The 72,089-nt window shown below is 27.3% G+C and overlaps 1 protein-coding gene across 2 annotated transcripts; it reads left to right on the top strand.

Moving 5' to 3' along the window:
* Positions 1-11,517: 11,517 nt before the first annotated feature.
* LOC111040875 (ABC transporter G family member 23-like) lies at positions 11,518-70,798 on the top strand. Of its 2 annotated transcripts, none has more exons than XM_022324939.1 (15): positions 11,518-11,704; positions 56,126-56,258; positions 56,335-56,489; positions 56,586-56,693; positions 57,768-57,861; positions 57,938-58,090; positions 58,662-58,789; positions 59,648-59,870; positions 62,581-62,761; positions 64,828-64,943; positions 65,906-65,976; positions 67,638-67,726; positions 68,020-68,196; positions 69,181-69,267; positions 70,253-70,798. In XM_022324939.1, the coding sequence occupies exons 1-15, from the start codon at positions 11,595-11,597 to the stop codon at positions 70,480-70,482; spliced, it is 2,055 nt and encodes a 684-aa protein (XP_022180631.1). In that variant the 5' UTR covers positions 11,518-11,594; the 3' UTR covers positions 70,483-70,798. The 2 variants fall into 2 exon arrangements, with proteins under 2 accessions (XP_022180631.1, XP_022180629.1); XM_022324937.1 differs by lacking the exon at positions 11,518-11,704 and adding an exon at positions 51,324-51,490.
* The last annotated feature ends 1,291 nt before the right edge of the window (positions 70,799-72,089 follow it).

Below are 72,089 nucleotides of genomic sequence, written 5' to 3'. Positions count from 1 at the left end.
TTAAATATTCATCTTATATTAAATTTTTGTAAATAAATAAAAAAAATTTTTTTTCATCTTAATACAACTTAATAGTTTTATACGTTTTGTATTTTTATTTCTTAATACATTTCAGATTCTGAGCTGAGAGATGAATATATTGATTTTATAATGATGTGTGTTATTTTGCGCCTTTGTGCACGATAAATAGTTGAAATAATGCTTCGATTTTCAACTTCAGTATCTTTTCCGGTGGAAAGTGAATTTAGATGACACTTTCGGAAGGTTGGAATTTATATTTCCCAGAAGTTTTCAAAAGTGCTGGGGGAAAGACAAAAAAAAATTAAGGAAAAACGGGAATTTGTAAGCAAAATTCAATTTGGTTTATGGCTTAACTCTGAAAACCCTACACTAGATACATGGTATTTTCACTAAATATTTATAAACCATTTAATTTGCAAAATATTTTGACATATGTCACTATTTAAAGGCATATACAACTTTCAACTAATATGAGTTTTTTAAAATTAATGTCAATAAAATAATTTTTGATTGCTTGAAAAACTCAAAAATACAATAAACAAGGTTCTCTCTCATTAGTCCTTGAGCGTGGAAATTGAAAAAATAAAGTTGAATGTAAATCGGCAATAATTTTTTATGAGTGTCTAAAGTGAAACCACAAAAATTTGCAAATTATTTTGAGTTAGAAATTCATGAACATTTTTCTTTTCATGTCTAACATTTCAAAATGTAATACAAGATTTCACAAAGTTCAAATGATTACTACATTTAATATTCATTCGATTTCTCATGAAAAGCTACAAATTTTTTTCTTAGCATTAATTTAAATTGCGAATTTTGACATCTATTAAATTCAATTTTTTTATAGTTAAATATTAATGAAATGTTCAAATTGTATGGCTAAGGATTGAAAATCCAAAAAATATGTAAAGACAGGTTTATTTTGAGACAGTTATTTTAAGTTCAAATTTTGAATGTGTGAAACCAAGAACAACGATTTTAATTAATTGAATAATATTAGGTATTCTTTGATTCTTGAAACTTTTAGAGTAGGCTTATTTTTAGATTTTATTCACACAATGACATTTTCAAATGCACATTTTTCGAAAAAATGAATTTAACTTATTGTAGTAATCTACGAGTGCCTAATAGTAAATTAAATTATTTTAACCTCAATAATATCATAAAATGTAGGCACCTGCTTAATATAGTATTATAGGCTGATCGTCTTCAGTCAGAATCGTTTTTGTATACAATGATTTTAAATCATTGAATTAAAATTTAATATAATATCTACTACAGCAACTCTCTGGAAATCTGATGTAAGTGAAGTAGAGCATTACCCACTTTTTTGATTTTTGAGATTCTAATTCATTTTTCAAGGGTTTTTAGTGAATTATCGGGAATTATAATACATTTTAAATGTATTTTTCATTGTTTTTTACTTCATTAAATTCACAACCCTAACCACCAAACTATTATATTAATATAGCTGAAATTAATAAAAACACTGTTCAATAATGCCTGAAAAATACACACATAGGCAACACGTCGTGTCGCGATACTCTCTAAAAGCATAGGGATAGGGTATATACTATTATATTATGGTATTTACGCATGTATGTATATTACTTATATTGTACAATATTTTATATTATACCTATACTCACTTGTAATAGGTATGTTACGAAAATCACATTAGTTAAGGGTTTACATCTTGTAAGTTATTGAGTAGTTCACCGTAATGGATGTGTTAAACTTAAGAGGCCTGCGTGTGAATTATCTCAGTTTTACTAACGCTTAATAATATATCTAAATGTACGTCCAGAAATTTCAATTTTTTGTTGTTCGCTTAAATATTACAGTGAATTGACCTATTATCAAACTGAAATGTAAGAACGATATCTTTGTTCTATTATTGGTTTTTTACCACACTTTAATTTTTAAATGGGTATGTAAAATATTAATACTTGAAAATACTCATAATTCACTTAAAAAATTAAAACATCTTAAGACATCAACGGGAAAACACAGAAAATGTTCTCTTTAATGTATATCAATTGCCTATTATTTAATTTACATTTTTTTTTTAATTGTGAATAAAGCAGGTAAGAAAAAATTGCAATACTTAGGTAATATAAACTGGCAAATCAACTTAAATTTGTACTAAATTAAACGCTCTTATAGTTGAGAAATGTTACAGTTGCAGGAAATATGAATCAATATACTTTATATTTACGTGACGAATGTGTACCAATCACTAATTATTAATTATCCATGTACCTATAATTAATATTCCGTAAAACGTACATAATATAAATAATAATGTCTAATTATAGTTTTGATTTAAGGTTAATAATAATATACTAGCATGATAGGTAGGATGATATTTTATAATAATAGTGCGTACTTATAGTTATTTTGTTACGTAATGTTATGGACATAATTATTGTTCTGATGACACTCGCTGGCCAATTTAGCCGACTTTACATGATGTTATGTTATTTTGCTACTCTGAAAGTGAGCTATTAAAAAAAAATAATAATAAAATAATAGTAATAATATTAATAAATATAGCTCTAAATAATTAGGAAATGCTTATTTATACTATAATAATTTATAAAATATTTTCTGATATTATTTTATGAATTATGACAAAATGTAATTTGAAAAATGGGGGAGAGTAGGTAGCCGCTATTTGTACAGTTTGTATGGAGTTTACGTCGTTGTTGAGGAATAAGTCATTGTAATGTATATATGTTATGTGTTAAATTGAATCCAATGAAAATGTATTATAAGGGAGGGATTAAAGTATTGATTTTACGATGGTGTGTGTGTTTTTTTTTTGTGTCTGTCATCACCTTTTCGGACAGCAAAAGTGCTTTGATTTTCTTCAACAGTATATTTTCTGGTAGGAGCAGTGGCGGATCGTAGTTCTTAAAGTAGTTGGTGTGCAATTATTGCAACAATTTATTTTTAAAAAAAATTAGGCAGTTCTAAATATAAATGCAATTAGTAAAATATTTATTAGCATTTTTAATTTTGATATACGGTTTTAGAAAATAATATATATTATAATATTATATATTAGGTAGGTACAGTATACCTTATTTTATTGTAATAACAGATAACATGTCATAACTATTAACTAATAACATTGGAACGAATGAAATTTATTACAGCCAATGCAGCGCGGCACGCGCTGCTCTGATATCTTTCACCATGTGTGTCTTTATTGCGTGCGACCGCCTGAAAACTGTGCTTTAGGAGCTGCACACCATGGTCACTTATGATTGCCGATTCCCCCATTCGTCAACCAAACGTATTTTATACGGACAGACGGTGTTCAGACTGAGCTGCACACCAAGTGATGTGTATTTGTTACATAACTCAATTAAACTAGTAGAGTATAATAATAATTGCCGTGTTTTTATTTTCTTTAATTTAATTTTTTTATGTATAATAAATACAGTTCAATAGATATTTTATTAAAACGAATTAATTATTATACATTATTATTTTACATTTTTACTTTTACATCTATATTAATCTATGTGGTGTGCGCTCGCCTGCACACCTATGCGCGAGTCGCCACTGGGTAGGATAGTGAATCTAGTTAGAACTTTGGGGGGTCAAAAGTGGAGGGGAAAAAATACAAATTAATTAAAAACAATAATATTTTCGGAAACTCGCTTTTCGACAAAATCGATTTTGGTTTTTATGTAACTCTGAAAAAAATACTGTAAATGCATGCAATTTTCACTGAATGTTTAGCTAAAGCATTATATTCACATTTTCTATATACCATACAATTTTCAAAATACATGTGCTGAACTATTTATAAGCATATGAAATTTTCGATTATTATTAGTTTTTTTTTTAAACATATGTCGATAAAAAAATGTTTGCTCAGTCAAAAAAATTGAAATTGTAATTTAAGTGCCTCGTATAAGTTCTTAATGGAAAATAAAAAAAATGTTGAGTGTAAATCAAAAATATTTTTTATACCCCAGATTTTAAAATTCAATACTAAATGCCTTATAATTTTTCTACCTTTATCAAAAAAAAAAAAAATGTATACGAGAAAGTCAAATCAAATTTTTATGAGCGTTTGAAGTTGAAATGTTTACATTGTATAATATTCACAGTGATTTTCTTATTTTGTTGGAATTCAAAAATGAATAACTGTAGATACTCGTACTTAAAATTTACATCATACAATTATTTTTTCCAATCTATAATATACTTGAAAACATTTAAAAAATATTTTATCTCGTTATATGCTGTTTACGGACACTTTCAATTATTAATTGTTTTAGGTTTGTTATACATATAATTAAAATTTTATTTAATGGCTCAAAAGCGTGAAAATTTAATACAAAGCGCCTGATATATTGTTACAATATCAGTTGAAAAATATTAAAAATGCATTAGCACGATTTTTTTTATATGCATGTAAAGTTCAAATTAATTTCTCAAATTGAAAATTGAAAAATAATTTATTAGTTCCAAATGTATTAAATATTCAACTTTTATACCTGAGGATTGAACGTTTATACCAAATTTCCACATAAGTAGGTTATTCTGTAACCAAAAAATCTAAAAATATTCAAGCACAGTTTTTTTTTGTAGTTGTTGTTTTAGGTTCAAATGTGGACGAAATTACATATTCAATAGCTAAGAATAATGATTTAAGTTATTTTGTTGTGAGTTAAAAATATTATTCGTGGGTACTTGAAACTTTTAAAGTATATTATAATATTCTATATCATTATGACTTTTAAAATTTATTATTTTTTGGCAAAAATGGAATTTATTTACTGTAGTATTATTGTCTAATAATTAAATAAATTACTTTAATCGCAATATCATCTAATGTACTAAATTACTAAGTAATATTTTAGGCTTATAGATCGTCTTCGCTCAGAATCAATTTTCACATACAATGGTTTTATATCATTGAATTCAAATTGAACGCCATCCATTACAGTTGCTCACTTGTACCTACTGTACAGCAGAGCGACATCCAATTCCGGTTTTTTAAATTAGAATTAGCGACTATGTATAAATAAAATACGAAATTTTATATTTTATGAGGTTTATTTCTATAACTTAAAATCTTAACATATTCGTATTGATTAATTTTGTTCGTTGTATAATCTGAAATTTGTTTATTTATGAAATCTTCTTTTTCGGCGTATTTTTTAACTGATTTTTGGTTTTTCGTTACTAATTGTGGTTTTTATTTTAATATATGCATTCACTTGAAAAAGTTTGAGAATTTCAATAATTCTGTCTGTGTATAATATATACGTCATATTTAACCCTTTCCGCTGTGTAGGAACTAACATACGTACCTGGTTTTTACCATGTAGGAACTTACATAAGTACCTTCTTCCTTCGTGTAGGAACTTACATATGTCCGTGTTGGAACTAACGTATGTAATTGTTTACCTGCTACTCTCGTGTAGGAACTTACTATTTCCCGAACTATCTGGGAATCACGCCGACCTATCATGCGATGACCTCAGAATACATCAGTGACTGAGTTCAACACCGGATATCTCGATATTTTTTTAATGGCATATGAAAAATATATTAGAAAACTTTTATTAAAGTTTCAAACCTTATTGACGAGGCAAAACCCTTTTTTATCGACATTTAAATTTTAAAGAAAAATATTTTTTAATGTTATCATGTACATGCAGGGAAAGCTAATTTAAACGTTTTGTGACAATTTCAAGTATCTATGATTTTTTGTATTTGAGTTACAATAACAAACAATATCGATTTGGTCGTTAACTGCAGGTTTTGAGTAAAAGTTCCCGTTTTTCATTTTTTTTTTGTTTTTCCCGGTTCTAAATAAAAGTACCGGACATTTTTTATTTTTACCAATTTTTAATACAAATTTGATCCAATTTATTACCAAAAATCTCCCTTAAAGTTAAAAATCGAAACCTTTTACAGCTTCTAAAGGCGATGACAAACAAATACAATTTTTTTTCCGTGAAACACACATCAAATAAAATTCTAAAATCAATGCATTCTACTCTCTGCTCAGAATCTTAAATCGTTTTTTCAAATACTAAACGTTTAAATGTTTATTGGATTGGTTTCTTTAAAATTATAAATATTATTAGCACTTCTCATAATAATAAGTACAAACTAATTTATTTAGTAAGTACGTTTGAAATTATATAAAAAACCGGTCAATTCCCTCTGCTGTTTTTTGTTTAGTATAGGTCAAATATCAAGTTAATAGGTACCTCCTTATTGAGTAGGTCACTGCTGTTATAGATGTGTTAAATTTGAGTTCAATGATAAATCATTGCATACGAAAAACATTTAAGAGCAGAGGTGGTATGTCAGTTTGTATTACTAAGGATATTTATGTTATGTATTAATATATTTTAAACAATACTATATTAGTAACGTATGGTAGGTCGAACTAATTTTCGCGGATAACATAGCATTAATTATAATATTATGTAGGTACACTTTGAAGTGATACTGACTTAAAAGTGAATAAAAGTACTGTAGAGCGGTGTGAATAAGTTCATGGTATAAATAGCTTAAAGATAATCTAAATATTTTTAAAAAGTAAATTAAATAAGTTTTAAGTTTCTATGAATAATGTTTTTTTTAAATAACAATGAAATGACTAGAACTTATATTTTTTGTTTAAATATCCAATGTTGTTTTAATTCCAATTTGAAATGTAAAAAAATGTTTGCTTATGTTTTTAAAATAAATGTTCTTAAGAACTACTGGTTTTTGACTAGCATAGACATTATTTCAATGATAACTGATTCTAACTAATTTAGTTTTGGCTATTTACTTTAAAGTTTTTTTGCAAAAATACCATTTGTATTTTAGATTCTGAGAGTAGGAAATAATCTACGGGCTTTGGCCGATGTTGACTATATTGTAAGTAATGCTATGTGCTTTACACGTATTTATATGCGGTCTGTCTAATATACTTTCAGTTTGTCAAATTGCATTATTAGCGAGTAGGTAAAAACAATTTGTTGTCCACTATTAAGCAAATTTGAATTATTTTTCTTTTAGATCAACTATCAATTGAAATACACATTCCAAAGATAGATTTCTGTAATAAACTGAATCAAGTTTCCCCTAAATAATATTAACACATTTTTTGAAACAATATTAATTTTAAGGATATCATGTTTATTTAATTAAGAATTCGCAATTATTTTCTTATTATGTCTTTCTAGTTATTGAAAATAGTATTTATAATAGTTAAAATATATAAAATCATGTACAACAGTTTAAAGATTTCTATTTAAAACATCTTTTTCATTGCCAACTGCCCTGGCATGGTCGAGTTTATTATAAATTAGTTTGAGATGACGCCACGCCTATTCCTATTTTATTTCTTTTCTATCTTAATAAATAGTACCTACTATAGGATGACTAAAATGCAATATTGTATGTTTTTCCTTTTTTAATGCTTAGCACGATACTTTTAAAACTACAAATGTGTTATGAGTACACAACCTAGCCTGAAGGTTGTTTTTTTTTTTGGGGGGGGGGGGCATTTTTTTATTTTTTCATTTTTTTCTAATATTTTGAATTTAAGATAATTGTTGACCTATTTTTCAGATAATGACAAAACAATCTATCTATATTTAACTATTTATGTGTAAACTAGAAAACTCGATCTGCTGATAGTAAAAACTCTACTACTAATTAGTTAATGTCAAGATTACCTACTTACCTCCTAGTTAATGATCAAACAAGGACGAAGTTCACTCGAGTTCACAGAAGAAAAAACAATTTTATTTAAATGTAGGTAGTGTAGGACATAGGTACTTGTTTTCATTGTAGAATATTTCAAAGTTAATTATGTACTTACTTAAAATGCTTAGTCCTGAGCAGAGGTGTACTCATTATCTCATTATAAGAGTAAATAAATAAAAATAAAAATATTATATACGTATATATATATATACCTGAATATATAATTTATAAATGTATAATTATTTATTGCAAGCTAAAATATCTTATGAACTCACAATTAATTAATAAAAATCAAATCAGTTATAATGCATAATTAATGTAAACAAATAATGAATCTGATCAACACAAAGACTAAAATAGTTATTTTTGTTTTTAATAAATATCTTATTTTGTCATAATTCTAACTAAACTAACGCCTGAAAAAAGATTCATTAACGCTGTAGTAATGTCATTACATTTTATTTAAATTAACGCAATTTTAACAAAATTACTTTACTTACTAAAGTAAGTGACTTCCCAATTTTAATGTAATATAACTTTAACGTCATGTGAGTACATAACTTATTTTTATAATCATCCTAATTACCAACTAGTTTCACTTCCCTACCAGAAAACATGCTGAAATAGGAATCAAAACATTTTTTCTGTCTCATAAAGTAATGACAGTCACAAAATAATTGTTAAAAAAAACGCTCATCATTATAAAATCAATTCATTCACATCTGCTCTCAGAATATAAAATATTGAAACAAATTTAATAAAAATGTTGACTGTTTAAAATAAAATATAAATTAACTCATGCGTAATCAATTATAATACTGTATTAGTGCCTCCGAGGCTCCGAAATTACATCCAAAATTGTGATATGAGTATACGGCAACAAACAACACAAATAATTTCTAATCTAAGTACATCGGCCCAGAATTTTACATACAAGGATCAATGAGAACTTTCTCGGTATCTATCATTGGGCCAATCTGCAGCTGACTATGGCCATTATAGCCGTTTGTAGGTTTATTACTGTGAGGAAGGGAATTAAACGTGACTGAATACAACCATTGTACCACACCAGGTAACCATTTACTTTTTGATGTCACTTATTACTACTTTTGAGTTATATTTATATAGTATTGAAAAAATTGTAAATAGGTACCTACAGCATACCTTAGGTACGTAGTGAGTAAAACAGATAAAAAATTAAATAATAAATCAAGGCATGTCTTATGAGATATAACAAATAAAATTAGATAGCTGTTCAAGTATACTTTATATTCATAATTCAATAATTTATGTAGTATAATAATAGCAATACAAATATTGCCATATAGGTACTTATGGGTAAGTTTATATATACGTAACCGTGTAGGTAATTAACACAATCAGAAAAAAATCTCATAACGACATTGAACATAGTTTTTACTTAATTTAATTATGAAAAATAACCAATTTATCGACAGATACTACACTAATTATCTAAAACAATCTGGTTTTTATTTAGTTGCAAATAAAAAATGTTGATTTAAAAATAAATATTGGACCTTAAATTTAATATAGGCTTATCTGTTAATTAATTCATAATTAAATTTAAAAATATATTTTCAGTCGATTTTTTTTTCAATTTTTAAGAATGCAAAATGAATGACATATTTGATAGAAAAATTATTTGTTTTATTATTAACAGTTTTTACCTTCATATTAATAAATAGTATAATAATGGTTAAGGAGTAGCTAATAAAACAATCGACATTACTTTACACAATACATGCAATTTGACAGTATTACACGGAAATCGAAATAAATTCGTACAATAAAATAATACCCAACTATAATTGAAAACTGTTATCAAGATTATATACAATGGAGAAATTTATTCACTATTTACGACCCTAAATAAATATTGTGACTTATAAATATTAAATAGGTGTACCGTATCGCCCGTTTCGGTACCCGACGAGTTATTTTAATATGTTTTTGAAGTTTTTCTGCTCATATATCAAATCTATAACATAGCAAAAAATGTTTTGCAATGTTTTTCAGTCTATAGCCCTAGTAGAGACACCAAAAGTATACGCAATACATCGTAGAAGATAATATTTTCTGTGTCGTAGCGTTTTTATTTGTTTTATATTAAAAAAATTAGGTAATAATACAGTAGAACTCCGAATATCCGGACTAATTAATGTCAAGGGTGGTCCGGATAAGTAAATACCCGGATGATTGACCATTGACGTATGATATATCAAAAGTATATGATGTGTATTGTATGTATATATTTTTTATTCATATATTGTAATTAATATAATTTAAAATTCCTAACCATAAACAAATAATTTTATAATATATTTAACTGAAACAAAATAAGCCTTAATTTTTTATGTTCGATTCTTCTTGCCTCTCAAACCATTTAAACGCCAAATCCAATGCATCAGAAGCTTCAGAACTTTTAATGTACCTCCGTCGGAATGACGGATATTATTAAGAATAATATATTATACCTATTATTTATTTAATCATAAAACTAGTCTTATCGACAAAATAAAAACTCTATGGACTATGACACAGTTAAAGTTATCTTGTATTCATGGTGAACATTTGATTTCTTAGTTATAACTTATAACTTTAGCCTTTTCGGTTCTTTCCCGCTTGAAACAGTTTTTGCTATGTTTTACATTTGTAAAACGGAGACAACACAATGCGGGTGCAGCATCCTCTTAGGTGTTATCAGTGTTTAAAGATATACAAACAATTTACAATTTTATAAAACTCATAACTCGCTTTAAAATTAGAGCTTATGAGATTCCCTCTATAATAATCTTATCTTTAAATTTTATAAGTCGGTATTTTCACTAGAATCTTATAAATTATTATGTATATAATCATTATTGTGAACGTAAAATTTGGTATGTTGCTCGTAGGTCAGAGAGAAAAAAAAACGCCCCGACATACTCTTAAAATAATTCCACGACGTTTCTGTAATTGCCATTTGTTACAAAACCACATTGCAGTGAATATTTTATTCAATTATATTTCTTGTCTTGTTTTCAATAATTCAATAGTTAGTTACTTCTCTGAACGTCGGAATATTACATTTGTATTATATTTCTAATAAATTATTTCATTTAACCTATACTAAATGTGTTTTTCTACTTACATTTTTTAATAAAATGTACAGACAAAATTGCAAGACTCTTGCAGCTTGAGTCTTGCTTGAGTCTTGGTCTTGTAGCAAGACCATGGTCAAAACAATTTTTCTATCAGTCATCACTAATTGTGAAACTATAATTCACATAGTTTGTAAGCATCAAGTAAATGTTTTAGAAATTACTAAGTCACAAAGGTTAGGTTTGGTATTTATAATTAAGATCACAGGACTTTTATGTTATTTTAACGGAATTGATATTAATATACATGTATCAAACATGGAGTGATACCTTTTATTGGGTTATTATTTATTTTTCTCTGTATTATTCACTCATAATAACAATATTTTATTTCCATTCTATTTTAATAACATATATTAAAAATTAAAATGATTTATTACGATATATTATTAGGTACCCAGTATAATTATCTGATATGATGAGAAAAGTTCTTACCTACCTAAATAATTATTTAATATTATTACAAATAAACGGATGAAAAAATTCACGATTATTCCTACCACATGTCCACATGTATCTCAAAACTAAACGGCCGTGACTGAAACGAATTTTTTTTTATGGAAACTATCGGTTATATAGTTGGTTCAATGTAATCTTAAGGTTATTTGAAATAGTTATCTGTAGCTTATAGGTCGTGATTCGTTGATCGTAATTCGTACATCTGGATACAAAATGTACCTAAAAAATGAGTATGCCGTAGAAGTGAAAAATGCTTGTAAGATCTATCCTCCAGATTTCACAGTACTTGATGGATTTAGTATGAAAGTCCAGAGTGGCAGCATGTAAGTAGATCATATTATCATAATATATAATTTTAAAATTTTTTCTTATTGATTTCGAAAAAACATTGGTGACAAATTACATTAATACAAATTTGGTTTCATGACAGTGAAGATTAAATAATAATTATTATGTATATTACATTATTATTTGTATATGTTATATAACATCGAATACATATCATTAAAAATAGATTTGTGCTTGTCTTATAAATAGTATTTTTTAATTAAAAAAATTTAGTATTTTAAATGTTTGCAATCTAGCAACGATCGCGAGTTGAGCTTATATTTTTTTTGGCAGTTCCTTGCGATTTAAAAAAAAAAATAGCAGCACAAATGTTCTGATATTTTTATTTGTTTTTGACATAAGTGCAATTTGTTTGTATTTTTTTATGATTTGTTTATAAAGTTTTTTTGGATGCCTTATCTGGTATAGCATTGCCTTAAATTTTGGTATGGCCAGGGATCCATATTAGAGCAATTTTTTCATTTTGTTTACTATTTTATTTTGAATAGGTACCTGAGTGATGTTTTACAATTTTCTTGTTATAAATAATTAATTTTAGTAGGCATTTATAAATGTTAAGATAATATGGTTTTATATTATCATTATATTAAATTAATATCAGTATAATATTTACTAATTTTTTCAACCAATTTTCAATAAAAAAAAATAATTGTACTTATTTAAATATTTAATCTCTTTAAAAACGTACAAAAATACAATCAAATTGACGAGACCTTGTAAAATGGGAAGAGTTGTACTCAAATGTCTAACAAAACAATAAACATTTAAATTTATTGAGAATAATGTGACATAAATATGGTAAAATTTAATGTATAATGCATAGCCACATATTGCATAGCAATTTTCATGCAAAACCAGGTAGTTTTTGACACAATCAAAATAGATTCAATATTTTATTGTAATTCAAAAATGAATAACCAAACCGTACGTAACTACTTTAAAGTTTCATCAAGTTATCAATGAGTGTTTTCTATACATAATGTAATATTCAATAAATTTTCAATATTTTTGTAATTTTTATATAGACATTTAGATTTTTTTTTCCCATACATTTTGATAAGAAAATTTTCCTCTAGATAAAAAGCTTAAAAATTGAATACAAGATTCTTCGTAAGTTTTTTAACTGGTACTTCACATTTTTAAAAATCTATATTGAATATATTGGATGTATATAAAATATATAGATAAACCTAAAGAATAACGATTTCTGTAGTTTTGTTCAAATTCAACAATATTTGTAGGGAGTTTCAACATTTTTAGATGAACTTTAAACTATTGCCTATCCACACAGTAAACGGCTACTGTACTTAATTAATAGTAATATAAATCGTCTCTACTCAGAATCGTTTCTCGCACACAATGATTGAACTCAAATTTAACAGTGACCTACTCAATGACGAGGTAAACTCGACACCTATTCTGTACAGCTAAGAGATTAACTATTAGCTATTTTTGTTAATTATGTATTCATGCATAGTTGAAGATCCATATAATTTGATATTATTTAATATTGAAATATTACATATTAATATGTATCACTGAACTAATACAAATTTGACACGTAGCTATAATATTGTTGCTGGAGTATGTACTGTCAGATTAAAAAAAGATCATTTACACCTCAGTATTATAATATGTATATTATACTTAATATTGGTAGGTACAACTTATGCTTAAACCTGTTCAGGATTATAAATTATATCTAAAAAGTTACAATATTTTAACTCCTGATGCCTCATTTAGCAAAGGGCCTTTAAAATCAATTTAAAAAATGATAACATCGTAATAGTGCATGTATATAATAGGTAGGTAGGTACTAAAATACTAAAATATCAATTATTATTATACACATTTACAAGAAAAATCAATGTTACTAAATTGCGTGATTTCCTGTACATTGATGATTAATCGCACACGTCGTGTGTTGTGTGTTAGGCCAATATGTGTATGCATTTTTTCGTAAAACAGGTATAATATAATATTTAAATACTATTTAAAAGATAGTTATAATTCAAAAAAGTTGCAAACTCAATGTAATAAACACGCAGATATAATGAAATAAAATCATATTATAAAATAAAATTTCAATTCAATGAAAAAAAAATTGAGACCACATATAGACATATAGACTACATATTGATATTGTAATATTATTTGATATTTGTCATAATACAATTTAAAGTGTAAAGAAATATAATTAAGGCTATTAAAAGTAAACCATTTTTAAGGGGTCTGATTTAGGAAACATTCTGTATTGAACAGTCCCTATATTTTATGATCAAAAACGTTTCAACTCCCATGAGGCCCTTAAAGTCCTAAAAAGCGGAAGAAAAACTTACCCAGTTCCAAAAGCCCGATTTGAAAAATATTTGAATTCCTAGTTATCTTTTCTAGGTTGTGTTAAAAATGGATATTCGATTTGTTGGATTGTTTACTTAGTATACGTAGGTAGTACCAAATGAAAAAATTTAATTAGTTTGTATTTTTGAGGGGTCCAAACCAAAATTGAAAATTAATTGTAATTTTAGAAAGTGTCTGGAAATGACAATGGTATTTTTAGGCAAAATCTATTTTTGAAAAATCTATTTAATATTTTTGGTGTAACTCATAACTGTTGACATTTGACACTTAAAGTTTTCATCAAATATTTATTAGCATTTTCCTTACATGGTAACGTTTTTGAAATATTTTGAATCTTCTTCAGCTATTTATTGCCTCGATAAAATTTTCAGTCTTGTAGCTCTTTTTAAAATGACTCTCAATAAATACTTTTTCACTTAATAAAAAAGCTTGACAATTTAATGCAAGGTTGTTCATAAGTCATAAGTCTTTAACGGAAGTTGAAAAAATTTAAGATACATAGGCAGAATTTTGTCTTGTATGCATTGAAAGTTTAAATGTTGACAAAATTTATCAAATTGAAAATGTACAAATTATTTTGAAGTTAAATATCTATAAAATGTTCAACTTTTGTAGCTGAAAATCACAAATTTAAATCAAAGTTCCAAGTAGGTTATTGCGTAACCAAAAATCTAAACATATATAAGAACAGTTTTTTTTTTTATAACAAAATTACATATTAAATAACCGAGGAGGATATAAGTTATTTTGTTATAGTTAAAAAATATTATTCTTGGGAATAAATAAATAAATAAATAAAATATTATTATATAACATAATGCGTGTAAAAACAGTTTTATCATGAGTGTAAAAAATTCATCAATTAATTAATTTTCAATGATACAATATTGGTATTTGATGTTGGAACTAAAAAAAAGAATATCGTACTACCTATAATTACTCGATAATATGTATAACTATATACTTGAGTTGGTCAGCAGTGAACTAGTTTTATAAATATAAAATCTTGAAAATATCCGTTTGGAACGTAATACCTATTTAATACGTTTAAATAGTTTAGAAAAAAAACGACACAAATCCATCGTTTTCACTCAAACCAAGGCATACAATAAATAGATACCTACCGTAAACGGAGGGGCCTTTTTAATAACTAATAATTAAGTACTACTAGAATCATTCATATTTGATGAAGTAAATAATGTATGTAGATTAAGTCAGATAAAAAAACAACTGGTTCCGGCCTATAGCCTATAGTAGTATGAAATCATAGGTATCAATGGCGGAAATCACGATGGTAAGCTATTACCTAACCTGCTGTACAATTAAATCCTTAATTTACATAGTCTTATATAACATGCACATTTGGTCGATGGAATAGCATTTAAAACGCGTCAACTGACCTTTATCTGACCAAATATAATACAATGAAATGATATTAATTCGCATTCCCTCTCATTTTTCGATATTTTATAGTAGTTATAATAATATATTCGTGTACGGAAGTAAACTACAATAAGTATGCTATAATATTACGTAACTGGTCAAACCACTTGATGACGACCTGTACGGCTGTTGGCTATACGACATTATTATTGTAGTTTAATGTTCCATCCAAATAGATGAGATCGTCAGGATCAAACAAATCCAGGAACTCATAAATACGCATGTACGCAGTATTGTAAAAAGTCTTTTTTATGTAATTTAATAGGGCTATTTTATTTTGTTTTGTCCGTCTGATTCGCATGTACCTAATAGCCTAATATCCGTAAATCGTAATTCCGCGATTACGTCTCTTTAGTTCGGTGTATGCATTCGGTTGTGTAAAGCTTAATGTTAGGTGGGTACTAAAAAATTGTCTTCATTGTGTATACGTGTAACTGCTAAACGTAAATTTTGGTACCTATGTTATGCGTTATAGTAGGACGGAGTCAACACATTTATTGTGCTGGGACGACGTCCTCATAGCGTTTTTTTGCAATTCGATCATATTATAAAACTTTGGTTCATTAAAAAAAAAAAACATATTTTTAGATAACCTCTTTGCAGGAGTCTTGTTCGAATGACAATGTTGACCTTGTAACCGACAGAAAATGACAATGGAGTTTGCTTGTCATCTGCACAGTTTGATATTTAAACTTGTTTACACTGTACAAAATAAACATAGGTATCTAATTTTAATTTTCAAGTTTGAGCGTAGCGTGAATGTATTGATTTTAGAATGATGCGTTTTTTTTTTTAAATTTAAAAATTAATTTTTCAGGTGTTTATGTACTATCATTTATGTATATCACATGTAGTCGAAAAATGCTTCAATTTTCAACTTACGTATCTTTGCTGTTGGGCCAAGTGAATGTAGTTTTTTCTGTGGAAGGTTAAAATGCCAAATAGTTTTCAAAAGGGGGTTTTATCGATTCCACCTAGCTTTTTTATTTATTGATTCCGCCGGCTATGAATTTCGGCGGATATTTGTTTCTGTTGATTCCACTGACTGTATTTTTTTAAATCAATAGCATAGGTATAAGATACACTCAGTTTACCATATTTTTTTTTTAAATTTAAACATTTCAAAAAAAAATTCAAACATTCTAGTAAGTAAAATGTATTAAAATAGTAAAATAATATGTTTTACAATTTATTTAGTTAACGCCAAAAAATCAAAAATAATATAGTACAAATAAAATAAATGATAGTAAAAAATAATTAAAATGTAATAATAAAATATAATAATAATTTAAATTGATTTATTTTTCAGAATAGTGCTTTGATGCCAGTTTAATATACTTAAATCTATCATTTTTTTTTTAGATAGTCTTCAAAAATTATTTCTATATATATTTATTTTTTCATAATTTTTATTTTTACTTATTTTATTATTATCGAGCCCTCTTACTATTATATATGTATCATTTTGAATTTTTAAATTTAATACATGTGCAACAAAAATATATTAGGATGTATTAGGATAGCCGGCAGAATCAATATATAAAAAAGTTCGGCGTAGTCGATAGCCGGCGTAATCAATAGATTTTTTACAGGTAAAAAGGTAATTTCAGTGCAATCGATATATGTATGCCCTTCAAAAGCGCCGGGAAAAACAAAATACAAATTAAGGAAGAACGGGAATTTTTACCATAAATTCGGTTTTAGTTTTGGGTGAAACCTTACAAAAATTTATCATAGATACATGTAATTTTCTCAGAATGTTTTTTTTTTTTATCATTTTCGATACCTACTCATAACATTTTCAAAATACTTTGATCCATATTGAACTATTTTATAGGCGTATATGACATTTTCTATGTATATTAGATTTTTTTAATAAAACAATTTTTTCGTTCGGTCAATAAACTTGAAAACGTAATACGAGGTTTCTCATAATAAGTTGTTGTTGGTAGAAATAAAAAAAAAAGTTGAGCATAAATAATAGGTACACAATAATTGCCAAATAAGACAATGTAGAAAAATACATATCAACCACTTTCATAAAAAAAATCTCGTAGAAGTATGAAAGTTGTGTATTGGGCTTGGAGACAATAATTATACTATAAGTACCTACCTCATTTTAAGATTTAAGTTGTTCATAATAAATTAATATAAATAAATAGTTTTTGAACATTTTATTCATTTCAGTATGATGTACTTAATATTATATTTGTATATTTATGTATCTGGTCATGCAATGGCCAATGAGTATAAATGTTATCTCTAGTGCAAACAATACAAATTTAATTTGGATAAGTTTTTTTTATTGATCACTGACAGTTACGCGCTGTTATATAATTTATACAATTATTATACTATTATTTAATATACAAGCTTTCCCAGCACCTTTATACCTATTTATACATAGATTTGATATAAAATTCAAGAACAATTAAAAAAAAAATCAAATTAAACAAATATTATAATCCCCTTGACATTGAACAAGACAACGAATATTGACCGCTGCGCTGCAATCGCTGAATGATGACAAATATACACGTGTATGCTTATTATTATATTAAAATATTATAATAAATTGTGACTATCGAATTCGATCGCGATACGTAAAATATAATAATAATAATAATTATTATTATTATATGCCCGGTCATCGCGTGTATCGTTCCCCGGAGTGTAAATACACGCTGCCACACATGTGGTTATTATTATCCATTATTAAAAATTCATAATAATGTATTAGGTTTCAATAAATAATATAAACGTTTTTGTTTGTCAATAGGTAACCTGGCTATAGGTAACAACAATTGAAAATGTATTTTATAAATAATGAAAAAAAAAGCTCACCAAATTTAATCATGGACAAAAATTGCATTTTTAATCATATAGCAGCATGATACTTCATTAGGCATAAACTTGTTTTTTTCACATGAGAAGTTTACTATTATTCGATTTCACATCAATAATAATACTCCGTCATTATTGTTTGATAATTCGATGAATGTCTACATGTTTTATTTAAATTAAACAGTTTTAAGTAATACGATATGTATTGAATCTTTATAAGCTATTAACATAATATTAAGTTTTTCTACACTACACTGATTACAAGCAGTTAGGTATTATTATTGTTATTGTATTTAATTTTATTATATGGACTATAATACTGTAGGTAGTTGCAGGCTGCCATTACGACATCCAGACACTGGAGAATAATTCGTTTCATTGTCAGTAAATTATTTTTATCAAAAAAGTTAAGACATTTTTCTTGTATTTTTAGAACTTTAAAATTCACCCCCTAGTTATATTAATATCATTATTTTATCATTAACTGCATCTATACAGGGTGTTTCTGAAGTGTGTGAGGTAATTAGTATGCGCATACTCACTGTGATGCCACAATGAAGATTTTTTTGGAATTTTTTTTCTAACTTCAAAATCTGGGTTTTTTTAAGTTATTTTTAGAATATTATCTTGAATGTAAAAATAAACACTCTAGTCGTATTTTTTGCGAAATTCTCATACGAATCGAGATATCGCATCATTTTTGCGCTTGTCGCACTCGAATCGCCAACTAAAAAAAAAGTCGTGCGACACATCGATTTGTATGAGAATACTGCAAAATAACCAGTGGTGATAATTATTTGTTGTCATTGATAATACACGATTAATTAACACATTGTTTTACATTGTCGACTAATAAAAAATATGAAATAATAACAAAATTAGGGTTAACAGAGTTTTAAACGATCAAATTTACTAGCATACATTTGTGTCATACCTTTATTAAATAACTTTTAACTTTATAAAGTTATAATAGTTAGAGTAAAAGAACTACCTATTTGTGTATTTATACTGAAAATCCAGTTTTTGGATATCATAGTACCAAACATAATTATTTTGACTCGATAAGATAAAAATTTTATTTTATACTATTATTATTATTTACGTTCTGTCCATAACCTAGCTGCAAGATTTCCGTTTCCATCAGCTAAACCTAGTCACAATTAATAAACAAATAAATAGTTTGTTTCGTATAACATGTCGGTTACGACAACTTAAAATAGTTACACGGGTATGTTTTGTGATAAAGCAAAATACTTTGAGTTTTTAATAAAATAAATCATCAATGGGTGATATTAGTTAAATACTTAAACTAATTAATTAAATTAATTAGTATTTACCCAACATAAAAACAATGTCTGCATATTCAATGTTTGTGTACGCCATTGCGCAAAAATCAAAATTTAAATTAAAAACTTTAAATCTTAAAAATAAATATTAATATTTTAAATGTCGTTCAATGACAAGTATTGGACTGAGCTCTAATCAGACCAACTAATGTTCATCTTGTACTCTGTAAGGAGTACGGTCAATTCAATATTAACGATAAAAGTATAATATTAGGATCACTAATAAATAATAATAATAGTATAAAATAAAATGTTTATCTTATCGAGTCAAAATAATTATGTTTGGTACTATGATATCTAAAAACTAAAATTTCAGTATAAACACACAAATGGGTAGTTTCTTTTACTCTAACTATTATAACTTTATAAAGTTAAAAGTTATTTAATAAAGGTATGACACAAATGTATGCTAGTAAATTTTATCGTTTAAAAATAACTCAAAAAACCCAGATTTTGATGTTAGAAAAAAAATTCCAAAAAAATCTTCATTATGGCTATGGCATCACAGTGAGTATGCGTATACTAATTACCTTACACAGTTCAGAAACACCCTGTATAACAGCCAACAGGTATACAGCAATACAGGAAGAGTGTGTATACGTTTAATGTTTATGTATGTCGTAGGCGTATAGTCAAATCAGTAATTTTACTATCCACTTAGTAATTTAATTAAATGCCCAGATGTTTAACTAAATATCCATTTCAAGTCAGGCAAATAATAAAAATTAAATGTTTTTGTATTATTTTAAAAATCAAACTATATTTGCTATTAATTTATTGTTATTCTTGTTTAAAAATGATGAATAATTTATTAATATGTAAACTACGTATGTAGGTAGGTACATGGAATATTTTTAATTTTGGCACTATTGTTTTAAGGCTTGGGTTTGTTGTTAAAGAAAATGTTTAATTCTCCAGCAAATGTCCCCAAACAATTAAATTAACAACAATTAGTAACTAAAAATTAACAAAAATTTGTTTTTATAATATAACTTAATATTAATTTTTTATATTCGTATCAAATTAGTAATTACCTATATTTATTTATAATTTAAAACAATAGTACTAAAGGACACGAAATTAAAGAAAATAATATTAAAATATTAATTTTCCAACTTAACTTTAAATTTATCAAGTTAAATTTTTTTCTTTAATAACTTTTAACTTTAAACTGAAGGCAATTTAATTTAATTAACCTAACTTGTCACAGGTTATTATTTTCATTAACTTGCCCAACCTTGGTATTATGCGAGTTCGTATAGAACGTGTAAGTTATAATGTAATACTTATATCGTTGTTCGATCTTACCCTTGCCCATGACCCGAATTTGGTGAAGAGTTCTACTTATACACTAATACTGGATTTTCGGTTTATCGTCAACTCTCTTCAAAACATCCACACATGACCCGAGAATATTGTACATTAACCAATAACCAAGTGATCGAAATTCACAAATAAACCAGTGAGTTGGCTGTATGCATAATATATAGGTGTCAGGTAATGTATGGTTATTATTCTTAAGACCGGACTTTTAGGTTCTTAAAAGTTTAAAACACGATTCCAGTATGCTTTAAAAAAAATCTTCAAATATTGGCAAACTAGTAAATATTTGCTTCAAAGATCAAATTTAAAAATGTGTACACTAGTCGCAATATAAGAACATAATATAGTATATTTACATTAAACTTTATAAATTTATAATATTTATGTTTACCATCTATTATAAGTTGCATATCATGTAATCGTATGCTTAACTTAAAAATAATAATTTCACAATTTTTTTCTTTTTTTATGAAATACAGGCTGAATATTCTCTGATCTCCAAAATATGCTTTAATAGTATGCAAAATAATTTTTGTTCTAACGGATTCTCTTATGGTTAAGTCCACCACATTTACTCACAGTATTGTTATTATTTTCGTGCAATATTGTTTCTATTGTATACAAATACTTTCGTATTTCGAGGGAGTGGATGAGTTTATTATTAATAGATACCTATATAAATATTGATACATTTAAAAATAAAAAATAAAACATGTTATATTGTACACATTATTTTAATAGTTGCATACAGTGAACTAGTCAAGTAGGTACGATCAGTTTTTTTCTATAAACTCATATAGGTTTATTTATATACATAATATCTTATCAACGATTTAATTTTTATCAATTTCTTTTATGTCCATCTTCATATTCTTTAATTTATTGACAACCAAATATTATTTTATATTATAGGAAAGAGAGCACAAATAATAATTATTTTATGTATTAGAGCTTAAATAAAAAATAACAATATTAAAAAAATACAACACAACATTCTGCCAACAGTACACTGCTACCCTCAGGACTAACTGACGTCAGAATAATATATTACAATTACATTGACAATTAAAATGTACAAAATACTGACGAGCGATCGCAGCTTACATAATTGCCGTCGTATACACTACAACTACTATATAGTCTATAATCTATATAGATCGCATCCGACACCGTCTCGACAATTGATAATAATAATGACCGTTCGGGACATCCCTCTACAATATAATATTAACATTCAGTATCGGAAATTCAGAACAATAAGCAATTATAATTATCATATTAATTGTGTCAGTTTTAAAATCATTTAAGTATTACGTCCTAAAAATATGAGTATGTTTTATTGGCTTAGCGAATATCAATGTAGTAGGTAACTGCGGTGAAATATGAAGCCAACCATGATGAGCCAAGTTCACTTTAATGTTTTAATTATTAAAATTGGAAAGTGCTGATAAAAAATAGACAAACTATTAGTTACATAATTAATATTTGTTTAAATATTAATTCTAGATGAAGTATGAGAACGTCGAAAATAAAACTTGTATTCAACATCATGTCTAGTCTCAGAGCACACAAGTTCAAAGTTTATCTAAATATAATAATTAGTATAAAATTAATCACTAATGTCTGTTATTTCAAAACAAATCATCTTTGATGGTATAAAACTAGGTATTATATGGCACACATTCAGAGTATTAAATTGTTTATATTATAATATAGTTCAGCAGATGCATCATGATGAGTAAAATCTTAATCACGTTGAATGTACTATACACAGTGATTCACAAAAGTGTTCACTCAAGGACTTTTATCCTTAGTATAAACATTTTTATAACTGAAAATAACTACTCGTTCAAATTTTGATTTAGATAAATTAAAAAATTATCTTTTATACAGTTTACAGTAAAAAGGGGGATACTAATTTTAAAAACAAAAGTTAAAAAAAAACATGTGAGCATGCTTGTTGAATCACTCTGTAAATTGTAAGCATGTGTGAAAGTATAGAGTCGATTGAATAAAGAATTATGTATAATAAGAATGGTATTTTTGAAATTATCATATGTAAAAAGGTTTTGCCGTTCAGGTAACAAACTTTTTTCACTTATTGAATATATATATAATATTTAATTAAATATTAGGTAATTAGATAAGTAGGTTGTAGGTTATTAAATTGTGAAATATTTTTTACAATATTATACTGTTGCTGTTTACTAAGTAATTTTATTTAAATGTATCTATAAAATAATGTGTACAAACTGTTAATTTAAATTGAAGATTCAGATATGTGTTGTGCTTGTGGAATGGTGAAAATTAACTTTTAGCCAACAAATAAAAAGCTAAAGACAAGTAAAAACGTTAATTTTTTCAGACTGTTAAACTTATAACAAGTTAATACATTTTCTAATGGACTTGATAATGTAATTAGTTACAGAATCATTTGTAAAAACCTAGCTCTTTTTAGTTAATTTGAAAATAATACGTTAAGCTAAAACCATTAAATTGGTTACTGCTACAGTAGGTACATAAAATTGGTATAGACACCACTATTCATAATCTGTTTACAAATTGTTTGTTGATCAACAATGCAATAGTTATGGAAACACACCAATTTTCGACTACATATTATAATTATATGACTATTTCGACATTATGTAATATATCTTACAATATTAGATTATATCTAATATTAAGTCAAAATAGCTATACTATATAGCATAATTATATCATAACAATTTCTACTGAATATACTTAAACCTGTTTTTAATATTAATTTAATATCTGTCACTTGTCTCAGATATATTTTTTAAAATTATAAGTATATCATAATATTGTATAGATGTCTTATCAACCAATTTTTCATATCAATAAAATAAACAACATGAAATATATGCTCGATACATCAATCAAAATATATTTTTATTAAATATTACAATGATATCTTACACAGGATATCTTAAGGATATCTTTACATATAAACATGGTGATATCCGATGAATGCAATTTTAATTTAACTTTGTGAATATGTTAAATTACCTACATATTTTAGTATTATTTTCAATAATATATCGCTACAACTATTCTTTTCTGATATTGATCAAAATATCAAATATGAGATATATTTTATAACTATATAATATTATATAGCTATAAAAATATTCAATGTATAGAATATGTATATAGATATATTTTGATTTGTAGACTTTAAAAGATCTATTATAGGTAGTTATAAAATAAAAATATAAAAAATAAGTATAATTTGTATTTATTACATTATGTTATTGATAAAAAGGAGACACAATATGGTGACTGCTGTAATAATTAATGTCTTGCACATTATATTTTAAACTATTGCTGTAATGTTATAAGGATATCACCAAGTGAAATATCTTAATATTTACATTAACCTGATATCATGCTAATATCAAAATCATAAATTTGTTGTATGGATATGATTATATTGTCCGCATATGGCAGAAGTATAGGTATTATATTGGTATGAAGATATTAGATACTAACAAGTTACTTATATTTTTATTAAGTTTAAGGTCAGACAACTTCTCACCGTGAATAGTTTAAACTAGGAAGTAGGAATATGTTTACATTGTACGCGAAAATAATAAATGTAGTTAGGTATACGATATAATATCTCCAGTCGTCTTCGGAGTAGATTGATCACGATCAAAACCACTTTATTTAATCGATCGTTGCCTATACCTTACACACACAGCCGGTTATAAATAATTACTTATTAGTTATTAGTTAGTTAGTATATAATATAATAGATATTCGACGTTAGGAGTGGTATATAAATAACACTAATAACAGCCATAACTAAGGACTTCTAGTTTTTGTTTACATTTGTTTAAAAAGTTCATTGCAGAACAATGTTTGTGATCTATAAATATTAATAAGGTTAATAAAACAGAAATATTAAGACATGTATAGGAAACTAAAAATACAATTGTATTTTGGACATTAAGTCATATTGTATAAGTGTATTGTTAGTATAAGAGGAGAATACATTGGAAAACTTGTTTTGATACAATGCCCTCCGGCCACCAAAAAGTATAATATTATATTATAACGAGTATAAACGGTTCTAAGTGTTCGTCGAGTATGGATTGTACTTCACTGCATTTAGTAGTACCTACCTATAGTTGAAAATGTTAGTTCTATAGTCTTAGTTAAATGGGCCCATCGATCTAATTAAATAATACATTATAATAATCTAACATTGGCGTTCTATTGTCTATTTTTATAGCAACAAATATTGAAATATGAAATAACTAGTTCTTTTGATATTTTAATGTTTTTACATTCTCCATGCACTCAATGTGCCAAATAATATGTATTTAATAATACATAATAGTTACTATTTACTAACAATAGATAAATAATTTTCGACAAGTAAATAAAACATTTGTGTAGTATAGATACCTCGTTAGATACCTGCATGCATCTAACACTTGTGTTTGACGATATGTGACCTACAACTGAATTCAACAAACTAGTAATTACGTGGGTTGGGAGCTTCGGACATACGCCACCGTGTGATGCGAGTTGTATAATATATTTACCTAGCTATTTTCAAAAACTATGTTGTATGGGTATAACCTGCAGTAATTGAATTAATGTGGGGCGGAGGGGAGTCCGTCTTCTTTTAAATGAAATATTTAAGCTTAATCCTAATCAATAAAATATTTAAATATTCGGGTACTTTTGTACCGCCCTTCTTATTTTTTCTAATCCAACAGGTCCGTTTGATTTTAAGATTTTAGCCTTCTGCTAAATTATGTAGATACAATATAACGATATTATAATTCACGTGACCTATAAATTACGAGGCGAATCGTGTGCCGGTAGATATGACGTTACAGTGATCAAATGTATACAAATCAACACATTAGTATTCACACCTCACGTGTCCACTTATAATTGTGTATATTATGTCTATAAAATACGCATGGCACGGATATCTATGATATTTAATATTCAATATAATAGTTTATTCGTTAGACTTTTCGATGTCTATAATATGTACAATACAGATAACAAAATGTACTCGTTTTTTGTGTAGAGGCGGTACATATCTATTTATTATTATAGGAAAGAAACAAGTTTGTATAATTTCACAAGGACAATAACATTTTTTTCGCGTGGCGTGCAGAATAATTTTAGAAGGGATAGACTAACTCTTCCTTAACTTTTTTCTTAGTTAAAACTTTAAAGTTTATATTACAAAATATATGTTTACAATTTTAGTTTCTGAGTAAGTAATAAATAAACTGAACTGACTTAAACTGATTTTACAATGATGTGCTTTTTTTGTGTGTCTTATGACACTTTTTTTTAGGAGTTCTTTAATCATCAATTTCAAGAAAGGTTACTGGAAGCAAATTGGATCTAGTTTGTACTTTAGTGGGTCAAAAGTTGACATTTTTAAAATAATCGAGAAACACCAGACATGAATACGAACATATTTAGTTAAAACGTCCCTACCAAAAAGTTAGACCACTCAGAATCCTTTTTCAATGTAACATTGTATACAATTATTTATAATTTAATTCAAATTTAACACATTAATAGCAGTGACTTACCCAATTACTAAACACAATCGACACCTGTCCTATCTATTTTATACACCAAAGCGGTTATAGTTATGTTGTTATAGTTTTTATCTGTTATTCAAAATTATTATTATATTTGTAAGTAAATCAAAAATTTAAAGTACCTAAGTAGAATTTTCGTAGGGTGTGCAGTTTATGGTCGTCTTATAACTCAAACCTATTTATGTGTTTGTGTGGTTAGTAATTTTCATTCGTTTAATTAATAATAATATTATGTGCGTATATATATTTTAATTTGTAAAACTTAAGTAGTCTGCAACAATCTACGATCTTTCTAACATAGTTTATACTATAATATAATATTCTAATGTAAATCACATAAACCAAAATATCGAGTACCTATCTATAATATGATTAATAAGTATCTATCAACTTAAATAATATTACTGAGTATGTTAGATGCCATTATTGTGATTAAAGTTATTTATTTTACTATTAGGTATTAGTACTATAGTAGGGGAGTATTAGCTACTACAATGTAAAAAATTTAACTTCAAACACTAATGAATATATTTTTTTTAATTTCCTGTGTATATTTTTTTACCGTCGAAGGTAGAAAAACTTATGAAGAATCTTGTATTACAATTTCAACTCTTATATTTAAAACCAAAATTTTTATAGATTTTAATCTCAAAATAATTTGTAAATTTTCGTGATTTTGACGAAATTGTAAAAAATGAATACTAACAATCAGGGAACATTTCATACAGTCATGTGTTTTTAAAAATACGAAAAAAAAATTAAAATCGATTTTATCTTTAAAATTCCCATTTTTTCTTAATTTTTTTTGTTTTTTTTCTGGTGCTTTTGACAACTAATTGGAATATTAAAATGTTGACCTCTTGATTGGTGCAACTAGATTCACTTTCCACCAAAAAATATACTGAAGTTTAAAATCGAAGCATTATTTCGACTAATTTTGTACACTGCAGTCACAAAAAACATACATCATTGTAAAATACATCGCTCAGATCAGAATCTAAAATAACATGTTAAGTTGAAATAGCTGCAGTTAAACTGATAAAACAATTATTTATTTTGTTAAATTAATATCACTGATTTAATGAAAACTTGTAATTGCCTACTGAGGAATATTATGATGCTTTTTAGCATTATTAACAAACCATTTGCCTATTTATTATTTAAAACATTGTACACCACTGCTGTATGACTCAATTTTGTAGTTGGTTAAAAATAAATTCTTCTCAAAATAGAAACTTATAAAGTTAATTAAAGTGTTATTTATCAATTAATACGTTCCTAATTTTGGTTTACCTAAATTAACTAAAGTAACTTTTCGTTAACTAGAAAGTACAATTATCCAGTATGAGATAAGATTCAGCTTACTATAATTGTTATTTATTTTATGATTCAAATATGTGACCTTCAAGCACACGACATTAGAACTTGTGACCAGCTCTAAAAATATATATATTTTATAATTGTATTCCTTACCCGGACAGGAATTTAATAGTAAAAATCGCAAAATAATAAAAATAATATAAAAATAATAAAAATATTACGATTGAGTATTATAACAGAGAAGGCTGGAACTAACACAAATGTTAATAGTCTTATTCATTATTTTATTATTTTGTCAATAATTAATAAGTAGTAATATAAGTTACCTATTATTACTTATAAACAAAAATCTAAATATTCGTTCGTTTTGGCACCAAATTCATAATACCTGAAAGTTAATAAGAGAAATAAAAGAAATATTGATATAATAAATATAAAAGATAAATTATATCATATAGTTGGTTAAAATATTTTTCAGAAAATTGTTATTTCATGTAAAAATATTGAATTATTGATAATATGTGTATTAGTATAATATTATTCAATCATTACTTTGGCTACAGTTAAATTTTAAACTCAAATTTTTGTTAAAATAAAATAATTTGAAATTTTTTTTAAAAAAATTACACTTATAACCTTGCATGTATTTTCAGTATTTTTAAATTGTTCTAACAATTCAATACGAGAAATTTTGAAGTGAGTATTTAGTTTTTAGCTTTACAAATTTAAAAATGTTTTACTATCTAAATAACTTGCAAATTCTCGTTGATTTTTATATAATTTGAACCTAAACACTTCTGATTAAAATTGTGATCATATATTTTCGATATTTTTAAATGACCTTGAAACCTTGAACCTATTGTATTATATTTCCAAGAATTTAGGTCCAGCATGAAATTTTTTTTATCAACACTTAAAATTTAAAAATGTATACAAATTCGATAATTTGAATTACCTATAAATAGCTCGAACAGTGAACACCCCATTATCAAATTATTCTCTCCGCTCCGAATGGTAAATTAAATAATTATCGATGTGCTACTAACCATTATAATTTTTTTTTTATTGGTCTTGAAATTTTAACATTTCTGCTTCGATAACCAAAAGCCATAGGCATTACACTTCAAGAAAAATAGAACAAAAAAAATGTATTAGTTATAGGCCAATTGACCTACAGTTTAAAAAAACAATTTGGGTATTTATGTGGGTACATTACAATATTTTTTATTTTTTCTTATATAGTAGTGTTTTGTATAATATGCTTGAGTTTGTGAATGAGAATGTGTTTTATTGTTGTAGTAGGCGTTAGATGATTTAATTTCAGTTTCCATTTTGTTTGTTTCGGCTTCCTTGAAAATTTTGTTCGTTTTTCGTGTGATATTATTTTTAGCTGATTTTAATTCGGGTCTTATTAATAATTCTAGAGTTTCAATCGTTAGCATGTATACCGTATTGTTCTATGACTTCTAGTGGTGATAGATAGCCTTGGATATTTTCGATAAGGTGTTTAACATTTTAAATTGCTCAAAAGTTAGTGGTATTTCCTCTTCCTCTTGATTATTTTATGCTGTTCTTGCTGGTTCTAGTAGTTCGTCTATGTTATCGGTATTTTTTTTTTGTGCCTTAAAACTATTGATTGTTTGTCGGTTTTCATTTTTGGTTGGTGTTTTATTATTAGTTATTTCCCTGCTGTTTTGTTACTCAGATATGTGAACTGATGAGTTGGATTTTCTCTTAAGCGATTCCTGATTTTTCATGGGGCTTGTTATTTTTTCTAGTTCTTGTTCAACTTGTATATTATCCTGTTTATCTGGAGTTTGGTAAATTTGGTTAATTGGAGATGTGTCGTTATTATCATTAGCAATATCTGGTATATTATTAATTATTATTATACAGGTGTGTGCATTATTTACATAGGTCTTATCTTGTGCGTTATTTGCTTGTGCGATATTCATAATTTTTTTTGTGAGACATCAATAATATTATTACCGTTTAATTTTACTGTATTGGTATTGTTAGCGGATTCATTTAGAATTTAGATGAAACCCTTCGGAGGTATGGTTTTTCTGATGACACTCAAAACATGTTCATTTGATCGTCTGTCATCAATATTTGATAGTTTGTGTTTTCATGAGTGATTACTACCGAACTTGGTAGTTTGTCAAAGTCATCCGGTATTAGGTGTACGCATTTTTCCACGAAAACTGAGAATATGCTCGAATCCTACTTCGTGTATTCCAGCTCCTAGATTAGTGGTTAGGCTGGCGGATGTTATGTTGACTGAATATAATGCTTGTAATATTATTTCTTGGGAATCGTTGGGCATACATTGGATTGTAAAAATATAATATTTATCGCATTAATACCTAATATGATAGTGTTTACTATGAAGTATTGGTCCAACTCAGTTACTAGAAAAGCATAATTATAAAATTGTATTAATATCCATTACTGTTTGTAGTCGTTGGTGAGAGGGGGTCAATGTTCTACTAGTCAGTCTCCCGCTAAACAATCTTGTGGGTCTAACGCAACCGCGAGGGAAATATCAAATTAAAAAAAAAAAGTAAAATTGAGTTATACAGTTTTTGTAGCGGCAGTCAATATTATATAGATGCATATTATTATTTACCTATTTGTTATAAGTATAATTTGTAAATATCGACGGTGACCATCTACTTAACCATAACATACCGCAGTATGCATCTATCTGCAGCAATAATAGGAGAGTACGTCGCATGAATATTACACGAGTCTTGTGCAGAGTGCATGTGCGTGCATTATCTGCAGCGTAGACGCGTAGTGTATTAATATTATAAATATTATTTCATTTGTATTAAACTAATACGCTTGCGGATATAATACAGACGCCTCGCAATTATATTCCTGTTTGTCCGCAGTCGTGTACACCTATCGCTGGAATAATTGCACGTAATTAAATGCGCGTTGTTGTGATTACATATGGAGGTAAGTACTGCTGATTTGAGTTTTCGCCATTATCCAAAAGCGGACATGTTATTATTTAGAATTTAATTATCAAGGTGAGATGGTTCAGAGAGACGTGCGAGCATAATAATATTAACCATACGATAACTATTTTTTAATAATAATACGTAAACAGTATTTATTATTATTATATATATTTTGTACTATTCAATTCAATAAAATCTGAAAAAATATTGAAGAAATACCTCGGAAATCGCATTGTCACTTTCTGGTATTCTCGGTATGGCAATAATACAAATAAAAACAATAGCCAACGTATTTTTATGGTAACAACATTAATTTTAATTTAAAAAAAACTTAAATCCACTGTTATTACCTATGCTAGTTATTAGTAGTTAATGTGTTGAGTGGTACCCGAGGCGTACAATTATGGCAGTCAAAAATGTTTCCATTCGTGATTACCATTATATTATGGAGTTTAGGGCTGGAATTATATACCTAATTAAATATTAAAAACAAAATAGGTATAGCAAAATATGTTTAACGTTGTTCATCATGATTCATGGGCGTAACTCGGACAATTTTTAAGGAGACAAACTTTATTTTATGTCGATATATATGTAGTACCTACACTTAAAAACTAGATATTATACTTAATCTGTGGAAATTATTACATAATATTATCTAAGTTAAATCTTTATTGTAGCATGTAAAATTAAGTGTCATGATAGAAAAAGCTTGATAAAATGATGGCATATCAATGTGATCAAATACCTACTCAACATTTTTAGTGCATATTTTTGTATATTTTGACATTTTTTTGTTTAAATGACATATTTTGATTACAAGTGCATATTTTGATAGTTTATCAAATATAAAGCAGTTAGGAAAATATTTTTCATGAATCAAGATCAACAGTTATATTAAGTTTGAATGAAGAATAATATCAGTATTATTGTTTTATTTTTATACATATATTGTACTAAGTTTTTACATTATTGGATGACTATATTATACATACATTTGTAATTAAATATTCTGAAGCGGAATATCTATACATTTCTTAATATTTCGATTTTTGTATGTTGCCGATAAAAAATGTAAATAAATATAAAAACTTATAACGTTCAAAACGATTTTTTTTTGTAAAATGTTGTTTTGCAATGACAGCAAATTACTTAAAAATAATATTTACTTAAAAATGAATACTTTTTATTATAATAAGTGTAGTTACTTAAATGGATCACCTTGTATGTATAATATATTGTATTAAACTATTTAACAGCTGATGGTTTAGGTAGGTAATAAAAATAATAATTCACCGTCTTATGGTTCTGAATGTTGGCGGTCGTCTAGTTGTCGCATGCATGGTCATCGTGTTTTATAGAACATTCGAGTAGTCATATTACTTATTTCGGATACTTAAGTATAGAGATGCATATTCTTCACATTTTACCACAAATAATTTGCCAAAGTTATGACTTGCAAGACATAATATATTATTCAATTATTGCCACTCGCTCAGAACGGATTAGCTAAAGCCAAAAGGCCAACAGCACAATACGTGATAAACACTTACCAATCATTTAATTTAATATTAATTTGAGGGAACTTGTTTCCCGATGTATAATAATAATTAATATACATGTATTTATTCTGCTTGTGCTAGAAAAAGAGAAAGAGAGAGAGAGAAAGATAATCTATACAAGTTTTCATAATCTATATATTCATAATCTAACAAAAAATTTTAATGTGACGGCCCCTAACATCGGCGTTGTACAAAGCAGGCCTTATTTCTTAAAATACAGTTTTATTTTAATTACTAATATTTAATTTTCCATACACACGAGTAATTTTCGTTAATGATTACATATAATATTCATACAGTCAATCTTTGGACATTTCTTAGAGACCGGTGTACAAAGTATACTTATTGTTAATTGTGTAAACTGATTTATTTTTTTGTAAACTTTGTCTTTGTAGAATATAAAAGTACAAAAAGTATTTACCTTTTGTTAGTAAGTATAGGAAATAAAATCATATTATTCTATCATATACAACTTTTAATAACACTTATAGGTAATAATAAATCAAATAATAAAAATATATTTTTAGAGTCCTATTGCTGTATTATGTCCATAAATCATAATGTTTAAGTAAATAATCATTCCACTGTATTTTACGATACCATCTTTGAGCCAAATGAAATTGGCACGGAATAATTTGTACAGTTGGTAATTATTTTTCTATTGACACTTCTATTTTCAAAATCTAAATGTATTATTTTAATTTTTAGCTGTGAAAAATGAATATGCAATATTCATTTTTTGCAATGTTGTTTATATTTACTATTCAAGTTCTTTAACAAATTGAATTTTATAATTTGATTTCATTGATTTTGATGTTAAAAAAACAATATACTTACTAATATAATTTATGTATATAATAAGTCAAATAATTAATAATATACGATTAATATATTACTAATTGTTATGTGGATTTCAAACTTTATTGTAGTAAATATTTATTATTTATATATATTTAATCTTATTCGTAGTACCTAAATTATTCTTAATTATACTGAACTTACATAATAAAAGGTACTCATGTACTGGGTTTGGATAGGTACATAATCTACAAATACCTATACAAGTATAGTAAATATTTATTATATGTAATGTATTCTATTGACTAGTAGGCTAAGGCACCAATACTATAGTACTCAAACTCTCAAACGTGTTAAGATATGTAATACATTATTATACATATAATTGTATTTAGTAATTTAATAATTTCGTATCTATCTCTATACTATTATGATTTATTTTATCCACTTTTTAAATTTGACAATAACTGTCTATTATTTAAAAATAAATTAAATCAAACGTTGAAAGTTATATCCTATATAATTAGCTTAACTCTTTTTTCTAAATACATGCTTTGTTTACTTGTGACTTAGGAGTAATGATAGACATTACGTACACTATTGTATATAAATTTTGGAATTCATTTTTTTAGTTGTTTTAAATGTATAAATTTACAATTAATAATTTGTAATGGTCTTTTTAAATTAGAATATAATTTCTCATTAGTTTAAGAATACACAACTAGTTGTTGATAATACCAAATAGTAAATCAAGATATTTAAAAATAGTTCAATTTTTAGGTTTATTTTGTTTCACATTATCCGATACGCGTCGTGAGAAACATAACATTTGACGACAATAAAAATCAAACGAATACACCTTTAAAATTTGTTATAAATTTAAACTGCAAATATATAAAATATAGTGTCTAACTCTGCAGTACTGGCGCATATAAGAGAGTTGTACAATTTCACCGTCATCACCTCTCACCAGCCATTAATTGTCAGACGTGAGTTTTGCAATAGAAATCCGAAAGTCGTTTGACCGTATAGTCATTATTTGGCACCTACCGATCGACGCCAATTATTTTAAACTGCAGACATCAATCTATTCGGCCAACAGTTTATTTTTTGAATTTGTAATATATTAATTTTGAATTATTAATTATTTGACTTATTATATACAAAATTTATTTTAGTAAGTATATTGTATTTTTCACATCAAAATCAATGAAATTAAATTATTAAATTAAATTTTGAATTTGAATAAGTTAATTTTTAAATGGAAAAAAGGAAGTGAATGTAGACATCGCCTAAATGCTGCAAAATACACAAATTAATAAACCTCTAACTATATACACATCATATGTTATATAAACAAATCATTTTTCAGACGTCTAAATTTCGGTTACATCGACTTTCAAAGTATGTGAAAACTTGGTCGATAATTCTCAGCCCGGACCTGCCTGAATGGTTTTGTTAAGGGTTGCAAACCCCGACCTGGCCAGGCCCCGAGTATATATGTTTCTTAAATAATATTAACCACGAACATCTCGCACATTATATCGAATACCTATAATTACCTAATATAGATTCGAACTTTATTTTTAGAAATTATTAAAATAGGTAAATATAGTTTCTCAATACTCTATTAAACCTAGAACAATTTGTATTTGAAGAATTTTAGTCGTATCCGATTAGCCTTGTGCAGATTACGTCAAAAGATGTGAATAAGTAATTTCGAATTAATAAGGACCACGCAGGTCTTTTATTAGTGTTCATAAATTATGATATTATAAAAATCGATATTACTAAGCAATTTTCAATTTTCCATTCGTGTACACGTTGCTTGTTATTGGTATCTACTTCCACTCCAAGGACTCTCGTTGCCGCTACAACATCGTCGGCGGCGGTCGGCACGTGATTGGCGTGAGCGATTTGACACAGCTCCGGGGCTCGCGAACGTCGGATAATATTTTATTTCATTTTTTATTATTATTTTAAAACCGTTTGAATTAGTATTCGCGGCGAAGGCGTGCGATGGCGTATGACCGAAAAGATACGGCGACAGAAACCTTCGAATTTACGTCTTCGGCGCTCGACGGGCCCGATAAATACACAGACGAATGATAAGGTAGATGGGACACGTATACCTACTCGATACCTGATGTGTGTATGTATGTGTACGACGCAAAACTAAATTATATATTATTATTGGTCAATTTTTGTTATTGTTGTTGTTATTGTGACGGTCAAATATATTTAGAGCCGGAATTCATTTATTATGGCTCAATGAGTCGCAACAAAAATTGCTATCATATATATATTCCTGTAATATATACAGAGTGATTACACATGTAACACTTACCCATTTTATTATTGATACCTAATGGCTAATGCTGTAATGTGAAATCTGATTTTTGGAATTTTCAAATAAAGACCATATTTTGAAATGTTTGAGTTTTTTTGTTCCACTTGTGAAGTGTTCTAAGAAAATACGAAGTTCTCTTTTTTAAATGACAATCCCCTATTTTTACTGTAAATTATTTAGCAGTTATTAAACCTTTTGTGCCAAGTATGGGAATGTATTTGGAAGATAAATTATCCGCTATGTCGGATGGGTTAAATTTGAATTCAATGATATAAAAATATTATAACCTAACGATCTGGCAGTCAATGATATTAAGCATATTTTATGACATAATTGTGTTTAAAGTAATTTATTTTACTATAAGGTGCAATAGGCTGAATTCATTTGAAAAAATTGCATTTGAAATTGTCATTGACCATTTGTATATTTGTGTGTACACAATCTAATAAATAATAATAAGCTTTAAAAGTTTCAAGTATAAGAGTATCCACGAATAAGATTTTTTAATTGCAACAAAGTAACTAAAATCATTATTTAAAATTTAAAATTTAAACTTAAAATATCTATATAAAAAAGAGTGTTTAAATATTTTTTGATTATAATATGAACTACTTTCGAGAAACCTTAAATTTAAAAATTGAACCTTTTTATAAATTTTAACTACGAATACAAAATAATTTACTAATTTTCGTGATTTTGACAATTTTTTCAAAATGTGAACTTTAAATAGGTAATCATAAAAAACTCTTGCTTGTGTATTTGTAATATTGTTCAACTGCTATGATTAAAACTTATGACAAATCTTGTATTAATAGAAATATTCTTATGAATTTCTAACTCAAAATAATTTACAAATTTACAAGATATTGATCGTCACTTATAAATATATATAGTATTAATCAGAAAAATTAGTCTTAAATATTTTTGGTTGATTATAACTCTTAGGTTTTGACTGTATATCAGTAGTAGAATCCAGCAGGTACCTGCAAAGTTGTATTATGTATTATTAGGGCTCGAAATTTAAAGCAATATATTTTATAAAAAAAAGCATTTTAAACAATGTTTTGTTTAATTTAATAATCATCACCTAATTTTATGCCACGAACCAATCGTTATTCTAGGGACTTATTAGTTAAACCCTCAATCACTATCGATATTAAATAGTTTATCATAAATAATATAAGTATATTACCAATTATTTATATCTCGGTTGACACCGTAATTACAATACACTAGTGCTTCATTCATTATTGCGATTTCAACAATTATATTTCCATATAATTATTAATGTTATGACTCTATAATATGAATTACTGTAATAAATGTATAACTTATTAAAAGTATTCATTAGGAAAAACGTGAAAAAATCAAAATTACATTTATTCCATTTTGATGGAAATTTATTGAAATACATTTGAATAAAATGAAATATTTGTCTATAATTTTATTTAAAACAAAAACATTTGACAACGAATCTTAAATTACGGACTATTACGTGTGCCTATTTCATATTTCGATTAGAATATAAGCCATTTATCCATATGTATGATAACTTGATGCATATGTGAAGTGAAAATAGTATAATATTCTCTATACGTGATGACCGAGTTAAAGTGAATTGACATTGTTTTGTGTAATTATAAGTGTACATTAAATAAAATTGAAAGTTACTAAAAGTTTTACATATTAATTATCAATTTGATTTTTATACTACTTAAATATTGACTTAAAAAAATTGACAAATAAAATAAGAATATTATTTAGGTACATTTTAAGGATTTTAAGCACATTCTACAAATTTCATCTATTAAGACTCAATATAACATGGATTAGCCCTTAAAAAATTGCCTATGTAACATAATAATATAAAGAAATATATTACTAAATTACTTATACAGGTATTATTCTGACATTTTCTCTCACTTGTATAGTACTTACATAAAATACTAAAAAGACAAAAACACGTTCGAGCGGATTCATAAACAAAATTAAAGATATAAAGATTGTCGTAAAAAAATATAAAAAAACAAATTCATTTAAACTGAGTATCTTGTACTTTTTTTTCCAATTGTTTATTGATAAGAATACTTGACGAGAAATTCGAAATTATGCTACCTATTATAAAATATAATTTTAATTAAGTTATATAATAGGCGTGAAGTTCCAATAATAATATATTTACGTATGTCATCTAATCGGTATTATGATCGATCAGAGCTGCGTGAACGTGTTTTTACCACTTGGCGAAACGCAATTAAGGTATACCTATATTTACACCGATATATTATTTTAATAAGTTATTTCAAACCTTGGAGTATCCTCGATGAAACAATGATTAGGTAAACTATGAGATATTCATATCGTTTACGATGTGATATTATTTAAATGAAAATACGTACCATGCGAGAAGCGTACTCAGATTTTTTGAAAAGAGAGGTGGGGAAATTATGAATTTTTGACTTTTCTAGGACCACGATGTATAATATATATTCATTTTATACGACAAAAATAAGCCAAAGGAGGTTTTGACACTCTCGTCCCCCACGTGAGCACCCCACTGTAACGTGTCATTTATAAAATATGCAAAGGTTACAATACCTACCTAGATAACAAACTTACCTAGATAACAACTTTATTTAGTTTTAACTTTTTAACTCAGCTAGGTAGTGTATTTCAGAACTTAACAAGTTTAATTAACTGTTTAAATAACTGAGCTTTTTAGTTGATTTAAAAATAATCAATCAAGTTAAAATTGAAAATGTTTTTGAAATGTATGGTTTTAATGGTTTTATACTCCGTTTTTAAAACAAAATAATCGTATACTATAATAAGTATATAGTAATAGATAATACTATGTGTTGTGTTTCTACATAAAATAATATTATTTATAGGAGATAGAAACAAAATCATTTTTATGTGATAAAACGTACTAATTAAAACAGTAAATTAACTTTTTTTTTAACTGAGTTGAGTGAATGTTTTGTCCAAATTAACTTTAAACTAGGTGAGTTCAATTTATTATTTGTTAGCTATCTGTAACTTCTAGCTTGACGATCTTGGGTTCACTTAACTTAATTTGTGTTAATTATTTTCATTAACTTACCCACCTTTGAAAATATATAGGAAGTATACAGCTGTCCACTATATATTATACGATTTTACCCCAACACAATATTAGCATCATAATGAAACTATTTGTTTACACGGAACGGGTGAATAAAATATACTCAAATAATAATTTAATATCATTATCATAAGATTGTAAAAATTCTAAATCATAACATTCGAGGAGTTTGCTTTGGCGATACAAACTTATTTTTTTCAAATGAGAAACAACTTTTTTGACTTTAAATTGTAAAGCAGGAAGTTTTCTTGAAATTATTAAATGACTAAATCAAAATTTGTACGATTAGTTTCTGAGTTCTTAAAAAATGAATACTATACAGATAATAGTTCTACAGTAGAATATCAGCAAAAAAAGGTTTGCACACGCCACACACAAATACACAATGAACGTTCAATTGAAATATGTTAATTTTTAAGTATAGATTATGCAATGTGTAATGTACTAGGTATATAAAATTTAAAAATACCTAACTATATAGATTAGTTAAGATTGAAAAAAACTCTTAAATTTTTTTAATGGTTTGAAAAAACCTATTTATTTTACTCCAAGCCCTTGAAGATACTGAGGACGCTACACCCGCATGTGTTGTCTCCGTCTTCCAAATGTAAAACAAAGTAAAAACCTTTTTTCACGGGAAAGAAAATAAAACAACTCAGTCTGTAGTCCTAGTAGAGACACCAAAAGTTTTGACAGTATAGAAGATAATATTTTCTGTGTCATAGAGTTTTTATTTGTTTGATATCCATATCATTGATAAGAAGTTTATAAAATTAAAATGATAAGCGTCAGCGTAATGTAGTTTATAAGTATTTATAAAGTGCATACCTATAGTGGATGACCTTATTTAATTGCTGAAGTTGGTGTACTTGTAAGTTACACATACAAATCAGTGCAATCCCGTTGTAACTATCAAGTTACAACTCAATATAAATGTAAATTGTAAATAACAATTATTTTCAAATATTAATAATATTTTTTAATACTTTTTTCTATTAACACATGTATTTCTAATTATTTTTTAAATAATTAAATCATGTATTATATATATTTAAATAGTTATGCAAAAGTAACAGAAAAAAAATGTTCACAACTCATAAGTCTCTGAACATGGAAACTATTAAATGAAAAGTATAAAATTCAATGTGCATGTAAATATGCGCCATGTGAAAGAAATCAAAGTTCAGTAAAAAATTGTTTTTTAGTGTCGTAGACAATTTTAGTATTTTTTTAAAATGTTTATCATGTTACGATTCACATTTCACAGTTGTTTTTATGTATTCGTAATCATACACTTATGGTTATAACATATAATTATAACCTACATACTAATATTTTTTCAATTCATTATTAGGCATATTATAGTTCATATAATATGATGGTTACTTAAAGATATTACCGCATTTCGAATAACCTTATAGTTAATTGAGTAGGTATTAGGTAGTATATAATATTATTATTGTCCTTTATCAATAATCGTAATATGAAAACTGTAAAATACTGTTCACACCAAGGTAACAAAAAGTAGCAACATTTGTGCCTGTGACTTGTTTCTTCAAAAATAAGCCACTGGAGATTTGAATGTGTCTATAGACGTTTCTTCCGCAAAAACAAACAAAAGTAGCTATAGTTGCCCTTTGTTTTCATTTTCACGGGGAAAAATTGTATACCACAAAAAATAGCATCGAAAATTCGTGTTGCTTTACGTGGGAAAATTATTGTGCTACACACATACAGTATTGTATTATACGCTATATGTGTATAACATATAAAACACAAAATATTAACCGATAACGTAAGCCTTAATTTTTTTTAGAAACATAAGGGCTCCGCGAACAAAAAAGTATGAGAACCGCTGACGTAAGGTATACACAAATAATATATTACTATATTTACGTGTTTCAAAACATTTGGAACAATTAAAATTATTATTGAACAAGGCGTTATCTTAAATTGATTTATAAGAAACACACATGCATATATATATATATATACTTAATAAATATTAGTAAGAACCATGATGGTTATGATGCAGCTATAATAGTATATTATAAAACAATACGAAACGCGCTAGACCCTTTTCAAGGTGACCTCAAGGATGAAAGCTGTCGAATATTGTGATGGGTACTCTATTGTACATTTATCGGCCAGAAAATTGATGACATATTTGTTTGGCAGAACAATGATTCGATATTCACAGTGCTCCCTAACAGTCAATCGTCATATTGTATAATATTTCATTGAATTAACCATGTATGGTACATAAAAGATTAAATTGGAAAAAAATGCTAATAAGCTGATTGGTATTATTCAATATTATATATACGACACGCTGACAAATAATAATAATTTAATTTTTAATTAAGGATACATAGGACTGACTCAACGTTGATTTTATGGTCGCATAATAAGTCTATCACGATTTACAATCCGTGTATCTTATTGTACCGTTCCATTTTCAGGGCAGCGAACACGTACGTTTGCCGCATATTTTATTTTGAAATATTGCACATATAATATTATTAGGCACATATCAATACATAGGTAGGCATTCGTAATATATTGATCTTAAAATGCTTTTTTTTCCTATTACGTTAACATGAAAATCTGTTACGAGGTATATAAATCGGCTGAAGTACCGTCAAACGATACCTAATCGCGATTAGCTCATATTTCAGATGCATTATTTTTAACTTCTGCAGTCACGTAGACATCCCTATCAGTAGAAAAACAGTTAACGATTCATGTTATTATAGTGGCGTAGGCGCGTAGCCAGGGGCATTGATAGGGCTGCTTTCTCCGATGTTTTAAGAAATACTAAAAGCACCTTCTCAGTGAGTTACTGCGAAACCATTTAAAATATATAAGACACAATTATACAAAATTATGTCTTTAAATTTTAATAATTTGTATAGTTAGGTTACAGGTTTCAGGTTAGGTTAGTTTGCTGCAAATGTCTAATATTATGTTGTTTTACAGTTTTTATTTTTTTTTCATATTATAATTTCTTATTGACCACCACCCATTATTGACAATATACGTAGTGATACATGTTAAGTATAACCCACATTATACATATATAAAAAAAATACATAATTTCTATTCTTTACAAAACAAGGAATTTTTTAATTTTTTTATCGATGCTTTTATTAATTAAAATTAATTGTTAGTATAATCTAAAAAATAATCTGGACTATTTCTATCTATAATAATCAAATTTTAGATAAGTATGTTACTATTATAAGCATTGAAAATTGAAATAAGTGGAGTAGGTGCAACAAGAATGGACCAACATTTTGTGAGGCAGCCATGTACCATTCCACACCGCTGATCAAAACTTTAAAACTATAAGCTTAAAATATTTATAAGTTATAACTCATACACTGCTCATCCTTAATTCGTCTTTTATGTATGAATAATTAATTGAAAAAGTCATGCTGTCATTAAAAAGTTGAAAAATAAATAAAAAATAATAACGATAAAAGACAGTAACAAATATATTTTTTAACAATCTAAAGTTATGTAAGAAAAATATTTTCAAAAATCATTTGAGTGTTTTATATAATTAATTTAAACGAATCACTTCGTATAGACATAAATATTATATTATCAGTTGAAACGAGACTTGTTGCTCATCGGTTAGGCCTTATGACTATATCTCAGTATAGTGAGCTTAGTAGTAAAAGTGATTTCCGTTAACCTATAAGGTCATAACCCATACCTAGTTTATCAACTCTATGAACCTTTCCCAAGATCCTATATTTAATAACGACCGACAATGTTCTGTTTAATTGGTGCAGCATTTGCAGTACTGCTCTAAAAATGTTTTCATTTACAATTCATAATCAGTTGTGTACATTTATCATTCATACACAAAAAAAGGAATAAGGTGAATATATGAATATTTAGTCAAATTTGGTGATGATTAATAGGCAATCTTCAGTGTTGACAAGTAAACAAGCATAAGCGTCCGTGTGTTGTGAATCTTTTCTGTAAATTGTATTGCATACATGAATTAATGATTTACCTATATTTTATTTATCGGCGCACTTTCATCCTTAAAGTCAAGTGTCAATTTCTGAATTATCACATATACCAAGTAGAAAATAATGATATACTGCCGTCAATATCTAGATTATGTATATTATTTGGTAGTATAATATTATTATGGACTATGGTCACTTTTTTTCAAGCTTGGAAAAACTAGATTTTATTATAAAGTAGGTCAGAAAAATTTTGATTCATATAAGTTCCTAATACCTATAACAAAATATTCACTATAATTTAACCAAAGTGATTTATAATGTTTCCAAAACCGTTAATGCGGATTGTTATTTGATGTTATGGAAACATATTTCATGTAAACTAAATCATTTAAACTATGGTACTGATCTTCATTAATATTTGATGCAGTGTCATATTAATATAGACGTTATTGGTGTTATGTACCTATATCGCTTTTATGATATATACATATAATCTTTGACCGAAAAACCAAGTTATGTAATATTTTGATCAGTTATTATTTATTTATTATGAGCTTTTAATACAATAAATATTAGTATGAGCATACTAGAATACGCAAAAATACACATAAGCTCAAAAGTGTAAAATACAAATTTTACCATTTGAATTAAAATAATACAAATGGTGGACATTACTGACTGCATTCAAATCCTTTCCCCGAAGGTAATTATAATAACGATTATAAACCTAATATTATTGCTCAAGAGATGAACCAAATACAGTTTTATAAAACAAATAATTACTGTGAGCACTATAGACATAGAGCTAATATAACACTTATAAAAGTACGATAGGTTAGGAATGGATCGAAACACACAAAAAACCCTCAAACGTGATTTAAAAAAATATATCTTAATATATACACTCAAAATATAATTCAGTTGAAAACAATTTATTTATATTATCATTGAAAAAAAGGGTATTAAAAAAACTTAATTATGATTTTGCTGTCTTTATATTTATATCTTTATATTTTGTCAGTAATAGCAATATCTCAATCTTTCCAAGAAACATTCTCAATTTACAAAAATTTAACCCACTTTTGAAAAGTGAAAATAAAAAGTTTTTAGATGACATACCTTTAGGTATAAAACTACATCTTTATATTCATATTAGATCATTTATTTATCAATTAATATTTTCTCTGGTTTATAAAGACTGATTATTCTATTTTATCGATATTAGTTGAAGACCTCATTTAGTCTACTTTATCATATATATTTGTTAATCGTGGTTTTTAAAAATATTTTTTTTCATTTAAAAACTTAGTTTAATAAATTCAAATTGCTCAATATGTGCAACAAATTCAATTGATATATTATGCACTAACAAATGAAATACACACAAAAAAGTTTTACAAAAGCGAAAAAATATGTCAGTAATTAAGCCATGTAAAATAAAAATGGTGTTATTTTAATACAAGAATGATTTAAATTAAACACATTTTTGATCAATTCTCATATAGTACATTCTAAAAAATAAACCTGACCTATGCATCCACATAAACATCCGTTATCCAATAATTATTGGGGCCCATATACTGAAAGGTCCCCGGTCTAACTAATAATTACTGTGAGCACTATAGACATAGAGCTAATATAACACTTATAAAAGTACGATATTAAAAATCTGTATTTGCTAACAAATGTCAAAAATATTATATTTTAATGTATGAAACAAATTTTACAAAATACAGACTACTTAGTACCTATCTACCTCCTAATATGTAACAATAAAACATAATATTATAATGTGCATATAATGTAGAAAAATTGCACTGCAGATGTGCTATAAAAATATTATACTTTACATTTTTTAAATTTGTTATTACCTCATATTTTCAATCGTCAATTTATCGATTCACTCAAATTGTTTTGACAGCAATTATAAGAGTAACAAACTTCAATTAGAGCCACTTCATTAAAAGTGACACTGTGAAGTTAGTTGACTTTTAGTAGAGCCATTGGATATGCATAATATAGGAAGAACCAAAAGTGGTGCGGAGTCCAACAGGTTAGATTAGGTTGGTAAGAATTTCATAACTAAAACTCAATTAGTTTATGTAGTATTTATTGCGCTTATTAGTGGTCGATTGTCTATTATAATATTATAATTGCACATAAAATACTCGACACGCACATATAATATACTGCAATGGTCGCGTGATATAGTGTTATAAAATGGTATTACAATATACTTATATATTTAAAAAATGGTGTAATTGAATTGGCTTCCAGATACAGGCGGTAGGTAACTTTTTTCATAAACATATTGATTACCAAAATGTTATTATTAATTTAAAGTTGACTTTATGTCCTACTGTCCTGGAGTATAGTTGACACCAGTCACATTCAATGTAACCATATAACATTAGAATGATTCTTAATTTTAACAAATGGTTTACAGTATCACGTTTAATGTTCACATATTTTGCATCATCACCTACATTGAGAGTTATATATCTTAATAGTTAATACGTGTATTTTTTTCACACAAAATTATTTAATAAATATAGTACACAAATCGCACAAGATTGGAGAAAAATAAAAGCTAAATAATAATTAAAAAATGAAAGCACAGACAATCGTAAATTACATGATGTCCACACGATATTCTCATTATCCAATACTTTGAAATTTGCAATTCACCCTCGTTTAGTAGGTACATTAATTAGACTGTTTTTGTGGAATTCATTTTGGAGGAATTTTTGAAAACTATACTTGTATTAACTATTAAAATTAATATTCCTTTTTTGCTTTGCATTTTCTCAACCAAATTAATTTTACGTTTAGTACATCAAATATTAACAAAAAAATACAGTTAGTGTATCAAGTTATCGATAATTGTGTACTATTAGTACGATAAGACTAAATTCTAAGAGTTTATATGTACAATCGTATATCCAGCGTTAGACTATACCTACTCGAGTGCCAAATGCCAATTAGTGCCAATGACGTTGTTAAAGTAAACGCGTATAATATGAAAAACCCTTGTTAGAAATACAATTTTAAAGTTTTTGGAGCTGATTGAACAGTCGACTTCATATTTACCCGAAATTAGGTTAAAAGAGTTAATTATATGACCACTTTAAAGAAATATTAAATAACATGAAAAATTAAACTCGCTCTGTTCTTTAGCAGATAACCAAAGTGTACCCATTTTCATCGAGTAGTTCACTGTAATAGTGTAATATGAACATAGGACGTATTAGATTCAACGATAAATCACTTTGCAGAAGGTAGGTTAGCCGTTAGATTATACGAAGGACGATTATGACTGGAGATGGGTGGTTGTATAAATCTCTATTCATAAGAATATTTAATAATATATTTTATATTACGTACTTTAAGCTATTTATTTTTCTATATTAGTAATACGATATATTCGACTTGAACTAATTATTAATGAAATCAGATTATAATCACATACCTACATTATAATATTATAGTTACTAACTTATATTACCTATAAAGAGGGCTAGGATTTCTATGCATTTTTCCTTCAGTCAATATTGATGGGTTATGAGATATGTCCACGATTTGGATTATTCTCGATAGTCTCAATAGAAAAACTTTTTTTTTGCATATTTCAAACATAATGCATATAATTACATAATTTAATTTTTGAAAATCTTATTAATTTTAAATGGTAAGTTTATATTTACTGTGTTATTTGTCGAATTGTTGTAAATTTACTATCTAAACGTATCTTTGTCAAACTTATAAGGAACCATGTTCTATATTTTCAATCATTTTGGCTAAAAAAGATAAATTGTAGAGAATTTCATACAAGGGGTAATAAATATATGCATTGTTTTTAAGTGATTTTTAATAACTTGTTGAACATAATACTTCTATAGAACTGTGTTTATCAAATAGAACACATTATTAATGTATGGATGGTTAAATAGATAGAGGTCATCACTTCCGGACCAAAAGGTTAGCTCCTGGTGATAATATCACGTTATTGTAATTTAATGTTTTAATATTATACGGCTTTAGCTATAGTTACCGTACCTGTGAGTCAATACTGATAATAATAATGAGTAAATATAATGATTTATTATGCTACTTAGGTGTAAATTGATAAAAAATAACTGTGTTATACTAGTAAGAATAACTCGTTTCAAATTAGAGCTCATTAAAATGAAAAAAATATAAATGATTGAAATTAACTAAAAACATATGAATATATATCATTAAAGTTTTTTTTTTAAATTAAATTTGAATATTATACTGATTTAGAGTACCATTTTTTACATTACGCAGATAAACTGTTTCATCTTATGTGTTTACATTCATTATATCCAACTATCTAAGGTGGCAGAGGTCTAAACGTCGTTTAATTCTTGCCTAACTAATAGTTTCGTAGACTTTAAATATTTTAAAATATGATTATGTTAATGTATTAAATTTATTTATTTTGTTGTTAAGATTAAATAGTTGATCAATAGCCATAAGTCAGGACTCATGATATTAACTAGGTACTGTTGTAAGTCTAGACATCGTTAATTTTTTTGACTATCTACTGGGTCCAAAGTTAAAATAACTGGACAAAACTTTAATAAAACAAATAAATCTGTTTCAAAGTTACTTTTAGTAACGTTTTTAGGATAAAATTAGTAATATTTATTTTTAATTGGAAATATGTACTTTATTATTCAATATTCAAATTTAAATGATCACATTAAACACCTAAATAACTTGTTTAGGTACATTACTAATTTGTCAATTATTTTAAACTGTGTAGGTATATAACATCTAAACAATCCACTTGCAGTGTGTATACGACATAATATATAACAACTAAACAACTCAAAATAAAACAAATTAAAACAATTAAAATTAATACCAATTTCCTATACTTACATAATTTTCATTATGATGTAAGACTGTGCTAAAGCGCACACAATAAATGAGTGCATGTCATCATACAAAAAATACATCAGCAGATCGAATGATATTGCAACACAAATTGATACGTTTGAACCGAATAATGAAGTGCCATCACCAGTCACCACACTGTAGAAAATATAATTGAAACTCCAATTTCATCAAATATTTTACGTATAGGTAATAATATGCAATGTAAAAATAAATTAAATATAATAAAAACAAAAACTAGCCTAACAATAACAATTCATAGAGTTTTCTCTTAGTTCGGCCAATACTATAAAGTTTTTTATTCGAAATTAGTATCGTATTTACAAGACTGTGAAAGTTAATGATAATTTTTAACTCAATTAGGTTAATTTATTCATTGTATCTGAAAAACGATTCTGAGTGGAGAAGGATATTTTAAAATTTATTTTCATTACTTTATAAATACGGTGAATAATAGACTAAATTTTGGCAAATAATAGATATTGCATTATATAGGTAGGTATAATCTACAAGTGAGGACAGATTTACCGCGGTATAATTATTAATTATGTTAATAGGTACGTGGTATAAATAGCCTAAAACTAGTCTAAATATTTTTTAATTTTCATTGTGTATAAAAAATGATAATTTTAATAACAGTAGACATTTTGAAGTTTCTACGATTAACATTTGAATAATAACAAATATTGTTTAAGGATAATTGTTATTATAGATACCTTTACATATCTAATGTCGTCGAAATTTAAATTTCATCGTTTTCAAAAAAAGGATGTTTATTTACGCTAACTTCTTTTTAAGTTATATTCTAGTGAGAACAACTTACACAGAATCTAATGTTATACATTTTAAAGTTTTTTGATTAAGAAAAATAATGTTATCATCATACATTGATAAACAGCTAAAGTAGGTATATTTAAGAACTATATAATATGATATCTGGAATATTAAATTTGACACTTTAAAGTTTCAAGTTTACCACGCCATTGTGTACACCTGTACTGCGTTTATCTTATCATGTTGAATAATATACAAAACTTTACCGGGTGATCCATTTAAGGCCTAAATCACTGATTTTTTCAAAAACGTTAACATTTTTTTGAAAATATTTATTTTACACAATTTTAAGTCATTACAAATACAAAACAATATTTATATTTTATAATTTATAGTTTTGATGAGAGAAGTGGAGTGGTACAGAGTAGTACCCCACAAAATGTTAGTTCAATTCTCCGCTCATCTAAACTTTAAATACCTAGGTACTTATAAAGTTTAACAAATAAATAATTTGTCTGAAAAGTAAGTCTGATTTTTTTAGATCAAAATAGTTAATACTCCGAACATAAATGTTCTTCTAAAAGAAATATTTTAAAAACATTATTGTTTTCTTAAATAGCGAATGTCTTAAGTTAATTGGATCACTCGGTACATATTATAGTGAGCGCTTTTCGTGGTTTCACGTATAATTAGTTAGTAACGATGCATCACATGATACGATGGTTGTGAAGATAAGTTATTATGTACATTGTACACATTGTCGGAAAAACATTGTGCAAAACCTTTTTATTTTTAATCTTAATATTTCCAACTGCGTGTCCTTTGGTATAGAACTTGTATCATACGTTATTTTATATTGCTCTAATTTAGCTCACTAAAATATAACATTATTTGTTATACTTATATTGTTATAACTTATGATTAGGTCTACTATAGGTACTATAGCCAGTCTGTACTAATCAATTGCCTTTATGTGCAAAATAAATGATAAGTATAATAATCTATACATTTTTTAGTAATTAATTAATACACAATAAATTAAAAATTATATTGTGTTAAATGTTGGACTTCGTAGTATAATTACCACAGAATATTTGTTAAAGGTAAATATGATTTGTTATTCCTTTTAAACACTTAACATATTTAAAGTCATGATTTTGTATGTATTAAATATGTATGAAGTATGTTCATTTTGTATATGTTATAAATATAATATACACATATCAGAAGTATATTTACAAATTGCATTGATATTAGAAGTCATTAAATGAAAACAGGCAGTATACAAAATATTGTAAGACAAAGGAAGGATATACTTAAATGATAATGAACACAATTAGGTATTATTTATTGTACCTAATCAAAATATTGAAGGTAGGAGGTACTAAAATTTAGGATGTAGTGCAAAAATTCGACAACGTTATAGGCCTTGTAGATAATGTCCTTATTTTAAGTTCTCACCTTTTGGCTTATATGGTTTGATAATAGGTTAATGTAAATTTACTTTAATATATATAACAAAATATTGGGATCTGGTTCTGTCTTACTTACTTTTGCTTAATCCGAATCTGATAGATATGTTGTACGTTTGTAAGGCATAGACAACAATTGCGCATTGGCACAAATAGTCAGACATGAGACCCTCTAACAGTCTAACACTCTTCCATGCTCCCCTCCACCAATCAAGTCAATATCAAGTAAAGAAAATGTACTAGTAAGTAAGAAAATATAATTTATTTTTCTATAATTTTAAAATTAGAACTCAATAAATATTACTGTTATTTATTATATTTTTCCCCCATTCCCGGCAAAAAAAATACTCCAGTATATCACTGTGACAATGAGTCATAAATATTGTTGGTATACGCTGAGCGTAGATCGATTCGAAATAAATAGTAATTTTTGGGTTTTTAAAATCTTTTTATAGTTAATTTTTTGAAATGTTGTGAGTGTGTGACTTATTTAAAAATAATAATAATATTAGCTTTAACTGTTGATACATTTGATTTGATTTTGAAAATGGAATGATTTTGAATCTCTCCCGGCTCTGGGTTTACTTATATGTAAGTACATCGTCCATGTTACTATATGCCTACACGTGATTGTACATAATATCATAACATTATGTACGATATACAGGTAGTTGTATTACGCGTCGCGTCGATTGGAACGAATAAAAATTCGCAAACGACAAACGGACATTCTTCGTGTGGCGATTTATAAGTACGCACACACACAAGCGCACAAACATTTATATTATTATATACCTATTTCGATCACGTCCTGGCCAGTACGTGGCGCAGGATATTGTATACACACAACACACACACACACACACACACACACACACACACACGCAATAAATAATAATATAATGATCGAATTGTGCATGTAGAGTGGTATTGGTACAACAGACGTGACGTACGAAAAAAAAAAACTTAGCTGTCGAGGGGACAAGCCGATTTCGCGCTCCACGGTCGGTCGTCGCCCAAAGTGCCGACGACGGCTGCAATTATTGGAGGCAGTACACGACAACTGCAACAGTGGCACTATGCTCCACGCTCAACAGTCGACAATTATTATTATTCGCGTTATTATCGTTTTCGCGTTCGCACCGCCCGTGTCATAATTTATTATTATTGTGTTATTTTACCTACTGATCAAATTTCAGTGTGCCACCATCGTCGTATCGTCGTCGCATTCGCCAGTAATAATAATAAGTACTGCACCGAAATAAGCGTTCGTTTGCGGCGGCTACAGTGTTCCGCGGTAGTTACCTACTTACCTTTTTTTCTACATCTCGTCACCGGTTGTACGCGTGTGTGAGACTTTTTAACTTTGTTCGCTCGCGACACCGTGACCAACATGACCGCGTCGGTGGTGACGCGCGAAGAAGCTCCGGCCGAAAATCTGCAGCAGACCGCGGTCGTGCCCCGTCCCTCTTCGGCGGTGGTCGTGAGGAGCGCGTATAAGCAGTATGGTCAGACGGCCATACTCAAAGACTTGAACCTCACCATTCCTACCGGAAAAATGTAAGTAGCCGTGTATGCAGATACCAAGAGTTGACGGTTTCTTTGGTAGATACCGTCTTATATCGGTTAACCAGAATTCCCTGATGATTATTGTTCATATACCGCGCTTGAACGGTACACCTTAATACCGAATACCTTATACCTTATACCGTATACTAGGTTAGGTTAGGACGGGCTGGTGCCATTCACGGGATTTTCGGTCTACCGATTCTAATACTCCAATACCGGTATCTGATTTATATACCGTCAACCCCGTATGTATATACCTATACATACCTATACTCACGTGGTCAACATGAGCAGAGAGTATGACCACACACAGACGAAACAAAAGCGCACCTTTTCTATATGGAGCTTTCGATATGCTCAATAATAGTACCTTTGTTATATCCAACAGGGATGGACATTTAAAAGTTAAAGCTTAGTTATTACCTTAAATAGTACCTACATTTTCTTAAGTTTTAGCTTAATTACCTAGTCATTTAATTTTCTATAAGCTTATAATTAGAATATTGAAACCAAAACGTTAAGATGTAACAGCTTAGCGCTTAGCTGATATAAATATGTAATTGCTTAAACCAATGCACTTACAGCTATATAGGTAGGTTATCGAGTACTCACTTTAGTACCTATTCGTGCAATAGAACAAATAGTACCTATATAATGTTAATTTAAAGTTTCACAATCATTTTATACAGGTTAGGTTAGTTGTGGTTTAAGTATGTGATACTTTAATTCAACACAATATGGGTGATATAAAAAAAATTTTTAATGAATTTTTTATCGACTTAATTAAGTTAATATTTTTCTCCTTATTAACTTCAAACTTTTAGTGTTAAATATACTGTTTAGAAAATTACTTTCGAATGTCCTTATATCTTAAAGTCTTAACTTAACTAACTAGTAGCTCTTACTGTTAATTATTTAGTGAATAATTTTTGTTTTAATTGGTCTAGGAATAACCTAGTTCAAAATTTGGACGAGTATTTTCTCAGTTACTAAAATGTATTTCAAAGATAAAAGTGCTTAAACATAGTTTAGTTGAAATCTGAAATAGATGTAACATTGAATCTAATATTTATTATAGATATTTGGAACATTTTTACAAATATAATAAATACAAGTATAAGCGAATCGTCCAACCTTGAGCACAAATGAATTAAGATGTATGCGCCTGAACAGTAAACACGTAGGTATTATACATTAACAATAAATGGGTGTATCAATATGACAATATATTATTATCATATTATCTCCTGTATCTATATATACATAAAATAAGAAGACCTGACTGACTGATTTACTGAGACCAGTGCCCATAAGTAAATTCATTATGCGATTTTAGCAAATAATTATAAGGTTAAATTTTATTTTTTTGTAGGTAGTCACGTCTTATAACGTTTTACTCTTAAGTTACCTACTGTAAAAATCAAATAATTTTTCCTTAAACATAATTTGGCACCTAATTTTTATTAATTTTGGGACTGTTGCTTTGCTTAAAAACAATATTTTGACTACCCACTGCGAATAAGTGAGTCATTGTTTTATTAGGCAATTACGTTGTTATCCCCACAGTGAAATTTACGTTTATTAATATTATACTTATCAGTTGTAATATGCACTAAAATAAAACCCTCAAGATTAATATGAACCTTACTACCTTCATTTTTCTCCACAAGATCAATTTATTGACTTGAAGCACATTTCACTTGATTTTGAAAATCAGCTATACCTACAGCTATTCCGAAAAGTGCAGTAGCAGCAACAGCCTCTGAGTTTGTCTGTGTTCTACTGTTACAAAGTCTTTATGATTATAAAAATGATTTTTAGTTTTATATAATGTATACTGTGTTATTTTATATTATATTAGTAAGAATTTCGAAAAATTCTTAAAGATGAATTACTATGTTATTTAATAATTTTAAATGTATGGATTATTTATGTAGGTACCTAACCTACTTATGTACCTACTGTTATATTATGTCAGGGGCTCAAATAACCAGCACAGTCTTGTATAATAATATAATACGATCGATTACGGAGGCACCGGGAGTTGGTTATGTCTTATTTATATGACAAATGTCATATAGGTAAATTAATGGTTGGATAATTTTTCTAATAATACGCTTTGATATATGGGCGTGTGCTTAAGCTTTAAAAATAATTATATCATAAGCGTTTTAAAATACATCGCTATGCATCTGATTGATTGGTCTTTGCAATATCTGGACTGGTCTTCCTGCACTTGCAGTGCTGCACTTCTATACCACTGACCACTGTACCATGAACTTTAAAAGCAATCAATGTTATTATATTTATTATAATAAAGTATTAGATAAAAAACTATATTGCCTAATATATTTATTATTTTAATAATGCATAAGCATACGTAATATAGAATATTCCAATAAATAGATTATTAAAAATTGTAAATTTGTAATAAAACACGAGCAGAAAATAAGTCTAGTGGATGGTTACATTATTTTGCTCAAATGAAGTATGGTCATAAATAATTTTGCGGTATTATCATTATACTACTAATAATATATTATTGAAGTATAAGTTTATAAAATGTCTGTATAGGAGCATCGAAAAATTTGAAAACAATTGCACCTCTGATCATCTCCCTCATTTTTCGGAGCTGCGTTTGTTAATAATAATTATCATATGCATATTATTAATATGTACTAAATATTTTTTAAAACATTCAGGTGCAAAAGTGTTTATTTTATGTTAGATCCAGAAAAACATAATATTATGTTATTTCGGACTATTAGTTCTATCCAAGTGTCACAGTAAGCTGGTTGCTATTATAATATGAATATTATTGTTAAAGGATAAGGCAACAACTTTGGTATTAATTGTTAAGTAGATTATTTATTTATAATAGTAAAAAAAAAAATGTTCAAGTTAAAAAAAATTGTTGTTCAACTTATATCTGATTATTGGTAGACATTTAACATTTCAATTTGTTTTCACTTTTTCATGTGTTTGTTGCACTCCAGCTTAATATTATTTCGTAGTTGAACGTTTCAAATTGTCTAGCTCCTTATTGAAACATAATTCGTATTATATGATAATATTTCAAACAATAAAAAGTAATAGGTATATTGACAATATTGCACTAATGGTTTTCATTACATTATCCAAGTTTGCGTGAATATTATGGTACGATTGTCGAGTGTTTCACCTATGATTACGTAGAATTATAAATGTCCATAATGGCAGAAATCGTGTCCGTTTTTACATTGATTACTGTAATCTTTAATTAGCTAATAAATATTAAAGGAGCAGACAACACGAAAAAAAATGTTCTTTAAATTGTTATTAAATGCGAAATCACCATAGTTAGAACTACTAAAACGATTTTATCAGAATCCAAAAAAAAAAGTTATTTAAAGATATTTCCGGACATTTTCGGATAATATCTAGAATATTCACTTGACGTTACTGTGTCGGGCTCGGCATAACCTCTATATATTACTCGTGTAAAAGTTGCTCACTTTACACAACGGTTTGACAACCAAAACATTTTATTTTTAATGTAATTATTTTCGTTAAGTACACGTATAAGATAGGCAATTACCTAGATCCTAGCCCAAAAACCCCAAGCGTCTTTTTAGTTTTTACGAGAACTCAATGAAAATAACTCATTGAATAATATTAGTAGGAACCTTAAACCTACACTATTATTCTTAGAAATGAACATTCTTTCAAATTAAAAAACTTATTTTTTGTTTTTTGTGATCCTTTAATACTCCACCATGCATTTTATAGCAATATATAAATATTACAATATATATACCTAATATTGTAATTATTTTTAATCGATACTTGTTAATAATATTTTACTGAATGTAGATACACTGCGATATAATAAAACAATTGTTGGTGGTGATTTGATCGTAACCCAATCTCCACTGGAATTTTATCTATTATAGGTTTTACGATAAACTCGTTTTGAAAATCGGATATCAGAAGGCATTAAAGTCTTTATTTTTGTTACATTTACAATTTTAAGATAGCTAACGTCTATGATATGTAACAGGAGTGAATCTTAAAATGTTTCACTGGGGGAGGGAAAACTTGTCTTTATACTTACGACTATGCTGCCTAAATTGTAACATAATACGTAAAAGCAACAAAATGTACCTTGGCTACTTACCCTCCAAGAATATGCAAAAGAAAAAATTGGATCCAATATATTATATTATATAGTATATACATATTATACATAATGCAAACCTATGTAAAGAAACTGTGTTGGAGGAAGTGGGGAGGTAACCTTCTCCACCATCATTAGATCCGTGTCTGTGATATGATTGTATTCTGATTAAAACACTAATCATCAATCAATATGTAATAATTATACATAAATGAAAAAAATCGTTTTGCACGAATATTATGGAACAGTTAAAAATAAAAATATTAATCTATTAATAAAATATAAAATCATGATAGTTTAAACATATGTGGTTAAAAAATATTCTCCGTCGAGCTCGTTAATTATTCATGAATGTCACATCAAATGATTTCTATTACTTAATACGTATCCAAATTTGAAACTTATGGCATGTGAGAAAAATACTATTAATTCGGACAAAAACTAAATTTGTACCTATTGTTAATTTTTAGATATGGGCTATTGGGACCCAGTGGCTGTGGAAAAACGACTCTACTGAGCTGTATCGTCGGTCGTTTACATTTAGATTCCGGAGAGATCAAACTTAAAGGCAAACACATATCCGACATCGGATATATGCCACAAGTAATGGCACTAAATCACCTTAACGAATATTATTTTTATTAATTAATATTACTTTCCTCCGTCTGTATTTCTAAAGGAATTGGCATTGCACAATGAATTATCTATAAAGGAAACGTTCACGTACTATGGTTACATATTTAATTTGTCAAATGATGTTATCGAAACAAGAGGCCGAGAATTAAAGGAGCTCTTGAAATTGCCATCGTACAGCCTAAGTCTAAACGAGATTAGGTAAGTACCTAGTAGGCAATTTGACAAACGTCGTTCACGATTAATGTTGCTAATTACTATAAAGATGTTGTGATAAATTTTATTTTTTTAACAAAGTGGTGGTCAACAAAGAAGAGTGTCCCTTGCTGTAGCGATGCTCCACGACCCAAAACTGTTGATTTTAGATGAACCTACAGTTGGTCTGGATCCTCTAATTAGCCAAAGGTAATTAAATCTGAGTTTAATAAAATTACATATTTACATTAGTATAAAATAGGTATCAACATAAATGTACAGTGCACATAGTTTATACTCTGTAGCCAGTGTATAACCATAGGTAATACAAATAGGCGGTAACTAGGTGGAGCTAAAGGGCTAAGCTTGCCATAGACTTTTTTTAGCTCTCCTTTAAGATTTTACTTGTTAGCCCTTCCTGGTTAAAATCTAACCTCACATAAACTGTCATGGGTTTAATGTATAAATTATTTAATAATATAATTAAATATGTGAGTATTAATAAAATGTATTAATATTGAGGATGTGCATTGTACAAGTTTATTAATGAGGTAAATCAAAACATACTTCAGGTCAACTATAGTTTTATATAGCCTTAATGCATTATATAATATATATTATGTTTACGTGATCTATAGATTAAACATTTTTATATTTTATTTTAAAATTAATTTTTATACTCTTACAAATGTATATTAAAATGTCTTACGGTTAAGTGGTTATTAGGAACTGGTTACGGAAAAATGGTAGACGGGGAAGTGATCCGATATCACACAAAACAGATTTAGTGATCTTGCTATGGTAAAAATATAGAAAGGGAATTTTATTAAATTGACGATAATGATATTTTTAAAACATTTGCATCTAAATATGCATATATTATACATTTATACGGTTAAAATGTATATTATATTATACTTATATAATTTTTAATGACGTAATGGGGGAGTGGGTATACGCTTTTCCTCTTTGGTTTATTTTTAACTTTTATTTTACAGGTCTCTCTAGTCCCTATAATTACTTAACACTTATGACTCTCATAATGGGGGAGGGCTTTCAAGGCCCATGGCTTATTTTTAATTTCTTTGATTTTCTAGGACTTCAGCCCATGTAACTATTAAATACTATTTAGGGCCATGGTTATACGTCACGTAATATATATTGCATATAGGTTAGGTTAGGTTAGGTTAGGTAACTTAATACAATAATTATAAAATATTAGATTAAGTGAAAATAAATGTATGTGTTTATTCCACATGTACTAACTGCGATTTGGATTTCTAGCATTTGGGAACTTCTTTTGGATTTGACATCGAATGAAGGTAAAACAGTGATAATCACCACGCACTATATCGAAGAAGCAAAACAGTCACAAATGGTGAGACGATTTTCATCAACTTTCTTTAGTAGAATGCATGTACACAATTATAAACAAACATATATTTTGTTTATAGATAGGTCTAATGAGAAAAGGTACTCTTCTTTCCGAAGCAACGCCAACGGAACTATTGACTTCGTGCAATTGTTCGTATTTGGAGGAAGCATTTTTAAAGATTTGCCAAAACCAAGTGGCCAAGACAAATAGTTTCAAAATACCAGTGAAACAAGTACGGAACAATAGAGTTTTTTTGAAAATAATATATGTATTATGTAAGACGATTTTCCCTGTATGATAAGTAAATATAGCCATATGGGTTTAATAATCAATGTTTGATACTAATTATAGATACTATTGTCACTTGCTTGTTTTATTTTCTAATGACTAAGAATTTTTTTTACACAATCCTTAACCCTCCAACAATTGCAACATATCATGCTATGTATTACTTAATGTTTAGTATACTATATAATAATATAATGTTATTATTTAATGAATAAATAATATGTATAAAGTTAATAACTTGCACGGTTACGCATAAATATAATATGCTATACATACAAGTTGTAATAATGTTTAGTTTATCTAACATTTTTCTGTAAATGCCTTTTATTTTTATTTATGTTACAATAAGTCATTGGAAGGAGGCATAAACTAATGTAATATTATTTTGATTCAGTTAAAGACGTTGGTATAATAATAATTTTATAATCGGTATTTCCAATAATCTATAATATAACTACAAAATTGTGACAATTTAATACTAATTATTTATTCAATATTTTGCGTTTCTCCTGCAGCCTACAAGAAGGTTTTCTTACGCTCGAGATTTGCCCCCACCGCCACTGTTAAACAACACATTATTCACGTTTGGGCGTTTCAAAGCTCAGGTGTGTAAAAACATTTACCTGTTGAGAAGAAACATACCGTGAGTACAATATTATAATATTATTTAATTAATGTATATATAGAGTGATTCATACAACTCCCTTTTTCTTCAATAATGTAGTATTTCAAAATTTGATTTTGGAATTTTCAAAAAAGTATTACTATTTAAGATCAATTTTTCAAATATTTGAGATTTTTTTAACTATTTGTAAGGAGTGAAGGAGATACAAATTTCTTTTTTTGTTTTGCCGTACCAGAATCAAAATCCAAACATGTAGTTTTTGAGTTATTTAACTTTATGTATACTAAGGATAATGTAGTTCCATTATAATGGGTTTGGAAGATAAGGGACTACTGGAATAAGACAATTTTAGTAAAAAATAATTATGTATCAGCATTAATGATTTGTACAAATCATCCAACATGAAATATTATAATAAATACTAAATCCAATATTACATATATTTTATACAGTTGTAAACCATTTTTCAAGACTATACATTATCCATATTAAAATAAAATTGAACAACTGAGAAAGTACTCGTTTATTTTTGGAATAAGATACATCAACATTTTCAAAAAAAAAAATTCACTTAATAGTTTACATTAAAAGAGAAGGGTTTTCATATTAAATACTAAAGTTTGAATCACCAGTATTTAAAAATACTAGTACTATACTATTAGTATTTTAAAATATGGTGTTTGGGTACATTTAAAAAATCCAAAAATCAGAATTTGAACAATTTAATTTTTAAAGCCGAAATTGAGGTGAGCATGAATCAGGTCTATAATATTTGTATGCTACTTCTTATTCACTAAATAAGTGACTACCTGTAGATAATCATAAACAATAAATAAAGAATTCATTGTTTTGTTTTATTATATACTGTTTTTAAAGGTTTACTCTATTTGTGATCTTCTTACCACTGATACAGACAGTTTTATTCAACGTCGCCTGTGGCCATGATCCGAAACATTTGACATTAGGTATATTAAATGATGAGCCAGTGAGTCAAACAGGTACGTGTTCGTTGACGCAGACGAAAAATTGTTTTTTGGATGGAGGCGTGCCGGTCAGTTGCCTAGTATTGGAAAGATTAAAAGAAAAGACTTTTGAATTGGTAATATTTACAAACAGATACTTTCATTACTGTTGACACAGATTTTTGTGTTTGAATGTTTTTTTATGTACGTACTTTGGGTGACTTATAGGACTTTTAAAAACTCGGGTCATCGGTTTGAATGTCGTGTTCAAAAAGTTGCTTATTCAAAATGCTAGTTAAAAAAAATAAGAAAGATAATATTATTAGCAGCTATCAATAGGTATCAAAAACTGGGAATATCCAAATTAAATTTTTTTTAAATCTTGTTTAGAGTTAATATTAACTGAAATAATGTTTTTTTTGGAATAAAACATTCCCCGCCCATGAAAAGTCAGAAATAAAGTAGTAAAAGCTGTTACTGCATTTCTATAATCTACTTTTTTGGACACCCTATTTATTTTGGGTTTTTTTTAACGTGTATACTTAAGTACCTATATGCTGAAACTAAAAGTTCAATCTGTATTTGACTCTTAGGTAGTTAGGTATAGTTTTGAAGAAGTTAGTCCGTACTTCGTTGGTCATATTATTATAGCTTAATTTATTACTAAAAATGGTTTTGGTTTCAAATAATTCTTTGTTTATTGTTTTTATTTTTGTGATTGTGATTTTTTTATACACTCTTTTAAATTATTTTAAGAGTGAATAACCTATTTTTATTTTCAGAAAGTTTCAGGTAATTTGGAAAATATGTATTAATTTATCATTTTTTAATTTTTCCATAATAATTTTTAGAGGTCTTTGACAGTTTTTTCTTAAACTTTTCTGGCATTTCAACGGTTTTCATAAATTGTTAGTATAGTTTTTATTTGCTTATCTGCAGTATTGTTTTACGATCTACATAGCTTATCACTAACGATTTGCCTCTACTCTGGTAGTTATTATTATTCTATGACTGCAGGGGTACATAACTTATAATATATCTAGTTGAAAAATAATAAATTATAATAATTAACAACCTGTTGATTGGCTGCATTCGAACATGATTAAACGAAGGATATGCACCTCGAAACAAATTTCTTACATTTTGCATTTTAACACTAGAGTTTCTCCCACAAGGATTTGTTAGATCGTGAGAAATAAATATTTTTTAAATTTATATATTATTTCCATATGGATGTAAAAAAGAAATAAGTTATTATAATTTAATTTAATTTTAGATCTGTATTTTTTATTTTTTCAACAACTGTTCAGTTTACATTTAACGGAGTTTAAGGAGCAAAATCCACAAAAACGTAGTGCAGGATAAGCTAGTAATTAATAATATCGAAATACAAATAATATTTATAATTATAAAACTTTTTTCTGGTAACATGCTTAATAATTTATTATTTTAACTCGTCGAAAAGTGATCGAGAGTGTTACTCAGTAATATCGTCCGTATCAAATTACAGCAATATGAGATGTCTAGTCATTGACAAACTACTATAAGTTAAAATAAAAAAATTACACTTATTAGTCATAATTATTTACTAAATAAAAATGTCAGCGTCGAGTAACCGGAATTCTGAGCACGTATAGCTATTCGAGATAAAAATTAAATATCGACACGGTAAACGGCAAAGTAACACTGTAAATTAAAACAGTATATTATTATCACAGTTCAATGCCGAAATGTATAATGCAATAGAGAACTCTACGTTTGACTTTTAACATAATTTTAAGGGACCTTCGAACACATGACATATTTTGAACTAAGATGTACATCACGTCTCTTCCACATTTTAGATGTGCCTATTGTGTGTTAAAATTTACGACTGCTGAAACCCGTCTTAAGTTACATTTCAGCTGAAATATATTTTTTTGTTTTGGATGTAATATATATTATAGTGTCTTTTATATGAGTTTATAAAATCTTTATAGAATGTAAAATAATATATACATAATATTCGATAAACCTATAAGCAATTTGGGTGTCAAATTCATATAATATATTAAATATTTGCCTATATTATGGAAATAAAGTGTATACATTATACAAGGTAATCCAAAATTTGATTTTTGGAATTTTTATTTATACTTAAAATATTTTATATTTTTAAATCATCGAGATTTCTTGTACCTACTGCTTCAGGAATATCCTGTAGAAATATAAACTTCTGTATTTAAAATTACCATCTCACTTTTCTAGTGTTCCTAATTAATTTAGCGAATTATTTTTCTGAAAACGTTGACGTATCAAAATTAAAATTTAAACGAGTAGTTTTTGAGTTATTTAACTTTGTGTATTATTATATTAAGAATAACAGGTCCATTATAACGGGTTTGGAAGATTGGGGCCATCATGGTTATTTAAAAATGTTAATAATGTATATTAATCCATCAATATTTATAATTTATAAAAATGAAATTCAAAACAAATAACAAATAATAAATCTGATACAACATTTATTTTTATTTTTGTAAAACCATTTTTAGGAATGATCATCTTGAATATAAACATTTGTATAACTAAAAAACTACTAGTTTGAATTTTGAATTAGATACATACAATTATAAAAATTATCTATAAAATAACTTAAAGTAAAAAAGGGGTTCTCGTTTAAAAAGCAGAAGTTTGTATAGCTACAGGACACTCTTTAAGTAGGTAGTACAAAAAAATCTCGAGAATCTTAAAACATGGTTTTGACTTTTGAAGTAATTGTACCTAAAAATGTCAAGGAATTCCATTTAAAAAATAAATATGCCTGGTGAATCACACTGTATATAATATTTTTTTTTCACATTGCAGGTTGAATATTCCAATTCGGAAGATGGTCAGTATGCAGTGTCAGAAAACAAAGTCTGGGGATTCCTTCATTTTTCGAAAAACTTCAGTACTAATTTAGCAACCCGTTTTAATGAAGGGGGAGATATCTCGGACAACAACATATTTGACATGGGATCGATCCAAGCATGGATTGACAATACAAGTAAGAACATGAGATTAATATTTAATATACTACTATTGTTTATTGTGGCGCCAAAACGGGTTGCCAAAAGTGATGCAACTGCGTAATGCTCTCGAAAGTGAGTGGGTGTAAATACTAAATATTATACTGCAGGTGGCACAAATATGCCTATGTAAATTATAATAATTCTTTTTTACGAACTACCTATAGTGATTTATTTTAATATTTAATCATTATGACATGAAAGCTGTATGTAAGCTATTTCGTTTGTTATACATTTTAATGACTCCAGTAGCCATTGTTAGTAATTTGATGACAAATTGGACATATGAAATTGATATGTTTGTTTTTAATCAAAATACAACAACTACCTGTTTACTAGTGATAATGATTACATTAATATTACATCTGGAAAGAGGGAAAGTGCCCCTTCTCATCCTACCACATTCGGGAATTTTTAAATAACTACCACCACGGGGCTAGGACATTAGTCTATAGGTAAATAGGTATATGATTTATTGGTATTATATACCTATACTATATTGACCATTTATATAGAATATACCGTCAAGCATAAGAACCAGCTACCAAAAACTGGTCGTATTTTTACTGTCAATAATTATACTTTATATGAGAAGGCACCTAATCAATATTTTATAATATTTAGCTTCAATGTTTTAAATAAATATTATGTGATTAAATAAATAGAAATTATTTTCAAACGAGCCGATATAACTTATTGTATACCAAAAAATAAAAAAAGTGGATGGGCACTTTTGTAAATCACTTAAGCTTTCATAATTAAGCTATTAGCTATCTAAAAGCTAAGTCGATAGATGCGGAGGTATATAACTGTTGTCCATCAGCTGTCCATCTATGTTCCCACGAATTGCATTACTCTATGATCGTTTCGAACGCATTCAAATCACGGGCTTGCCGCTTGAAATTAATATTGTTATTTATAGTAATATGTCTATTGTCTATGTCTTAAACTTATTGTATTGCTTATTATAATAAAAAAGCTGTATGACGATATTAATAGGAAATAAATAAATTAATAAATAGTAGGGATATTTCAAAAGTATATTACTTAAGGTATGTGATTTCGAAATAGTTCTTGTTACTTTAGTGCATGCTTTAGTTACGGGAGTGGAAAAAATGCAAAATTGAGTTTTATAATTTGAAGGAAGTGCTATGCTAATTATGGAAAGGAGAATCTTATAAAAATCCAAAATGTTACATTTGGAGGGGAGAGGAGTGGGTAGAAACGCTTTAACACACACTTTCTAAAAAGCATATTTCGTTTTTTAAATTATGATGTAATTATTATATATTACATTTTACACTATACATAATTTGCGTAAATATAATTTAATGGAGGTAAAATTAATTGGTTAGTAAATTAATATTTGGTGGCCACGGCTGCCCAAAACAATGTTTTTATAAAGGCTGTTGAAAGCTGGTTGGTTTTTCTTGAATTTAGATCAATAAGAGGACGATAATATATACTTCCAGAAGTAAAATTTTAATTTTGAAAAAATATATTTATTTGTTCGCTTCCTGTCTGTGTTTTATTGGAAATTAATTAATATTTATTTTTATAAACACTTAAGTCAAAGTTAATTTTGAAAAAAAATTATTTATTTCTCTACTAATGAAACAATACAACAAATATAAAATCAATTTCTTACATTTCCTAGGAAAGATAATAAGGAATTCAAATATGTCTTCAAAAATAAAATTAGGCTTTACTGGAACCTTTTTTTCTCGCTTTTTGGAAGAATTTTTGATAGGATATTAATTTTTAATTTGTTGTTTTGTTTAATCCCATAGTATATTTAATAGTTTATTTTTCAAAATTCCTTTTTTTTTTGTATTAAGTATTAACAATAATAAATATTAATATCCTACAACACACAGACAAAAAGTGAACAAATGAAATTGGACTTCTGTAAGTATATATTTTTTCTCCCGCTTATTGGTCTAAAATCTAAAAACAAACCACTTTCAATAACCTTATTAATAATTTTACCACGGATCCACTACAATAAAAAAATATTCCATCAAAAGTACATTTTATTTTTCAGACAAGTATATGTACGACATGATAAAAAGAGACATTTTTGACAGCTACACAGACGTGGTTGATAGTCTTTTCAACAAATGTAATATATCAGAAAGAATCGGCAACACACCAATCCGGGTAAGTGGACTGCAACTACAGCTACAGATATAGTCTTTACAGTTGTACATTGTTAATTTAGTCGTTAATGATATATTTTTCTAAAATTTCCTACACGGATTCCGAATAATGTCTACAAATTCGACTTTTAATAATGTGCAGCACACAATTAAAAGGGTACGAAATCACCGACGACAGTCGACCATAATAATATAATTTTATAGTTACGTAATTTCGATGGACAAATAAATAATGTAATCCGTAACGTCGACAACATTATTATGCAATGCATAGTTATTAATTATATGATGATTTTCGAGGGCAGACTATTTAATAATAATATTAAATAGTAATTATTTATACGCATTGTTTATATTTTACATAAAATTATTGTCCTCGACGAGTTCATTTTATATTATCTTAGTAGGTATATGAAAATAATGTGACGAGTAGTTGGCAGTGCGTCTATACAGGCAACTTGAGATTCGGGCACCCCACCAATACAATAATGGTTGGAATAATACTTAAAATGTGGATAATTGGGTAACTCTCTGTTGTACGAAATATGAGTTACCTACTAATGTTGTTATTTATTACCTACTGATGAACAGTATTATAGACGTTTTGACTATAACTGTACAATTTTAAATGTTAGTTAAAATACTTTTTTACATTATAAACCGATTTGTATAATATACAAATTACACAACGATTATTAAGATAATATACATTATCAATTTAATTTTTTTCAATTTCAGTATGTATACCTACATTTTTAATTAGGTGAAAAAAAAATGTTGATTTTAATATTAATATTGATTTTTCAAACAATTTCTAAAGATTTATATCGATATTTAACGCATGACTGTCTTTTGGTGCAGTGTTATGACTTTGGAGGAGTCGGTGAATTATTTGCAAAACATATAAATAAGATGTGATACCGTTATAATAATGAACATTTTTTATTGGTTTTTTTTTTATAGATTCTTGACCCTGTTTATGGAAACAAAAATCCAAGTTTTATACATTACGCGTCACCAGCTATAATAGCACTGTAAGTATAACCATTGTTCAATAGCGTGAGTACATGGGCAGCAAATCGCAGCTTTTGCTGCCCCTGATCGACCGGTTTTAAAATTATAAAGTTAATACATTTGTTATAAAAAAATGGTACATGATAAATTATTTTATGTCAATGGTGTTAATTATGTAAAACACAAACTAAGATACTGTCTTAATTCCTGGATATAATCAAATATAAACATCCAAAATAATTTTTGTTAGCATACACGAAATCATTCCACAGTCTATCTGAATTAAAAAGAAGTGTATTGATCCTTAACACATATCTTCATTATTCATTATATAATTTGTTAGTTCTTCACAAAATAATTTAACTCAGCCATCTATAGTCTATACATGTGTTGTATGTCTACATAAGTGATTTTTAAGGGACAAAAGACTACCAATGAAGTATAAGTTGTCCTAAAATACAAGAATACATTAGTTTAAATTAAAAAAGTAGGTATATTCTGTTACTTCAGTAGGGACGTACATTTTGCATGTTTCGTGAAAGTACCTCTTCTATTTCTTTTTCAAGTAAAGCACACTAAGCACAGCACTTTAAATCAAATATTAAAAAATAATATTATTTTAGAAAGATAATACACTATGCTATAAACATTTATATTGTGTTTCTGATTTTTTTTTTTGTAGATAAAAAATAAACATTTTTCTCGTCTTAGCGATGTTTAAATAATACATAGTTAAATCATCCATCCATATTTGATATTAGTATATTACCTTATACTATAATGCATGAGTTGGAAATCTTTTGATGTGAAGGCCCCCCCAAAAAAATATAGGTATATTTTTCACGAACCACTATTTGCTACCCACCTTATGTTATTTGACATAAAAATGTTCAGTCGTAAAAGTTAAGTTTATTTAAGTTCATAATTGTTAGGTACATTAATTTAACAAGGTACCTATATGCAAACCAACAACGTTTTAATTTGCTGTTTTTAGTCCATACTATCTTAGTTTGTTTTTTTTTATAAAAATTAAAAAGTTTGCTCGTAGGCCACATTCAATTTCTACAGGGGCCGTGTACCGCTGATCCCTGCTATATATCAGTGGCACCAATGATTTTTTTACGGTGGGCAAACATATTACATAGGTATACATTTACCACCATCATTAATACCCTGCAATTCCAAACATGTTAATTCACTTTGTTATTAGTTAATAAAACAATATTACATTTGCAATATAATTGTTTTCCGTTTTTTAAATTCATTTTTCCTTGGGGGGGAGGGAGGGGGTGCAAGTGCCTCTCAAACTCTTTGGGTTTCACGCCACTTAGTGGATAAGAAAATAAGCACTTTCTATAGAATCTGAACAATATTTCATTATTTTATCATTAGGGAAGTAGCAGGGAGTGGTAGCCTACCAATTCATGATTAAGTTGAATATGTATGAACAGTGAAATTCATATTGATAATAATTTAAAAGTTATAATTCATTATTTGTTTTTGGGCAATTAGAAAGATTATACCATGATCCGGTAAGAATATTTTATGCACTTGGCCAGAAACATTGTGCACTCTTGAGCTTGCCTATAGAATGCAATAATTTTATATACTGTATTTAATTTGTTAATCTAGGTTTAAGTGATATAATAATTAATAATTATGTTTTTTTTTTATTTTAAAGATGTGCATTTTATCTCCCTGCAATCTACACAGGATCTACAATCATTTCTGAAAAAGAAGGAGGGGTTATTGAGAGAGTAGTCTTATCAGGTATTATCGAATTAACCTACTATTTACCACAAATATGATGACGTTTGTTTGTCTACAGCTACTTCATTTGCTATAATCAATGTAAATTATGTATAATTTATGTTTACAACAATTTGTATTTATATGTCAATAACTTTAGTTAGAGGAGAGGGGCTGCTACGTCCCTCGTTTTTAAATAAATATTATGGGGGGCTTGAGTTCCAAAAATTAAAATGTTTACTATTTTCACCTTTGCATCTGCATGGCTCCATAGGTATCATAATATTATTAATTGATGAACAATAACTCTGTAGGAATGAATTTCATCGAAATCGCCTTGGCTCAAGTATTGGTGCAGACGATATTTATCTTCATTCAAACCACTCTGGTGATGATCGTCATGTTCGTTATATTTGACAATCCATTCGTCGGCGACATATTTCCGTCGTTTTTGTTATTGACGATGATCGGTTGCGGTGGAATGTGTTTCGGTACGTATATTTTATTTAACAATAATACAATTAAAATATCGTAAAATAATAATTAAGGTACACACATATATATTATACTACATTAACATGTATTTGATCATAACTAAAATGTGTATATCAGGCTAGCTAGCTGTGGTATTCAAAGGTTGAACGTTTTCTAAGTGGAAATTATTAGTTAAAATCATAATTTTAATATTAATAAATTTATCAAAGTAAATATACCTAACTAAATAATACATACAAAAGAGTAAGTACTTAATATTTAAAAATGTGCAGATAGGTCGATAGTAAATTAGTATTCATAAGGATTATCCATACATTTTTAGGGGATATTTAGTGAAGTCTTAAGCAAACTCATTACTCATTATAGAAACTTGTAATGTTCGCTTAAATATATTTTAGTTACATTAGTATAGCAAATTATTCGATTAGTGTCACGGAGGATAAATTTGACAATCATTTACATGCATTCATATTGATCACACCATTTTTTATAAATATTTTTTAGTAAAAAGAAAACTGAACGAATAATAGGTATACATTTTCATACAAAATAATAATTATATAGGCTAATAACCTGTTGTTGTTGAAGCCTTTATCTCAAAAAAAAATAAAAAAAATAAAAAAAAAATAATAGTAATAAAATAATAAATATTAAAGTGTAGGTATATCTGCATATTATGATTATCAGTGTGTAACAAAGTTACAAAATTGCTAAAATTAATTATAATAAAATATAAACTAAATATGAAAAAATATTAAAGAATAATAATAAGTAATTCAGGATCCTATTATATAGTAATAATTTTGACCAATTTTGTGCAACATGTTTCAAGGTATAGATCAATGACGTATTTATTTTACATTCAAATACATGTATGATGGGATGTGTGCCCGTCGATTCGCCGACGCAATAAACACAACTTTTGTCACATTATTTATAATTAATAATAATTATATTAAACGATGTTTTTTTGTCCGCAGGTTTTTTCACGGCCATCATCTGCAGGACAACGACGGAAGCGGCTTTCCTGGGCATTGGAACTAATTTCCTGTTGAAATTTTTATGTGGTAATTATCTTATTTTTATAAATGAATAGGTATTAAATTAAATAACACGCACCCGTGATATAGAAATTAGTTTTAATAATAATAATAATAATAATAATAATAATAATAGAGCATCACAGTAATGTGTTGTAGCCGATCTGATTTGTGGGTTGGGCGTTGTGTGCCATGCTTGCCTTAAATTGCATTGGCTTAACACAATATATATACAAATCTACTTAAGTGATTCATTGAACAAAAAACACTAATTATTTCAAAAATTGTAGTACCTATAGTTTTAGAAAACATTTATTTATTACATAATTTTAATTCGTTACAAACAATTTTTTTTAATTTTTACTTTCTTAAATGTCAACAAAACTACATTAATTATAATTTCATAATGTGAAACAGAGCAGCTACATTTCGAAATATTTCGATAGGTACATAAAAATGAAATTTCAAGGTAGTTAATAAGTTACCTATAACTTATAAAGTTATAACTTTAAAGCATATAGATTCTAGAGTTTCAAGTTAAGTTGAGCATATTTTCATATATAGTATAGTGGACCAACATTTTGAGTTGTACCCCTGTGCCACTCTACTCCACTCATTTGAATTATAAATACTTTTAGATTTTTAATTTAAACTTCGAATAATCAATGTTTAAAGTATCATACATTTTGAACATCCCAACAACTTTTATTGGTGTTGGGGAACGAAATATATAGTCACTCAATCGATTTTAATTAGGTACCCAAACTCACTTTTCAAAACCTTAATTGCATTACTATAATAAGAACATCCATCGGTATGATTGACAAAATACTGTTAAATTTTGGATAAGTTACATTTAGGTTTGCAATCCAATTAACGTTACTATCACGTTGATTTGACTAGAAACCGTATAGAGTATATTTTTTGTCAATTAACTCAGTCTTCACCTCAGCAGCTACTTAACTGTTGTCACTACACCTTTCACCTTTTTCACAAAAAATTACCGTTTCAGGACTGATGTGGCCCACTGAAGGCATCCACTACCTCTTGCGTAGCATCAGCGTCTACTTACCGCTGACGATGTCTACAGAAAGCCTGAGGTCACTGACCGCCAAGGGCCTGGGTCTCCAGCATCCATCAGTATACCTTGGGTTCATGTCGATCTTCTCGTGGATACTCGTCTTCACGCTGGTGTCGTTCGTAATGCTGAAACTCAAACGCGACGTGTGGACGAAAAGTTAACTGGAATGTGTAATCCGCGTCACAATAAGAATATTTTAATTTATAATAATAATACCTATAAAATTATTGGGCATCGTTGGGTACGTTATTAGATAGGCATAGACCGTATTGTGTCGTTTTCGCAAAGGCGGAAACCAGCACCAATAGACAACAATCGAAACTGCAAAACTAAACACAAATTTAAGTATTATATTGTTCATACAAATTTATGCCCCGTGTATAGGTAATAGTTGTAACGTTTTAGTTGTTTTTTTTATTGTATTGATGTATAATAATTTAATAATAAAAGAATATAATATTATGTATATAAAACATACTACAAGGGTCGAGAGTTTAATTTCCATTTTTATGAAATTATAATAATATTATATTGTATTAGTATATTATATTAGGTGATTATTATTGATTGGTGAACAGCGGTAGGATAGGTTAGGTTAGATTAGTAAAGTGGTTAAGTTACTAAGTTACTAAGTTATTAAGTTAGCCTAACCTAGCTATTAAAGTGTTTTTCTTTATCAAATTCTGTACATAAAAACAAATTTACCTAAGAGTGCAGGTAGTGTGAATTGATATTCAATGTAAATTTAGTCGTTTATAAAATCATCAAAAACATGAGTGAAAAAACAAAGTTAGTATAATAATACTCGTAAATACATAGGTATAATGAACTATGTAAGAAAAATGGAATGTTTATATAAAAAATTAATTAATTAATAATGACTATTTCAAGAATTGAATCTAGACATGTTATTTATTGATTATTAGGTACGAAATAATAGTGGGTGTTTTAGATATCAATTGCATTTGCTTGTGTCTGTCTAAAAATCGAAATTATTTTATTCATATATAATAATAAAACAGTATGGGAAAACTCAAACAGAAGCAGTGATAACGATTATTCTCAAACCAATCGAAAGTTCTTTAAAAAGTTATTCGATTATAGACATTTTCTTAACACTCTACGGGTGAAAGACATTCGTAACATGTTTATTTGTGAACTATTAACTACCTTAAATTAAAACATGTATCACTACGACGTATTGCTACATTCACTGAAAATGCACCCCTTGTTTTATATGTATCTGAGAGTATAACGACGTTTATAGAAAATATTAAATTAATCGACCGCCAATGTCTGACGCATCTCCACATTGCAAACTCTCTTGAAAATTTCATAGATTTCATTAAAACAATTTAAAAAAAGCTTTAACACTTACAAGTTAAGTCTCCCAAAATAAATAACCTATTCATATAATATATTATAAATGACATAAGCAAGTTTATGAATAAAATACAACCGAATAATGCACGAAACCACGTTGCATTGTCAAACACAAAGCAGCTGATTTTATATCGTGTACGCCGGGTAGTGGTCTTAAACTGAAAAATAATCGAATATAGTCAATATTTATTCAACAGAAAAAAACTTTCTGGGTCAAAGTACCAATACTTTAACAACTATCTTCAATATGTCGTAGCATTTACTAAAATAATTAATAATACAACTAATTTAAAAACTCCGTTACATCGTTATATGCACAACAAAGTGATAGACTTAATTTGAGTACATAGGAGATAAAAAAAAATTTATAAACCTATAAAAACGA

This window comes from Myzus persicae, unplaced genomic scaffold (genome assembly GCF_001856785.1).
Source record: "Myzus persicae strain clone G006 unplaced genomic scaffold, MPER_G0061.0, whole genome shotgun sequence".
NCBI lineage: Eukaryota > Metazoa > Arthropoda > Insecta > Hemiptera > Aphididae > Myzus > Myzus persicae.
Note: the sequence above shows the minus strand (reverse complement) of the source record. Positions and strands in the feature narration are given on the sequence as shown.

What these genes read in the sequence shown, in the direction of transcription:
- LOC111040875 (XM_022324937.1), top strand. Translation starts at nt 51,324, where the DNA reads ATGACCGCGTCGGTGGTGACGCGCGAAGAAGCTCCGGCCGAAAATCTG. An exon ending in CTAAGTCTAAACGAGATTAG is followed by an intron (nt 56,490 to 56,585) that starts GTAAGTACCTAG and finishes TTTTTAACAAAG; the next exon opens with TGGTGGTCAACAAAGAAGAG. An exon ending in TCGGCAACACACCAATCCGG is followed by an intron (nt 64,944 to 65,905) that starts GTAAGTGGACTG and finishes TTTTTTTTATAG; the next exon opens with ATTCTTGACCCTGTTTATGG.